General features: G+C 39.3%; 2 protein-coding genes across 6 annotated transcripts; both read right to left on the bottom strand.

The window, feature by feature from the left end:
- Positions 1–45969: 45969 nt before the first annotated feature.
- Positions 45970–60291, bottom strand: rex1bd (required for excision 1-B domain containing). Of its 3 annotated transcripts, none has more exons than XM_004915490.4 (5): positions 60111–60291; positions 56205–56287; positions 51532–51819; positions 48981–49069; positions 45970–46421 (listed from the first exon to the last, which is right to left on the bottom strand). In XM_004915490.4, exons 3-5 carry the CDS (start codon positions 51781–51783, stop codon positions 46349–46351), a joined length of 414 nt encoding a protein of 137 aa, XP_004915547.1. In that variant the 5' UTR covers positions 51784–51819; positions 56205–56287; positions 60111–60291; the 3' UTR covers positions 45970–46348. The 3 variants fall into 3 exon arrangements, with proteins under 3 accessions (XP_004915547.1, XP_031762087.1, XP_004915546.1); XM_031906227.1 differs by having other exon boundaries at positions 51532–51810; XM_004915489.4 differs by having other exon boundaries at positions 51532–51736; positions 60111–60273.
- Positions 60292–63160: 2869 nt separating this feature from the next.
- Positions 63161–67085, bottom strand: uba52 (ubiquitin A-52 residue ribosomal protein fusion product 1). Of its 3 annotated transcripts, none has more exons than NM_001005123.1 (5): positions 67058–67085; positions 65520–65633; positions 64487–64573; positions 63604–63706; positions 63161–63311 (listed from the first exon to the last, which is right to left on the bottom strand). In NM_001005123.1, the coding sequence occupies exons 2-5, from the start codon at positions 65620–65622 to the stop codon at positions 63218–63220; spliced, it is 387 nt and encodes a 128-aa protein (NP_001005123.1). In that variant the 5' UTR covers positions 65623–65633; positions 67058–67085; the 3' UTR covers positions 63161–63217. The 3 variants fall into 3 exon arrangements, with proteins under 3 accessions (NP_001005123.1, XP_012819998.1, XP_017947893.1); XM_012964544.2 differs by lacking the exon at positions 67058–67085 and adding an exon at positions 67037–67056; XM_018092404.1 differs by lacking the exon at positions 67058–67085 and adding an exon at positions 66591–67055.
- Positions 67086–72089: the final 5004 nt, after the last annotated feature.

Below are 72089 nucleotides of genomic sequence, written 5' to 3'. Positions count from 1 at the left end.
GCATTCCACAACCTCACTGCCCTCACTGTGAAAAACCACCTACGCTGCTTCAAATGGAAGCTCTGTTCCTCTAATCTATAGGGGTGACCTCTGGTGCGCTGATTGTTTTTATGGGAAAAAAGAACATCCCCCAACTGCCTATAATCCCCTCTAATGTTCTTGTACAGAGTAATTATGTCCCCTCGCAAGCGACTCTTTTCCAGAAGATAAGATGGATAAATATGATCAAATATGAAACCAATGGATACAAAGACAGACCCAGGATATAAATAATCCCAGCCTGTATGCCCCGTAAAATTGAACACTTATTTACAGAGAACGACACGGTGACGACACACTATTACTATTGTCACAGTTATGGTTACTGTTTGTGCATCTACTCTCCTTCCCTCTAAACTACTAATTACCTTATTTCCCTTATTTCTATCCCTTCTCAACCCTCTATACTCCCCCTTTCTCACCATTTTTTCCTTCGATATAGATTTCATCAATAATCAGGTTTGCCTATGCGTATTCATTTATGAGCACTAAGTGATGTGAAATGAATCTATTTGGCATATATGTATTCATAAATATTCTGTGGTGAGATTTTTGGAAAACATCATTAAAAATAAAGTTGAAAAAAAAAAAAACATGTGTATTGCCAAACAGAGTCTTATGTAGACTGCCAGTCCACATAGGGGCTACCAAATAACCAATAACAGCCCAGGAACTTTTTTTATGCTGTGGATTTGGTGGTTGTGATTCACTCTCCTACGTAGTCACATGCATGCATATAATGAGCAAATTGTGGCACAACATGGTTGCATGCACCAGGAGCTCCCTCCTGTTGCAGGCAAGAGCTTTTTTTTTTTTTTTAGGCCCTATTAGCCTGCAGCTCTGGTGGGGGAAACAATTTGAGGGAGATAGGTGCCCTTTAAATACATCTAGTTATCTCATCTATAAAGTTTGCATTTGCTTTATGGTGTTGAGGCCAGTGTACATCTCAGGTTTGAGCAATTGCAATGTAAGCAGTACCACATTACCCAGGATAAAGATAGTGGTGATATTATTTCTATGTAGGCGAAAGGTGTGAAAAAGGCACAGCATTCCAACTAACCACTAAATGGAAAGCCAAAAATGCCTACTAGCCACAGTAATAATTGTTCTGTTAATTGCTCCTGAAAGCATATGAAATAAAAAAAACTTTTTTTAAGCCACCTCTGACATTCTGCAGTGATAAGTTCACCTGTTCTGTGTTCTGTATTGCTTGAGAGATTGCAGATGCCCATCCATGACAATTTCAATACAGGTCTCAGCACCAGCAAAAAAAATAATAATAACATAGCAATTTACAAGTTTTTCTGATGTGTATTTATTGTAGCATACTTTCTCAGGTAGTGTTATTTTTTTAACTAAGTGCAGTAGGACAAAAAGTGGATTTGTGCATGTTTATATGGCCCTGTATGGCTAATGAATTTACTAACTATGGAAGAACCAAGGGACCATGCAAACTGAGCTGCACAAGACAGTTCATTAATTCTGCCCTGTGCCAAATCCCTAGTGCTCTGAACCCAACAAGTAAAGCCTGTGCATGCCACCTGGCCTAAGGGTGCCCTCTCTGTAAATCCAGTTGAAACCATTCTGCTTCTATCTTCAAATGTGCATGCTCCTGGTCAGCAGTCACTGTTAGAGATCTGTGTAAAGGGCACCAGGCAGCCAGAGATGGGAGCTATCAACCCTGCTGTGTTGCTTTGCATTTTAATAGGTGCAGTACAGTATTTATTTTAACTGTGGTGTGATTAAGAAGGTGGGAGGGAGGCCTCTGAAGGGGGCTTGTGTTATATAAATGGGCACACTAGGGGGCCCATTTACAAAACCTCAATTAAGTGATTATGAGATAAAATCGTATTTTTTCTAACTTATCGAACATTGCGAAATGTCCACGATAATTTCGTTAAAATTCCACAAAGTTCAATGAAAAAGTCATACTTTTACAAAGACTATGAACATTTCGGAATCCATTCAAGCTTTGGTATCGTGACTATCTTTTCACCAGGTTGGATCTGTCAAGTGCCATTAAGTCCTATGGAAGGCTTCCAAAATCATACATTGAAGTTTTCAAAGCCAGAAAGGCTTTCCTGCCGTATCATGCTTTTCGTGACTTTCTGAAGGCAATTACGATACTTTCGTATGACCGATTCAAGCATTTTCGTGACATTTTAGAACATCAGAAATTATCGTGGTTACTCCAAATTTTTTCCATATCGTGATTTTAAGCCCAAAAATTTCAGACTGGGCCCCTAGGTTTTACAACGTTGATGTTAAATGTCAAAAGAGCATATAGTAAATGTTTTTTTAATGTCTTTATACATATACAGTACATATAAATATGCCCCCATATTTGCACCTAGCACTTTACCAATGAAAGAAAATAAGGTCCATTATATTTATAATATAAACTAGCAATTCAACTACTTCATACTGCTCTCAGTGTGACTTTAAATGGCAGGGTGGGGGTTACAATTTATTGATTTAATTTAGTCTTGAAATTATGAATGGATTAAAGTATATTTTTCTGTTTGTGCCACGTAATTGCAATCATGTAATTCAACTTAACTGTAAGCATTAATTCAGGATAATGTTCTTTTGGTCATTCAGAATTATAAATAAATAAAACTTTTCCATTGGCCTTCATGTTTTTAAATGGGGGTCACTGACCCCAGCAGCCAAAAACTATTGCTCTGTGAGGCTACAATTTTATTGTTATTGTTACTTTTTATTACCAGTCTTTCTCTTCACACCCTCTTCATATTTTTGTTTTCCGTTCAAATCAGTGCATGGTTGCTAGAGTAATGAGGACCCAGCAAACAAATATCTAATAACTGGAGAGCTACTGAAAAAAAGCTAAATCATTTTTTAGAATTTTGGATTTTTAGGATTGGTTCAGGATATTACTTTATACATCATACTAAAATTAAATTAAAGGTGAACAACCTCTTCAACATACTCACTGGGGGTTATGTAATCTAATAATGGCAGACCCATAGCAGCAAGGAGTATTCACTGATCACCTTCTATCTTTTTATCGCATTATTCTGTTTAAATAGACATTCATCCTGTTACAAAATTAAGTTAATAACACAACTAGAGGCCCACAAGCTTCCTTTTTATCACTGAGAAACATGTATGTTCCACTGTTAAGTGTTTTAATCCCACTCCTTTCCACCAATACCCCTCAAACTCTATCTCTAACTCGGTCTATCTCTAGTATTTGTAATTCCTTCTGTAGTAAAATACTGAATTATTGGGTTCTCTGTTCCACTCAGGTCTCCAGGCTTTGATGTGATCTAAGGTTGCCAATAAAAACTTTTTTATTCATGCACTGTTCAGCTCTGATGCTTTTATTATTTAAACTGTGGATGTTAACATCCATTTTGAAGACCAAAAGGAGTTCTTTAAGAATTGCAATTCATCCCTCATCCCAATATTGTTTTGAAGTAGAGGTATGGGACCTGTTATCCAGAATGGTGAGGACCAGGGGCTTTCTGGATAATGGGTCTTCTGTAATTCGTATCTCCATACCTTAAATTTACTGTCTATGAAGATTCTCATTCATCCAGGTCATGATATACAGTATCTAGTAGAATTAAGTCTAAAACAACTGGACTTTTCTGAGTTTTTCTTGAAAACGTTTCATCACTCATCCGAGTGTACCCAGACTGGGCATTCATGAAAACCAAATCAAAGACCAACAGAAAGACCAGACCTACAAACAGAAGGGAGGAACACAGCAGGCGAAACAACATAGTCATTCCATATGTTGCTGGATCATCAGAAAAACTTAGGAGAATTTTCAACAAACATCGCATTCCTGTGTTTTTCAAACCCAGCAACACCCTGAGACAAAAGCTGGTGCACCCTAAAGACCCTACACCCAAGCACATGAAAAGTAATGTGGTCTATGCTGTCCAGTGTAGTGAAGAGTGCTCAGACTTATACATTGGGGAGACAAAACAACCTCTCTGTAAGAGAATGGCCCAACATAGGCGGGCAAACTCCTCAGGACAAGACTCAGCAGTCTATCTACACCTCATAGAAAAAGGTCACTCCTTTGAGGACAGTAACGTGCATATTTTGGACCGAGAGGACAGATGGTTCGAAAGAGGTGTGAAAGAGGCCATTTATGCCAGCTTGGAAAAACCATCCCTGAACAGAGGAGGGGGCCTGAGACACCGCTTGTCACCAACATACAATGGCGCGTTGACATCCTTACCCCGGCAGTTTCACAACAGTTCACACTTCCAGTCATGTACTTTGAAGGATTAACACCTTCATCAATGAGAATCTTGGTACCATTGTGATTGGATCATACCTTCTTACACCTGTCAGTTTCAGCTAACACCTAACACCTAAGTTCAATGGAACCATTGTGATTGGATGTCTGTGACTCTACTACCATCAAGAGTTTAAATACCGGGGAATTCCCTACCAGTCATTTGAACTGAAGAAGCCACTCGGATGAGTGGTGAAACATTTTCAAGAAAAACTCAGAAAAGTCCAGTTGTTTTAGACTTAAATTTACTGAAAAACCATTGAAACCTCAAATAAACATAATAGAATTGTTTTGCTTCCAAAAAGGGTTAATTATATCTTATAAGGCACAAGCTACTGTTTTATCATTACAGAGAAAAACGAAATCTGTAATCTTTAAAAATTTCCATTATTTGATTAAAATGGAATCTATAGGAAATGGCCTTTCCATAATTTAGGACTTTCTGGATAATGGGTTTCAACAAATCCCATACCTGTACAAGAGAAGAGGAGAAGGAATAAAGCTGGTTGAAAGAATGGCAAACTAACATCCCTTTAGTTCTTGTAATTATCGGCATTCAGTAACCTTCAAAGGCCTTTGAGTTTTGGGGAACACAGTACTTTACAAGACACATGGACTAGAGGTTTATGAGTTTGACATCGCTGCAACAATATGAGGCATTTTATTTTGTTTCCATTGCCTTTAACAATTAAAAAGTAATAGCAAGTATTCAATGCCTACTTTAACCTACAAGTAACTATAGGGCTTTAATTACATACATTCATTTATAAAGTTCACGCAGTGCAGAATTATTATTAGAACATATTTGCCCTGCTCGTGTTTATATTTATAAAGCTGGACAAGATTGGTGCATTTAATGTGCAAACATAATTGTGAACTTTTATTGGCAGTGCAAATGTCTTTAAAGGGATTGTTCACTTTTGAGTTAACTTTTAGTATGATGTAGAGAGTAATATTCTGAGACAGTTTGCGATTGGTCTTCATTTTTTATTATTTGTAGTTTTTTAAATTATTTGGTGGCGTAAAAAATATTTGCTAAACAAATTTATATTCGCAAAGTGAAAATTGCCGCTATATTTGCACACAACAAACATGCTCACACAAACCACAATCTTTTTTGTGAGCCATTTGCAAATTCTTATGGGCAATGCACATTTCACAGCGATTCACAAAAAAAGGAAAGATGGGCACTGCAGTGCAAAATTTAAGCATTTAGGGGAAAACCTGCACGTTAACCATATGCGAAAAAAACATTCGCTGCACAAACTTTATAAATGACCCCCACTGTGCATAGCACTGCATGCAATTGAAGGGCATTCCTGCCGTAGTGCTGGCACAACTTGTGCCCAAGTGCAGGCAATTTACTACCAGTAAATTAGTAAAGCAATATTAAAAACTACTCCTCACAGATATTCACTTCTTGCTGTTGCCTTTCAGATGAACAGTAGTGATCTTGCTGTTCCTGTCTATCTATCTTTCTGTGCAGAGTTGTTATTTGACCCAGTGTGCTTCTGAAAAATATTCATAATAATTAATTTTCTGCAGGTGTCACTTCTATGTTGTGTCTTTGATAACTTTTGATGTATTTTTGTTTCCATAAATGACTATTTAAGCTGTCTAAAAAGAGCAAGTTTAACCCTGAGGCATTTGCGTTAATAACAGGGAAGGTTAGCTAATCTTGTCTGTGGTTTCTACATTTTAATATAAACTTGACAAGAGGCACAATGGCTTTCAGGAATATAAATTACTGATGGGGTAGATGGGGTAAGAAGAGGACAGATTTTTTTTACACAATGGGCTATTAAACACACAAGCATATATATATAAAAAAAAAAAAAAAAAAGCATGAACAGCCACGTTACGTTTCGGTCCCCATTGGGACCTTTCTCTTACCCGATGGGGACTGAAATGTAACGTTGACTGTTCATGCTTTTTTTTAATCTATAATTGATTTTTTGTAATAAACTCAGTGTTGCTGGTCTTTTTTTGATATCTAAACCATTTACCTTACACACAAGACAAGGATTGAAGCGGCGCGCCACCCTTGGGTCGATATATATGTATATATACTGTGTGTATATATATATATATATATATAAAAATAACAGTCCACGCGACAGCACCACACTCCAAACACCGCTATTCTGCGGATGCCCTTGTGCACAGAATACCATATGTACACAAAAAATAAAAACAGCCAGCACCAAGGGTCTTTGTGAAAAAATTCTTGTGTATTATAACTGCATGTGACTACATATGAACTTTTTTATATAAAATTTTGATCCAGTACATGAAACATGGAGACAGTAACAGACATGGATAAATATAAGCCATATACATCTGAAGAGGTGAATCGCATCCTGTTTACAGAGACCTTCCAGGAGACGTTTGGTGGTTTGGGTCCCCGTGAATCATATCATGAATTGTTGCGACTTAAGAGAAGAGAAGTTGAATTACATTTACATGGAGTCTCTTTATCGGAATATTATCGGGGGAAAAAATATACCACGGGGGTTCCGGATAAATAATATTCCAACGATTGGTCACTCTAACATGGATTTCTGTGACAAATGGTGTGCAGCTTTGGATCGCTGCTCATTTGAACTTATACTGCTGGTTATAAAGCAAACGGGCCGGGAATTAAAGGCAGTGAGAGCAGACATTCATCAGTTTGAAACAGCTAACCAATCAACGTTAACAAATGATAAAGAGATTGATTGGTGCAAACGGCTTCAGGATCAAGTACTGCAATATAAAACAGACATACTTGCCTTTAATAGATCGAAACTGCTGAGGGTCACACAGGATTACAAGGAAAATAACGTGTATCACTGGCACCATGGTAGTGACGCATAAAACACAAAGACCACCAGAGTATGTGTCGAGCAGCGGTAACTCGGAGGGGGAAGCACCGGAACAGTCTCAACAAATACAGCCGGCGGCATCTTCTTTTAGGGACCAGCGACCGGATGACAGGAGCAAGTGACCAAGACGGCAATGGCGGCGGCGACGTGGAGGCAGGAAACATAAAGCCAAGGGGAACACAGGGCAAACCACCGCATTGAGGAGTCGGGAGGCCCCCCAGGAACAAGTGATAATTAACCTTTCAAGTGTGGGGGAACATCTGGCAAAGAAGCAGAGGAGGGGAGTAGTGACGTGTAAAACACGGAGACCACCAGGGTATGTGTCGAGCAGAGGTGACTCGGAGGGGGAAGCACCGGAACAGTCTCAACAAATACAGCCGGCGGCAAATTTTTTAACGAGTGGATGACAGGAGCAAGCGTCAGAGACGGCGATGGCGGCGGCGACGTGGAGGCAGGAAACATAAAGCCAAGGGGAACACAGGGCAAACCACCACGCCAAGGAGTGGGGAGACCCCCCAGGAACAAGTGATACCTGAAGCGGAGGTAAGCGTGTTATCCAAGGGATTAACTTTTGTGCCCATCGAAAAGGGGAAAGAATCTGACAGAGTGTTAGATAATTATAAGTTCACACGTAGACTTCGGCTTAAAGAACACTTTTCCAGCAGGGACAGCTCTCTTGAATTAAATAAACAGGAGGCTCAGGGTCATGCATTTAAACTGAAAAGTAATTTTGATCCAGATACCAAAAATGTCTCACTTAAGGCATTCACACGGGTTATTAATGTCCGGAAAGGGGGACAAAAAGTGGCCTTCACGGATAATTTGAAGTGTGCTGAACGGCAAGCCCTGCAGGATCTTAGAAATAATCGTGACATTATAATAAAACCTGCGGATAAGGGTGGGGCTATTGTGGTACTGGATTATCAATATTACCGTGGGGAGATACTGCAACAATTGGCAGACACCTCCTGTTATAAAAAATTGATTTTTGACCCTACCCCAAAATTTAAATTACAGCTAAAGAAAATGTTGGATGATGCAGTGACACATCGTTGGATCACGGAGGAACTTATGGACTATTTGTATGTGGAACACCTGGTAAGACCTGTGATATATACGTTGCCAAATGTACACAAAAAACAGACACAACCACTGGGGAGGCCAATAATATCAGCCAGGGGATCTTTAAGTAAATGCAAAGCAAAATATGTTGATGTGCTTTTGCAACCTATGGTGAGGGATTTTAGCACCTATCTGAGGGATACCAATGACTTGGTGGTAAACAGTATGAGATTCAATCAATTTAATTTTTTCTTTGTAACCATGGATGTACAGAGTTTGTACACATGTATCCCTACTCCGGTTTATATTGTTTAATAATTATTTTAAATTTGAAAATCAGTTTTACTTGCAATTATCTGGAACCATAATGGGATCAAATGTGGCACCCACATATGCGAATATCTACATGCATTGGTTTGAAAAGTTGTATATATTGAGTTACCTGTTGTTCCGTCAATATGGGGCCTACTACAGACGTTATATAGATGATTTGTTCTTCATCTGGTTTGGTACAGTAGAGGATTTGGAAAAATTGACAAGTGAGCTTAATGCACTGTCTACACCTGTTAAATTAACCCTTCATTTTGATTATGATGCCATCAGTTACTTGGACGTTACATTGTATAAGGACATGGAGTATAAAAGGTTGCAAACTAAAATATATCAAAAAGTGACAGATAGGAACACCTTATTACATTTTGGAAGTAATCACCCACGGCATTTGCTAAAATCGCTTCCTAAATCCCAGATGCTTTGGGCGGTTAGGATTACAAGTGATGTAGATGAACGTAATAAGGGACTTGAGACTATGTCAAATCGGTTTATAGAGAGAGGCTATCCCACACAGGGCATTCAGAGAGTCAAACAATGGGCACAGGGCTTGGATAGAACTGAGTTATTACAGGAAAAACGAGAAACTATAAATAGAAAGGATAACAAATTGTTCTATACCGGCACATATGGTCCTTATAGTGCCTTAACAAAAAAATCTCTTTTGCAGTATTGGCCACTTATTTATACTGACAATGAGCTGTCTAAATTGGTCGATAAGAATTTGAGCTTCGGATATACACGGAACAGAAACCTGAGGGAGCTTCTGACACCAGCGGATCCGGTGAGCAAGTATTTAATTACAACAGGAAACAGTTCCCAAAAATGTGGGGTGCTTAAATGTGGAAATTGCGTGCAATACATTAATTTTGGGGGACAAATTCTATCATCCACATACTGGGAAATCGTATGCCATCAGACATAGATTAACTTGTTTATCACAGAATGTGGTGTATATCATAAAATGCCCGTGTGGACTGATATACTGTGGAAAAACAAACAGACAATTGAAGGATAGGATTAGTATTTATCGATCCACAATACGGGCAGCAATGGATCCCGAGTATGATAAAAAGAAGGTGAAACAAGATATCTCAAGGCAACCAATTGCACAACATTGGGCAAAAGCGAAGCATTCTATTTCTTCTTTTAAATGTATGCCAATAGATTGTATGAAATCCCCAAGGAGAGGGGGAGACATTAATTGATTATTACTACAGAAGGAGGCCTTTTGGATTTATAAACTGGAATGTGTTGCACCAAGGGAATTGAATACTGCATTGCAATTGAATTGTGATGCCATGATGGATGTATATGAGTACTATATCATGATGACCCTATTGTATATATTGGTAATGCCATGTAATTTACACCAATGTGTTATATTAAGGTAAAAGTAGTATTGGATATTTAGAAATCAATGGGTTAATGATATAGGAAATTTTGGACTATGGATATAAAAGAGTGCATGGTCACAATTTGCTTTTAAATTTTAAATTTAATTTATTTAGTAAACTTGCACTTTAAATCTCGTTGTTTACTATGTGACAATGACAATAAAGATATATTCTATTCGATATATTCTATTCTATACCATTCACATAATGGGGAATTTGCCACAATGTTGCGCTAGTGTATTACTTACAGATTTGGCAATGTTTTAAAACAGTTGTAAACAGTGTTAACATTGTTGCATTTTTTAACTATTGGGATACTGAATGTGCACAACAGATTTAATATGTAGCACTAATGCACTTTTTTTTGTAAAATTGTATTATTGATTAATTCTTATATGTTGTAGATATCAATGGTCACTAGGGGTTAATATGCATATGATATCACTGGCTCTCCCTGAATTCATGGGAGGAGACTATTTAAACAGGGTGGATGTATGTATTTGCACCTTGATAAAGGTCCCAAGGGGGACCGAAACATCGATTGTACATGCAATTATAATACACAAGAATTTTTTCACAAAGACCCTTGGTGCTGCCTGTTTTTATTTTATATATATATATGTACGTTACGGGCAAGGTCACTGTCGGGATACCTGGGAAAGTCCAGGATGGAGTTTACATCTCCCCAGTTCCTAACAGAATGGTTCCAGAACTGCTAGTCCAGCCCAGGTGTTTTATGTCTGCCTGAGACACCTTACGTAGCTAATTCAAAGGCAGCTATGGATGCAGTGAAGAGAGCTTCTGTCTGGGAAAAAGACAAAGGAGAATTATCTGTGTGAGCTTAGCCAGAGACTTAGCATAAGAAGGTTGACATTTTTGTTTTACGTGCTCTGTTTTAAGGTGAAGACACACTGGGCTGCTTGTAGCAGCTACTTTTTCAAGGCTACTAAACTCCAGAAAATACCCTTCCATAGACAATACTGAGAATTGCCTCTGCTAAAACACACGTAGAGACAATTATCAGTAAATAATCAGCATTGTCACAACAAGTAGCTGCTACTAGTAGCCCCGTGTGTCTTCACCCTTAGGAGGCAGTAGGTAGGCCTACTCCTTGTTAGTCAGGAAGAATGGTGTCAATTAGAAGTCCATTAAGGGCTCTGGTAGATGGGCAACCCCCTTGTTGCGGGTGACTAATCTCCCCAATATGACATCCCACCGGCAAAAATTGCATCGAGAGGCAACTTTGGAGATCACGCCACCGCGTATGCCATCCCACCGGTGATTTACATTTTAGCCGGTGGGATGTCATATCGGGGAGATTAGTCGCCTGCAACAAGGGAGATTAGTCGCCCACAACAAGGGAGATTTGTCGCGGGCAACTAATCTCCCCGTGTACCAGACCCCTAAAAGGCAACGATTTCATTTTTATGTTGTTTTCTTTTAATGCAAAATGTTTGAATGTTTCCCAATTCTTGTTAGTTGTGATTGTGTTGTAATTGTGTGGTGGGCTAGGCATGTTATGTAGATCTACGCTATAAATGTTTCATGCCTTATTAAAAAAGGAGATATAGAAATATCCAATAGCAGCCTAAGCATTTTTTGTCTACTGAAGTTTGGCAATCAAAGCAAATATTGGAAAATGGTACCATCATGAGAGTTTATGGGAACTGTGGAGTCCCTACATTTTGTGGGACTATATTTGTGATGAGTGTGCTAAGGACATAAATGAAGTCGGTCGTATACAGGTTGCCTGCTCAGCTACTGTTGGGCCTGTGTGCTGAGGGGCTTGAACACGAGGTATAACTTGCATTCCACCTTAACCTGGTTATCTCTCTCTCTTTTTATATTTGTATATATGTGTGTATACTGTATGTATATACAGTATATCCTGAAATGCTTTTATCAATTGGTAAAGTTATGAGTGACTCCAGGACCATTAGTTTCCAAGTTTCCTTCTGCAATATCAGATTTTATCTGAGCAATATTTGCCGCCAAAGATTGTACAAACCTACTTTTAAAGTGAAATTTGCCAAATAAGATGTAAAAAGCTGTGTAAAATAAATGGCAAATTTTGCCAGACTGTCTGCCATTATTTTACATTTAAGTTCAGTGGAAGAAAAAATTCATTAAAAAAATGACACTGTTTTTTACACAGCAAAGCTTGGTGATGTGCGGCAAATTTTGACGCCATTTTTTAAACATAATAAATAGGCACCTCATAGATCACTGTCCATATGTTTTTTTTCATAGTGTCATCAAGGAGATGCTTCTGGCATGCTGAACTGAATCCTAACCCCAATCTGCATATTTAAATTTGAGCCAAATTTAAAAAATATAATACCAAAAAAAATTTTGTTGCCTTCAGGTTTGGATTCAGTTCAACATTAAGGGTTCAGACAAATCCTGAAACATTGCTAGGATTTGGCTGAAACCCAGACCAAATTATGCATCTATAATGAAAAATCGAATGTTGCTTCAAGATTAGATTAAGTGCATAATATACTGAAAGATATAAACAGTAAGGACTATCAGTTTGGACTATAATTACATAGGGGTCATTATAGTAATGTTATTAACAGAATATATAGAGAAGATTCATCTGACCAAGTTATGCTACCAGGAGTGGGCCAAATGCACCGGGCGCCCTAGGCAACTCTGCCAGCCACCTCGCCCCACCAGGGGAACAAGCAGCACACAGGAACTAGCGGCACATGGGAACAAGTGAGCCCGGACTAGGGGTAGGCAGGAGAGGTACCTAGCCTGCATGCTACTACAAATAAGACTACGTGTCCATTCTTTCATAATGTGCAGCAGTTATTTATTTCTGTAGCTGCTGTTGCTGACCTGACAGTAAAAGTACAATCACCTTAGTAATTGGAAACATGTGGTTAGTAAGGCAGTTCAAAACATGCTTTTGGCACAAATTAAGTCCTTTTCACTGAACACCTTGCCTCTGTTTCTTAATCTTGTTAAGGAAATCAGGGTTTGAGTTATTGATATCGAACATTAAATAAATAGAGATTTCTTCTCTGTTCCTTTGGATTGGATCCAGATTTTCCCATGCCCTATAGTGAACCAAATGATATAGATTGGGAAATATCTCAATAAATCATCAAAGTGAAAATCCCACGTGGTAAAGCTGTAAGGCTGGCTAGCATCTGTCTGCCAATTGGGTCATTTTTAAACAGGTTAACAAAGGGTCTCTATTTAGGAGAGAGAAAAAAACCTTAACATTTACCTTTGTGACAAGTCTCCTGCATTATTAGCTGCAAAGATCAAGGATCTACAACTACAATTCCTAGTAACAACTATAGATTTATTATTTTAATTTATTTACTGTTGTGCTATCTTACACTTCTAGTCTGATCTATAAATAATGCCACAGATGCAAAATACTTTCTTCCAGTTTCTCTACAAATATGAAACAGTATGTCTTCCTATGGAAAGGGTATCGGATCCAAACAGGTATATGTAACTCCTTACATAATGTAGCCCATAATATTATTAGGCACATTTTGGAGGCATAAAACCGTGTGTACTGCCAAACTGAGCCTCTTTTTGGCTGCCAGTCCACATTGGGCTACCAAATAACCAATCACAGCCCTTTTTGGGCACCCCATAGGAACTTTTTTCATTCTTGTGTTGCTCCCAAACATTTTTTTGTATTTAAATGTTACTCACAAGTAAAAAAGGTTGGTGACCCCCTGGACTAAAGGAACAGAACTTTCATTTGAAGCATCATAGGTGTTTTTTTTATAGTGAGGATATGAGGTTGTGGAATGCCTTTCTAAGTGATGCTGTAATGGCAGATTCTGTTGCCTTTAAGAATGCCTTGGGTGATTTCTTGAACAAGTATAATATCCAAGGCTATTGATGTTGGTATATATAGTTTATGTATGTGAGTGTACAGATAGGTTGGTATGGGTCTGTGTGTGTGCACTGGGGTTTGCTTGGAAGGGTTGAACTTGATGAACAGAAGCTATATTGGTGGTCCCATGAAACTCTAATAAATAAGCCTTTTCAATACATGTTCAGGTTTGGAAATAGGCCCTGGCATTTAAAGTACACAGAGACCCAAACAGCCCCCCAGCAGCCCACTAAATATTGACTGTCTATGTATGTATGTATGTATGTATATCTTTATTTATAAAGCGCTACTTATGTACGCAGCGCTGTACAGTAGAATACATTAATACAAACAGGGTGTTAATAAGATAATAGATAAATACAAAGTATAATAATAAATACAGATAAATACAGCAGCAATAAGTTAAGAGTCGAGGACACAAGAGGAAGGAGGTCCCTGCCCCGTAGAGCTTACAATCTACAATCTGTCTATGGCATCTTACAGCAGCACCTGGCATTTTCTAGAACCCACAGATTGCCCGTCTGGGCCTGTATATGCATGTAAACTTACCTCAGTGATAAATGGGTCGACTCCACGGTAGCTGTGCTGAGTCCCATTAGAGAATAGCTTTCCCTGCACCTAGTACTAACTCAAAGGCCATTGCTCCTAGTCTCCCTTTATGTCCAACTTACATACAACTTCATAACAAAAAACTGCAATCAAAATGGTTGTACAACTGGAATAATATCTACTGCAGTCAAAGTCCCTTGAGGAATGAATTTCTGTCAAACAGCATTCACATGCTCTAAAAGGAAATCCATTACATATAAGAATGAATAAATGCCTCCATATTCTTTCAGTATTCATCATGTTTACCGAGGCGTTTCAGGGCAATTGGAAGGTATTAGAATGAGTATCAAAAGCTGCAAGAACATATTTTAAATATGAGCCATATTTATGTGGCTAAATAAAGGTCCATTGCTTCTTAAAGTTAGCACTCCCATATTTAGGAAAGCTCTTTGTTTTCTTGGGTAAAGTTCCCAGAGTATGGACTGCAATAACTATCTTCTAAGAGAGGTTATGTAACCCAAAAAAATCATTATCCAGGAAATATGTGTGGGTATTCCATTTTCCACTGGATCTTCTAATTTCTTTGTAATAATAAAATGGTACCTTGTACTTGACGGTATAAGAGCTGCATGAATCTACATTAGTGGAAAAACAATCATTTTTAAACCTTATTATAACATTCAAATGTTTTTAACAGTCAAAGTATGGTGATCCAAATAATGGAAAAAACCCTGGTCCTAAGCATTTCAGATATTAGATTTCAAACATGTATTCCTCTTCTGTCTCTTTATAACTTTCACTTCAACTTCCACTTAATTCTATCAGGTCCTAGGGATCACTGTCCCTGGAAACCAAAAACTGTTGCTCTGGGTGATTATGATTTAATTATTATTGCTACTTAGGTCTATGTTCCCTTATTGCTAGGGCCCAGGCAACCACTGAAAATCCAAATTGAGCTGCTGAACAAAAATTTAAAAATATAAAGTCTGAAAATATCACTGTCTAAATAATACTAAAAGTCAGCTTTAATTCAGAGTGGGCATACATACCTCCCAACATTTTGTAAAGGAAAGAGGGACAAAAACAAATGGGGGAAAAACCCCCTAAATACCACTCCCAATTGACTCAATTTGGCAGGTTATTTAAAGTTTGAATACATTTCTGGGGGTTTTGGGGTCCTGTTTTATGTGTTATTACAGTTTTGCTGAAAAAGGTGACATTGCCCTTTAAGCTGCAAGTTTCAGTTCCCCTAAAAGACCTGTTTAGCTTATTAGTTACAATTATATCTAAGTGTAGGCGGGGCTTTTTACCTTTCTGGGCTCTCTGCCTAAGGCTAATGTCAGATGAGGCGCCTGGCGTATATTTTCGGCAAGCCTAAAATTGCTTGCTGAAAATAGCGCCATCTGCCTCCTACCTGTGCCTGCACCTGAATGAATGAAATACGCTCGGGTGCAGGCACATGTAGCACATAGTCCTTGATGAGTGCTGTTAAGGTTTACTTTTAACAATATCCAGTCTAAAGTCCTCTGACAAATATCAGAGGACAAGTGACATGGGTAGAACTGACTGCCACAGATATAAAATAAAGCAAATATCACAGTGACAAAGTCCCTAAATCATGTCCAGACACCAGTCTCAGCTAGATATATTAATAGTATTAATTGTGTACTCCTGGTTTTCATTGGTGTCAAGGCAGTTTTGGGTGTACTATACTGCCATCTTGTGGTCTTAAAGCAATTGGGATGTGCTCTGTTCTAATCCACTCTTATCATGAGACATATTGCAAAGCAGTGCAATTATCCATATCAAATGGGGCAATTACATTTGTTAGCTTTATAACATTGTACTCTACATTGGCACATTATATATTAAATAATGTACCCACTTTTGTAAAAAAGTCACAGAAAAGTTCCATTACCATTAAAGGCATCAAGCCAAAGGCCTGAAACACCAAGGTGACTTCTATCCTCATATTTCACAACAGGAGGTGCATAATTTATTATAATACATAAGTTTCAGTAAGTCATGTGTTGAAAATTACATCACTAAGCACCAATTATAATTGATGGAATCACTATTAACCCTATTCAGGGTTCTTGTGTATTATAATAAACTAATGTACAATGCCATTATAACAAGGATTTTTAAGAACTATTGTTGCATAATTTTGTCCCTTACTAGCACTACCAGATCTAGTATTAAGTTATACTGGACTCTTGGTATTCAAGGAGAAGGAAAGTCATTTTGGCATTTTACTGCTAATAGATTCACCACATTAGTGCCACCTAGAACAATATATTTATTCTGCAGAAACCATTACCATACCTGAGTAAACAGCTTTAGAAGCTTTCTCCGTTTGCTTAAGATAGCAGCTGCCATTTTAAGGAGCTTCCTGCCTGCAGTCTAGATGTTATAGCTCAAATCACACATTCCTAAGGGAGGGGGTGGGAGTTCTTAGCATTCTCGTGGGAGGGGGGAGCAGGAGAGGGGAGAGAGCTGCACAGACTCTTGCCATGGGAATTTAGGATGTTTCTAAGAGAGGAAGTCAGACACTGGAACATCATGTTTACAAAAAAAGAGACAAGAAATCCTGTGTTCCTTTTGATAGAGGACTCGGGGCAGCATTAAGGTGGCCACACACGTGGCGATCTGGCGATGTTTCGTGCGACCATTGGTCGCACAAAACATCGTCAGGGCTGAAACAGCAGATAAGGAGGTAGAAACAATAGGATTTCTACCTCCTTCTGCCGATTCAGCCCTGACAGCAGATTTTGCTCAGGCGCCTTCTATGGCGCCCGATCAAAATTTTCTGACCTGGCCGATCGGCGAGTCGACCGATATCAGCAGCCTCCTGCGATACCAGTTGACTCACCGACTTGCCATACACGCAACGAATATCGTACGAAACGAGGTTTTGTACGATATTATCGGTGCGTGTATGGCCAGCTTTACTGTAAGTGCTCATGACTATATTTACATAGACCTTTCTGATAATGCTTACTTAGTGTTTACCTTTCCTTCTCCTTTAAGTCAAGTCTATTTCATGTCAAAGTAGACATGTAAGATCTTGCTTACAAACATAGTTATCACGGTGTCTGGAGGAACTTGTCCTTTATTATGCAAATGGAACTTGGGGTGCCAAAAGTTAGGCTGGGCCAGCGCATGTGCAGTAGAATGAAAAAGCCGGCTTTCTTATTAATGTTCAGATTTCAAACTACTGCGCGTGCACCTCTGTCCGAAGAAAGAAGAGGATTGTTCTGTGGTACTTGTACCCAGGCCAATATAGTTTTCTAATAATAGGCGCCAGTGCCGCCTGAATCATGACCAACATGTTGCTTACCAACACATTGGATGTTGCTCCCAGTGGCCCCAAAGCAGGTGTTTATTTTTTAATTCCTACCTTGAAGGAAAGACCCCTTATCTGGAAAACCCCAGGTCCTGAGCATTCTGGAAAACAGGTTCCATACCTGTAACAGTAGTGGGTGCATCAACAGCTCATTAGACTGTATGGATCAGATGTATTTTTTCTGCGTAACAATTAAATGCAAATAATGTCACTCCAATTTGAGGGGTTTTTCCCCTTTTTTTGTTGTAGTCATCCTACATTTGGTTCTAATGTATACTGGTACTGAACTTAAATCCTTTCCTGATATTTTCATTATTATAATGAAACACAAAATTGTCCGTTCACTCAGCAATTCACATAATTTATTACTTTTATATGTACGAAACATTAGACGTCAGCAATGAATCCTTCTCCAGACCAGAGATGTTTACGTGTTTTTAAAAACAATAAATATAATTTTAAGAGAAAATTATATGAGCTACATCTGAAAAACTGTATGAAAAAAATAACAACTGCTTAATCTTACTGCTGAATTTCTTTAAATAAAAGCATCTAATTGTATAACCAGTGGCGTAACTATAGAGGAAGCAGACCAGGGTTAGGAGACAGGGAACCGGGGGCCCAGACTGTGGGGTCTACTTTGCCTATAGCCATAGAAAATGTGTGCGCCTGCTGCAGACACACAGCAAGCAGATGGAGGAGCAGGTAGGCTTTGGTATGCACTGGGGCCCTCCAGAGATTTTTTTGTAGGGGAACCCAGTGACGTGTCATTACACCTCTGTATGTAACGTCTGCAAATGCAGTTGTGGTTCCACAGATTTCCCTGGTACTTGCATCAAAATGTGCTACTTGTACTATTGTATAGTTGAGCTTGACTCTGCTCAGTCCTTCCTGCCTGATCTGAAATGAATGCTGCTGCACCCATTGAGGCAGGGGTCCCTGCAGCTACCACCACCTGCTGGCTAGAAGGTAGCGTCTAGGGTGTCCTTTGCGCAAAGTGTCAAGTTGCAGGGCACACTTGCACCTAAAGAATCAGGCACAGATGTCACTAAATACCATTTCAAGAAACATGCAAATGCCATTTCAAGAAACATGTAAATGCCATTTCAAGAAACATGCAAATAAATTTCATGCTTGTTTTTATGAAATTTGTGCACATTTTCTCAAATTTTTCTCAAAATTCCGCAGTCATGGAAAAAAATCACTCGGTCATGTCAAAAAAGGGCACGGTTGCATCAAAAAAAACTGTGCGCATCATTTTGAGAATTTTCTGGCAAAGTAAAATGGGACAGATTTGCTCACAACCCCCAATAACTCCCCATCCTCTTTTAGGCATGGCCTGCTGAACTTTTGGAAATATAAAATATGAATTTGAACTAAAAGGGTTCATTTTTCCATGCATTTAATAGCATAAAATCATATAATGAGGTTATTATGGGTTGGGCTCTTCTACCCCTGTGTCCAAATGAGGATAGCTGAAATTTAAGTGTTATTAGGTGTAATTTTTATAGAGTCAGCCAAAATATAATTGTACCTAAAACATTTTACATAGCAGTTGGCATAATCTCATCATATTTGCTAATGTGCTAAGCTATATAACTTCCTGATAAATTTGGCATAAGGCATAACAGAAATAAAAAAAAAAAATACTTTAACCTTTTCACTGCTAGCTCCAGGAACACTTTTCCCCTTAACTTTCATACAACTTGGTAATATAGATTCTGCATTGGGAATAGGTTGTTAAGTCTCCATGCCAACAACATAAAATGTATGTTTTGGGCGGAGAAGAAAATGAATTGAAAATACATTTGCTGCCATGTTTGCATCACTTATTATTTTTAAGATTAGCCACAATTTCTGAAGTGCAGTTAGTGAGATGGGTCCTTTGGTAGAACTAGTAAGAAGAGCTATGAGCTGGATGTGTTGCACCAAATCAGAGGAAACTTTATGAAAATCCTAGTCTGCCCAGAGGCCACCTAATGGAACAGCAGACATTTCCCCATAAAACTGTCCCATATCCTTTCTTACAGACTCCATACATGCCCCATGCTTCACTCCCGCATTCAATTTGCAACATGTAGAGTTCTTACAAAAGACAAGGAATATTCTTACTCCAACGACGTACTGTACCCTGGTGTATCCTGGGTAGTGTGCCTTGCGGCTACCTACAAATGGGTTAACTGTTGTTAAGCCAAGAGTACTTTCTTGGAATTTATAAGAAAAGCACTCAATATATATATCTGCTAAGAAAAAAAGTGTGTTTTTGTGACACTGACATCACAAGAAATGCAAATATCCTTGTACAGGTATGGGAGAAAAACCAAGAAAGTAGTGTGGCAATCGGACATTCCAAATTCCAGAATCTTGGCAATATATTTGCATTCTGATCCAGTAATGCTTAACAGTCTAAGGCTATATAATAGGACATGCTAATGTTGCCCAGGTCAACTCGCCTATTGATGTTTGCTTTCAAACAAGTAGCTGCTGATTGGTTGCTATGGGTTACTAGGCCAGTAGTAACCTTTGCACCTTCTATTACATTACCCCTTCCCACAAATTCCCTATTATTTTTGTCAATAGTGCTGTGTTGTCTGTAATAGTTCTAGCTACATAGTAACAGTGAGACACAAGACTGTTGATAACCATAGAAATATTTTTGATCTTTAATATCAAACTTGCCTTTATTCAAGTCTACTTATTTAGAGTTTAACCTGTGACATTTAAATCTAATAGAAACTTATTGTACTTTAACAATATACCAACCAGAAGAAGGCAACCTTTGATGTATCATCGTGCCCAACATTCAGGACAAGTGAAATGTATATTATATCTAGCATGCATGGCACATGGTGATGATTTTTACTTTTTTGCAGGGTATTATGTGGTGTGTTACAAAATAAATCAACTTTTAATATTAGTCACTGCCCCAGTGAAATTACAGTCAGATTTCGTTGAGCCTTCCACAAATGATGGGGGGGGGGGGGTTAGTGTCATCAAGAAATGTATTATCTTACTTCAACCCCTATATTTTAGAACTGAAGGAAAGCAGAACACATAGGGAACATATAAACAGCATGCAGATAGGGCCTTGGCTATTACTGATTAAAAATGCTAACCATTGTCAACATTTTTTAAATGTCTGTAATGAACATCCAGATAATCCTATGAAATATGACCGCACATTCTGCAGACCCAAAGACCCTCTCACATATTTAATATATGCCAAAACCAATCTATCAACCTTGACAAATTTGAATAGAGACTTGGGGAGAAAGCTGACTGGATAGAAACAACAGGCTAGTTAAAGCTTTGGTGAATAAATGGTTACATTTTTGTGCAGACAAGCAACTTTGTGTCCATTTGTCTGGAAATGTGACTTTCTCTTCCTGCTTCTTTGTAACCATAAATCCTTTTACTGTTTAATGGTTGAAGAATTTCCTCCTAATGATCCATTTTTAGATAATATAATGTGGACAAATATAAATTATTTTCAGATGGGGAGAAGAAAATAATATCTGGAAGAGAGGCACATTATAGCCAATTCATGCATTTAGCTCCAACTTGCAGACCAAAGACTTATTATGCTGTCAAAACTGGACTTAGATTCTTACGTCTCTAAATGAATCTGTCAACTGGGGGTTGGAGAAAATCAACCACAAATTGGGTAAGAGCCACCCATTTTCGGAAATGAAACGCAGACATGTAAAGCCAGAGGAAAACGTGGTCTTAATTGCTAGTTTTCTTTCTAAAGTTAATACATATTTTTTACATTTTCCAAAAGAAGAAGCCAACACAAAGACATAAACTGTTATAACCTGTTTAAGAGAAATATAGATTGCTATTGAAGACAGAAGGCCTGCCTCCTTCCCTCACTTCATATGTTCTCTCACTGACTGGGTTCTGCAGAAGGAATCGTTTAATGTTAAGAATAAATCTTAGCATGCAAACAATTATTTATATGGTGCCATACAGAGTACATAGTACCTAAGAGAAGTTACATGAAAATTGGAAACATTATATGGAATATATTTTATGCTAAAAATGTATTCTAATAAAAGCGTGGGTCTGCACTGAAACACTTACTACTAGACTGGTAAAGAAGTCAAAGTGACAAGAAGAAATAGGCAGGGTCATTCCTGCCATGTGGCAAGGTGAGAAACTTACCTCGGGCTGCAGGGAGTGGCCAGTTACCCAGGGTGGCAAAAATCCACCTCTGGTAACCTTAAAAGCCAAATTCTACAAATTCTAATTCAGTCTGGGGAATTTAGGATGGCTGTAGAGAGCAAAGAGGTATTTTACCTTTTAGCAACTCCACCATCTGGCTGCTAGCATCCAAATTACCCTAGCAACAAGGCAGTGGTTTGAGCAAGGGACTGGATGAATAGGATAGGGCCTGAATAAAAAGATAAGTAATAACAGGATAACAACAAAACTGTAGCCTCTCAGAGCAATAGTTTTTTTTTTGGCTACCATCAGTGACCAGTGTCAGTGACCCCCATTGTTACAGCTAGAATGAAGTAGGTAAATAATTGCTGTAAGCAATGAAGAAAATATAGGATTTATAACATAGCAAAAGATAAAGGAACAGTAACCGCAAAATATGAAAGTATTTTAAAGTAATTAAGATATAATGTACAGTTGCTCTGCATTGGTAAAAGTTGTTCATTTGCATCAACTATATAAACAAGCTGATGAGTAGCTATGGGGGTAGCCGTTCAAACTGAAAATGAGAAAATATGCAGTTTATATAGCAGATACAGTCTGTAGAATACAATGGACTGTGTACAAACTAAACTCTATTCTCTCCACCACAATATTAATTAAATTTAGATATAATTAGATATAAAGAAAGGTCTAGGTGGTAAAATATTAATTACATTTTTTATTTAGACATTGGCATTATAAATGACATTATCCACGTAGTGGGTCCCCACTCAATTATTCTGAGACAGGGAGCAAGCGCTCTGAATGCACCAAGACATGTATCTCTGAATCTCTGCAGCCAGAAGCCACTGAAGTCCAACAAGAACTGTGCCACTGCAAGCTGATGGCATGTGGGGAAGGGGGGTCCAGTGTAAGGCTAAAGGTCCTATTGCAAATTTTGCCCCAGTGTCTGTATACCTTTAGTTATACCACTGTTCTAAGTGAAGATCAGAATTTAAAAGATCCAGTTAACTTCCAGTGGCGTATATAAGATGTCAGTGTCCAATCTTTTACCAGTGCAGGTACAGCGCAGGTACATGTAGCAACCAATGTTCATTTCCATTTTGTAACAGGCAGTAAACTTAAACTTATTGATGATGATGATGATGATGATGATGCGCATATTTAGATCTCAAGTATTCATCATGAAAATCCATGCTTTGCTTGGAAAAAAAGTTTTTATATTCATTAACATGGACGATTAGATCATATTATTATGTTGTCTTTGCTTCCCATAAACCCCTAATTGGGTACTTTCTGTCTATGGCATTATTCCCACCATATTGCGATCAAAGGGTCAAAACTAATGTAGATAATGGAGTCCCACACCTCCAGTAGCGTATACAACAAATGGAACTTAAAATATTAACCAATGAACTTGACAGCTTGATGGCCAAGAGATAGACATATAAGGTTATGCTATATAAAGCATAAGGGCCAACTTTGTGCATTATTTTCTTTAATCTGCCTTAGCCTTACTTAAAAGTAATATCCTTTGCCATTTGCAGTAAGAAATCACTTTCATCTTGTGCAAAGTTGTGTCTTATATATACACCAGAAACAGAAGGCAGATCTTCACATTTCATCAAAGTTATATATACTCTGGCTTCTGCCTATTTCACGTCTGACTAAATGCTCTTGTATACCGCCATACATAATAGAGTTGTTTTTTTTTGTTTTATTTTTTTTAATATTGAATTTTGAAATTTCACATGGGGCTAGCCATATTCTTCATTTTCCAGTGTGCTACAGCCATGTGACCTGTGCTCTGATAAACTTCAGTCACACTTTACTGCTGAGCTGCAAGTTGGAGAGGTATCACCCCTCTCCCAGCAGTCGATCAGCAGAACAACAGGAAGGCAGCAAGATAGCAGCTCCCAGTAGATATCAGAATAGCACTCAATAGAAAGAAATGCAAGTCTGGCTTGGGACTCCTCCAGTAACATAGAGCAGGAGAAACAATAGGTTACCTGAAAGCAGTTATAATGTGTAGCGCTTGCTTCTTCTTAAAAGTCAGAATCAGGCACAATGATGGCTGCCTACACGCCAATATTACAACTAAAAAATATATTTTTTGGTTCAAGAATAACATTTTGAATTGTAGAGTTAATTATTTGCTATGTAAACAATGTAATTTATAAATAAAAAGTACAACATAAAAATCCTGATAGAATCCCTTTAAAGACCTGAGATAGAAGAGAAACAGGGCAGTAATTATAGAGAGACATAAGATGTATTGATTATGTCCTTTTTTAATAACAGGATTGGCATGGTCTGTTTCAATGAAAAGGGAAAATACCAGAAGCTGGAGTGGAGAAGTTTACAAAATGCTTAAGTTCTTTACTGTATTTTTATACCAGGGCCGGAACTAGGGGTAGGAAGAAGAGGCACAAGCCTAGGGTGTGATCCTGGGGGCACTGGGCACCTACCTCTTCTACCCCCCTACTCCGTGCCCACGCCCCCCCACTGCCTGCTCATAACAGGTTCTAGTGCGTCAGCACATTGTGCTCCCGCCTACCTCACTGTCTGCACGCATGCGCACTGACAGTGGGGAGGGGTGCAGCGGCTCGGCCCAGCACTGCTCAATATTGTTATCATATTATGTTATCTTGGCTACCTGCAGTTGTCCTTCTGCAAGCTTTTATACTATTCCGTTATTAAAATAACTCTCTATAAGAAAACACTGCATCCTATTTTTATGCTTGCAACTGTAACGTACATAACAAAATTATTTGACTGTACAATCATTCCTGGCAGTAAGTCATTCAATATTTTTATCTCTAAAGCAACAGAGAGAAAAACACAAGAAAATATCAGTGTCATGCCCTTTATCCTTTCCAGACAGCACTCCCTGCCCTTGCCCTGGGGGCAAGGCTTGTGAACAAGGAGAAACAGAGGGCTAGAGCACTTCCTGAGTGTCTGGCCAATATAGCCCCAGTATGTGGATGATATAAGAGTGGCACATGCTCTGAACTTGGGGATGTTCCCTATTAGAATGGAATGCAAGGGTCACATGTGTCAGGAACATGCACACTGGAGGCTAATCCAATGGCCCTGAAATCAGGGCTGCTGTATCTAAGGCTCAGATCTCATACTTAGCTTAAGTGCTGCTACAAATACTCCAGCAGAGAATGTTTTATTCAAGTACATAGTGGAATTTTTTACATTAGATAGAAATAGGACTTCCACTCCAGATGTGAGCATTTAACATCAAGTGTCAAATTATCACAAATCCTATTTTGAATGGTCAGTATCTATGCTGTTGGGCTCTTACAGATTTAAGTCAAAAAGGTCAGATTTAAGTGAAAGATCTGCTTTATTTAAACAATATTGCATTTTAAACATCACTGTCAGCAGCTTATCCACAGATGGTGGTACAATACTAGATGTCTGTAAGCGGCAAATATTTGTTGTCAGCGACAGGTGCAATATAGTTCTGCAAGTTACCTACTAGCATGAATTAAAGTTATTTGAAAGAAGCCACTCCCAGAAATGGTGGATACTTTGATTTAATTAGAGGGGAAAATTGTACAACATATGCTCACAATTACTAATATAGAAACAAAATGGTCAGGGCATTACTTATGGACACTGTTTTTTTTATTATTATTATTATTATTATTGTTAGTATCCTAATTACTGAAAGGGCTTCCTTGATTATTGTTTTTAAACCAATGTCCCTGCATCTGGTGGTGTTAGTATGGAATGATTATAAATTATTATTATAACATAATAAATGAGATCATATTATTTTCATTAGTTACATTGTTACTGTCCTCTCTTTCTCTAATGTAAATTAGTTATAGGTAGCAAATGTGACAATAGCTTACATTTTTGTTTCGTAAAATGTGTAAGAAATAATAAAAGCATCTTAAAAAATGCAAACATCAAATCAACCTCAACCTATGTAATAAATTCAGAGATGAAGGGCTGTGTGTTAACACAGAAAGCAAGCACAGTTATAAAGTCTCAAGAAACCCATTTCTACATTTTGCCAAGGTGGTACTGCTGCTGACACTTCTAAAAAGGTTCTTCCTCAGCATATCTAATATCTGTTGTTAATGTTATAACACACATACATTCTATTGCAAGCTGCTAGATCAGTGGTCCTCAACCTTCGTAATGCCGTGATCCTTTAATACAGTTCCTCATGTTGTGGTGACCCCCAACCATAAAATTATTCCTAAGTTTTTTGATGGTCTTTGGCGACCCCTGTGCTAGATCAATAATTTCAAGGCACTGGAAGGCAGCAGGGCCACCATCTACTGAGGACTGGATTGCTGAGAGAGATAATATTATGAAAATCAAAGAACTGATCATCACAAAATGAAACTCAAGACAAAAGTTTGAACAAGTGTGGTTCAGTGTTATGGGTGTACCTTGTTTAGGATTCTGTTATGTTATTATGGCATACCTTTTATTTCTAAATTACACTGTTTATATTGCAAATAATTCACTTTATTTAAGGTTTATTCAATATAATAAAAGATAAAGTCCACAATACTTACAAACATCCAACATATAATCACAGCAGTTCCATGTTTTTTGCGTGGTTGGCGTCATGCTCAATCAGGAACAATGATATTGTGATACTGAATTGTAAGTAATTTGGACTTTATCCTTTATTATGTTGAATAAACCTACTACACTATATTTGCTTCTGATTTTTGTATGAGGAGCTTAACATTTTACCCTGAAGAAAAGCTCCCAACAATACACTTGAAACAATAGATGTGCCTGAAGTTTAATACTGTCTGGTGAGTTGGGCGGCTCAGCTGTATGAATGGTGAAGAAGCACATTAACATTTAAATTTTAAGGAACAGTAATACCAAATTTTTTCATTCTTAATTCCCCCCAAAACAGCTATAATGATAGGTAAGGCTTAATTCCCCTTGGATTTTTTTAAATCTTCAGCTTGAATTTGACTTGCAAAGTGCCCCATAAGAGAAAGGTGAAAAGGCAATAGCCGCTTAAATTACTCCGTGTGCTACCTATCATTATAGTTGTTTTGGGGGGAATTAAGTATTTAAAACACTTACTTATATATGTATTACTGTTCCTTTAGGAAATCACATTTGGTGCGATTATCGCTTTAGCCCATTCATATCTGGCAAAGGCTGGGCTTAATTTATACTGCAGCATTATTGGAGGTTTTTTGCACTTCCTTGTAGCTTGTCTACATATGCATTTTGTTATTAGAGCCTGGACAGAGAGGAGAGAGAAAAGTGACTTTATGAACTATTGACGTGCAGGGGCTATTTTTTTTTCAAGAAAAACTATTGTTTCCCCCAGCCAGAGTGTGGGCTCTATTAGCCTGCGCTTCTTGTGGGCGAAAAAATATGGGGGTGATAGATGCCCTTTAACTGATGTGTTTTCAAAACAAAATGTTTTGCTGTGACAGTTTTCCTTTAATATATAATAACAGAATAAGATTTTAAAAAATTGTATTGGCCCTCATTTACTAAAAAATAACTACAAATTTGCAATAATACATCAAACTATAGAAAGCAGCAAGGTATTCCTTATCCTAAAACATTAGTCTGCACAAAATGCATTGTTACTTGGGAGCAAATATAGAGGCATGGTTAGAAGCAGTTATGTAGCAGCAATTAAAACTGGACAGTCAGTGATTTTGGTCTTCCTCCAGTGTGTCATGTGGGACGGTGACATGCATAGTGAAACACCGTAAGCCACACATACAACAGGTGTTTTTTGTGTATTGAGAACAGAAGCAGAAGGCTCCTATTACTGAGTGTTAACTATGAAATCCTTAATACTGCTTCTGTGAATGAATAGCAAATCAAAGGTTGCTTGTGTATATGTCATTATATAAATACATTTTAAGACCAAAGCTGTGCAGCCTAGCAATTTGTTTGTGGACAGTTAAAAACTATTTTAGCAATAAATCACCTATAAGGTTTTGTTATTATGGCTTATATATCAAACCTAGGCAAAAGAAAAAGGGGTGTTGCAGGTTTGGGGGTGGAGAGGAACTTTTTAAAAGTTCTGTCAACATAAGTTATACATTTCTAATCTTTTGTCTACTGAGACAGGAAGACAATAACTTAGCCACAGAAAACATAATCTGTTCACAGTTCTCTGTGTCCCAAAGCAGTGAAAGTGAGAAGATGACATGAAATATCAGGTTTAAAAAAAGCTTTTCCGGAGCTCAGTTCCCGGAGCTTCAAACACGAACCAATTGATGGAACTCTTGCGTTTCGCTTCTGTGAACAGTTTACCCAGGAGAGGTTTTCACAAGAAGAAAGCTAACGAGGTTGTGAAATTGAGAAAATAAGGTTGGTGTGAGGCCAGCATAAATAAGAGTATTTAATGTATTAATAAATCACGTTATTGATGTAAGTGATGAATACTTCATGGAAAAATAAACTATTTATTCTATTGTTAAAATTTTGGCAGCAATAAGACGCCAGATTCTGTTAGCATATCCTCTTGGAGTAATTGTAGCCATGATTTCTGGTACAAAAAGGGGTAGGTAAGCCTTTACCTACCATGCTCTAAGGAGTGAAACAGAATGTGATTAACTGCATTAATGTTTATCTAAATGCTCTGTGGATTAGACAAAAGTATCCTATAGGAATCACAAAATAAAATCAGGTAATGTGAGTTAACAATAAGCTCACTCACATCTCATTGGATTTTATTAATGAGTTTTAAATATTAAAATCTCCTACAATGGCAGCTGATCCATAGTTAAGCATTACATGAGGTTGAAAAAAGATACATCACATTCAATATTTTCCTTAAATAAATCCTGTCTAATGAAGGAACATACATCCTTCCTAATACAATATCTGATCCGTCCCAACATTGGATCAACAATATAAGAGTATTAATACCATGGCCTTTTACCCTTCTTACTTGCAAAAAGGTATCAAACCCTTAAATGATCTGAGATAGTTACAAGTTCTTAAGAAAGAAATACCAACTCTTACATAGTTACATAGGGTTGAAAAAAGACCATTGTCCATCAAGTTCAACCCATCCGAGTAAACCCAGCACACAACCTATACTAACAAATCTATACACTCACATACATAAACTATATATATACAACCAGTAATACTAAGGGGCTGATTTACTAAGACACGATTTCGAATCCGAATTGGAAAAATCCGATTGGAAAAACGAACATTTTGCGACTTTTTCGTATTGATCGGTAAATTTGCGACTTTTTCGTAATGATCGGTAATTTTGCGACTTTTTCGGAGCTTTCGTATTGGTCACGAATATATCGTAAAAACGATCCGAAAATCACGAAATATTCGTATCGGACGATCGTAAACGGCGGAAACAGCCTTCCGAAAGTCACGATAATTTCGTATTGACGTTCCGAAAGTCACGAAATATTCGTATCGTACGATCGTAACGGCGGAAACAGCCTTCCGAAAGTCACGATAATTTCGTAACGGCGGTCCGAAAGTCACGAAATATTCGTATCGTACGATCGTACACGGCGGAAACAGCCTTCCGAAAGTCACGATAATTTCGTATCGGCGGTCCGAATGTCACGAAATATTCGTAAATTTAAATGGCTTGCCATTTCTATCAATGGCGGTTTTGTTTAAAATGAAACAGGAAGTTCTCCAGCGACCATTTTAAAGGCATTGGCGCCCTTTTCTTTCTTCACTGCATTATTGGAAAGCAAAGGGAGAGGAGGTACACTGCAGAGCTGCTGAACAAAAAAAATTTTTTTCTGCCATGGCCCACAGCAGGGGTAGGGAGGAGGGGGAGAAGTGGAGGGAATGGTTGGGTGTGGCTGAGGAGGTAGTTGGGGAGGTAGGTGAGGAGGACAGTTGGGAGGAGGAGGGTTTGGGTGGGGGGGCCCAGGACTTGCCTGAGTCAGGCCAAGAGGAGGTGGAGGAGGTGGCTGAAACTCAGGCAAGTCCTGAGCCCCATGGGGAGGAAGGTAGATGGGGGGTAAGGGAAAGGGCACAAGACCCTTGGGAGAGGGAGGGAGAGGAGGCCCAAGAGGCCTGGGTTAGTGCAGGGGGGGGGCAGTCAGAGGAAGGGTGGGTGCAGGGGGGGGCAGGTAGAGGGAGGGGGGGCAGGTAGAGGGAGGGGGGGGGCAGGTAGAGGGAGGGGGGGGCAGGTAGTGTGGGGGGGGCAGGTAGCGTGGGGGGGGCAGGTAGAGGGAGGGGGGGGCAGGTAGTGTGGGGGGGGCAGGTAGAGGGAGGGGGGGGGCAGGTAGTGTGGGGGGGGCAGGTAGAGGGAGGGGGGGGCAGGTAGAGGGAGGGGGGGGGCAGGTAGTGTGGGGGGGGAGGTAGGTAGGGAGGGGGGGCAGGTAGAGGGAGGGAGGAGGTAGGTAGAGGGAGGGGGGAGGTAGGTAGGGAGGGGGGGGCAGGTAGAGGGAGGGGGGGTTTAGTTAGGGCTGGCCAGGGCAGGGGGGTGGGTATGGAGGAGGAGGAGGGGCAGCAACCCCCTGTGGGAAGGAGGAGCCGCCAGCCGGTGGTGGTGGTGGAGGAGGAGCAGGAGGAGGAGGAGCAGGAGGAAGAGGAGGAGGCGGGGCCCAGCTCCAAAGGCCCCCGTTTTTCCAGTGAGGAAAATTCAGCAATGGTGGAGGAAGTTGTGAGACAATGGGACAGTCTTTTTGGTGCGCAGTCCTGTCAGCTCACTGCTGCCAGAAGAAGGGACCTGTGGCAGCAGGTAGCGGATTGTGTGAGCGCTGTAAGCGGAGTGCACCGTGATCACAACACGGTGTACAAACGCTTCAGCGACCTGAAGAGATGCATAAAGAAGAGGTTCGTGGCCGAGAGAGCACGGGCCCAGAAGGCGGGTGTAGGGCCTCCTACCAACATCTTGTTCAAGCCCTATGAACGCCGCCTTCTGGATCGAGCTGGTGTAGAGGTCTTCGGAGGGCTGCGTGGCGAATATATGGACTCAGATAGGAGACGTAAGTTTGTATATATTTTTTTTTTCCAAAACTACATTAAATAATTAGGACCAATTGAAAAGTTGCTTAGAATAAGCCATTCTATAACATAATAAAAATTTACTTCAAGGTAAACCATAGCTTTAAAGTCCTTGGGGTTTTCCAAAGTCCAAAGCTGGTAAGGTAGAGTTTTGGTCTAGTTTTTGGAGCTTTGACGGCTTTGTAGTTTGGAAACTATTCACATTTGTTTCCACCCTAGTGTGCCTGTCACACTGCATGCTGGGTAATGTAGTTTGTAGCTTTCAGCCTAAACTTGTCTGTTCTACAGCCTGCTCTATAGGGTATGTGATTGTACCGTTACTTTCTACTGGGATGTGGGGGTAGATCTTCAGTTGATCTTTAAGCTATAACTCAGGATATCTTGGGGCTGCTGTGAGAGTTGTAGTTAAACGCACCCATATGTATATCATGTCTGGGGTTAATGCAACATTGTGAATATATTTGCGTAGTGACTTCCCAGCTGGACTGGGCACAGAGGGCAGGGAATTATCAGCCATCCCAGTTACTTGGAGAGGGGCCACACAGGATATTGCTACTGATTATACGCTTTAAAAAGACATGCTTTCCCATATATAGATCTATCTATCCATAGATAGATCTATGTGTCTATCCATAGATAGATCTATGGATAGATAGATAGATAGATAGATAGATAGATAGATAGATCTATGGATAGATAGATAGATCTATGGATAGATAGATAGATCTATGGATAGATAGATAGATCTATCTATGGATAGATAGATCTATGGATAGATAGATAGATAGATATATCTATGGATAGATAGATAGATAGATAGATATATCTATGGATAGATAGATAGATAGATATATCTATAGATAGATGGATATATCTATAGATAGATGGATATATCTATAGATAGATAGATGGATATATCTATAGATAGATAGATAGATATATCTATGGATAGATAGATGGATATATCTATAGATAGATAGATATATCTATGGATAGATAGATATATCTATGGATAGATAGATAGATAGATATATAGATAGATAGATATATCTATGGATGGATGGATAGATAGATATATCTATGGATAGAAAGATAGATACCATCCATACATCTATCTATCCATAGATTTATCTAATATATATATAATTAATATGGGCTTTTTTTTTTCATTGTGCATATTGGGCTATTTTTGGGCTACTTTCAAAGTGGCTTTAGTCTAGTTTTTGGATGCTTTTCAAACTGACTGTTTTTTTAACAAAAAAAAATGCCAAATATTTGTTCATTTGCAGCTTGGGTTCCACATGACAGTCTTAATAGTACCCCAGTTCTCCCACATGCCCCTCAAATACATTCCATGAACTGCAGCTGTTAGGCCTCATTTTAATGATGACAAGTGATTTATCTGTAGTTTTTGAATGGTTTTTGTCTTGTTTTTGAATCTCTGCTAAATCCAGAATGTTTGTGTGGCTTTGTAGTTTGGGGTCAAAACTTGTTGAGCATTTTTTGTTTTTTGCTTTCTGTGAACTTGTAGGTCAAGCGCAGCGCCAAAGGCCCACAGTCCAGGAGAGGCAACAGACCCGGCAGCAGTCGCCGCCAGAGGCAGAGGACCAGCCCCAGGATGTCAGTGGAGCAGATGAACGGGACCCTGGGACGCCAGGTAAATATTATTTGCCTAGTTGTTTCACAAAACTGGCAATTTAGCATTTTCTGCAATGTATTCTTATGTCTATGCACTATTTATATTTTTCAGAACACCAAGCTGGACCTTCCCGCCAGTCCTTGTCCCCGCCACCTGTGTCACCCCCCAGGCGTAAGTAACTTCTCTTGCACTTGCACCCTCTGGTATTGGCAAAATATTACAAAAAGCTGAGTGTTTAGTGCCAGGGCTAGCAGTGGCAGCTTTGAGGGCTTCATAGACATAGCTGATTAAGTGAAGAGTTGCAGAGGTGGTAATGGGGTGTTATGGTTCTGACAAGGCCAGGGCCTTGGCTTGTATTGCCCCCAGTTTGTGATTCTTAAAGGCGTCTATAACCCCTATATTGTTTCCCCCACTGAAGGTGTGGGTCAATAGAGCTAATAGAGCCCACACTGTGGTTGTGTCCCCCCAAAAATTTGAACCCTAAAAATCCCCCCGCCAACACTGGCCTACCCTCCTGGTGCGGGTGGCCTTGCTGCTGGCCACACATGTGCATAGTAAGCTAACTCCTCACTCAATTACTATGCAGCTGACGTAAGTGCGGTGAATGTAAATCAGCCTCCAAAAGCTCACACACATGCTCATAATGAGCAGCCAATTGTGGCACACACACGCGCATAATGAGCAGGCAGTTGTGAGGCAAAACTCACTCATTACACATGCTTGTGACTGCAGATTGTGCAGCTGGCCTAGTGCTTTCTTTTCATCTACCTGGAGTGTGCCTCTATTAACCTGACCCAGTGGTGGGGGGTGCCAGGTGCCCTTTAAAAGGGAACTGTCATAAGAAATAACTTCTTATTTTTGTGTTTATAGTATGTATAGAAAATCGGCACTGTGAAAATGATTACCTTTTCAATGTCATTATTAAGAAAATTTAATTTTTACTGATGGGGTCAGTGACATCCATTTAAAAACTGCAAAGAGTTTGTAAAAGCAGGAAAATGAAGTCCAACAAATAAATATGACCAATTGAAATATTGGTGATAATTGTCCATTCTGTAACATGGTAAAATTTCGCTTAAAGGTGAGCCCACCCCTTTTACAGACATGCCAGTCTGACTTCTCTAACTCAGCCCAGGGGGCAGCTGTGGGTCTTCAGATGACATAGTAGATAGTAAGGCACGCCCACTCTTCTCAATCCTGAATGCAGTTTGAAAAGAATATTTGATAACCATGCTTTTTTGGAGTACATGTAGGATAATGGTTTGTAATTATTGCGGTTATTGCAGTAGCCGTTGTTTTGGATCCACATAAATTTCACCAATAAAGGTCACTTTTTAATGCGATAATAACTGGATATAATTGGACCCCTTTAAGGGGCAAATGTTTCAAAATGTGAGCCTACAACTTCATACATAAAAACTCAGTCATGTTCTATTCATTCCTATGGTCATTTTGTAAGCATAAGGGTGAGTTATTGCTAACTAACCTTTTTTTTTTTTTTAGAATAAACAATATGGGGTTTTTTTCTGTATTAAGTTCTAAACTCACATTTGTATCAATCTGCACCATGTTCTTGAAAATGCTCTTCTCTGAATAAAGTTTTTTCAATTCAAATACATGATTTACTTATTTGTTTATACTCTTATCCTAGATGCTGCTGCGAATGTTGCTGCTGCCGGGGGGAGTGGCCAGGAACCAGGACAAGGACTGGAACGTCCATCTGCGGAAGGTTCAGTGAGGAGACCGCGGGCGTCCCAGGTTGTGGTAGCCGCCCTCGGGCCTGCTCTCGGCAACCAACGCAGCTACTTTCTCTCCCAAAGGCGGCTGTTGGCTCGCCAGATCGGCGAACAGGCCGCCTTGAGGCGAGAAGTGGCTGCGTTGAGGGTCGAGCTGGAGACCCAACGCCGAGAGCGGGCAGCACAGCACGAGGAGCGGCTAAGAAGCGAAGAGCTGTCCCGGAATGCTCTGCTGGCACTTTTGGGGCATGTACTACATGCGCCTGCCTCTGCCTCTGCCGGGTCTGCTGAAGGGTCACTGCCTGGGCCCTCTTTTGCGCCTCAACCACCACCTCCAAGTCCTCCACCTAGGGCAAGGGGGCGTGGGAGAGGCCGCAGAAGAGGGTCTGACCCTGACTGTGGGCCTTTAAAAAAGCGCAAGTAGGTCTCCTATCTGAGTCCCTACTTTCGCCTTGCAGCCTTTTTTGAGACAGACCTCTACACCAACTTGCTCTCTGGCCATGAACTTTTTTATGCATCTCTTCAGGACTCACACTATCCGCTACATGAGCTGACAGGACTAAGCACCAAACAAGTAGTCCCATTGTTCTCCATCTTCCTCCACCAAAGCTGAATTTTCCTCACTGAGGGGCACCAAAAAAAATATCTGGTGGTGCCCTCCCCAATACCATCTGGGAAGCACTTATAACATCAAAGTGCATTTCCTCTAACATGAATATGGGCCATTTCCCCAAATACAAATGTGGTCATGCCTGTGAATTCTAACATCCTTAAAAAAAAAAAAGTGTTGAACCGACATACCAAAGAAACGTGCCTCCTGACTAAAAAGGGGTCTCTCTTTAAGCTCCTTATTCTCTGCTGTGCAGTCTAAAGTGCAGTAGAAACAACTATATGGGTTTCAGGTTGTGTATGTCTCCTGCTGGTATAGTGTTCCCAGAAGCCAGCTTTCCAAGTCCTCCTTTCCCTTTGCTTTCCAAAATGCAAGTCACTAATGCCTACAAGGGTAATTGAATGTTGTACTACTATGCACTAATGCTGCGTGGCTGTCAAAAGCCAAAGTCAAGAGAGCAGCCTGGTAAATGTTCTCCTCCTCCTTTTGTAATATATTGTTTAAAGGGCAGCTTTCAAAGTCCTCCTCTCCCTTTGCTTTCCAAAATGCAAGTCACTAATGCCTACAAGGGTAATTGAATGTTGTACTACTATGCACTAATGCTGCGTGGCTGTCAAAAGCCAAAGTCAAGAGAGCAGCCTGGTAAATGTTCTCCTCCTCCTCCTCCTCCTCCTCCTTTTGTAATATATTGTTTAAAGGGCAGCTTTCCAAGTCCTCCTCTCCCTTTGCTTTCCAAAATGCAAGTCACTAATGCCTACAAGGGTAATTGAATGTTGTACTACTATGCACTAATGCTGCGTGGCTGTCAAAAGCCAAAGTCAAGAGAGCAGCCTGGTAAATGTTCTCCTCCTCCTCCTCCTCCTTTTGTAATATATTGTTTAAAGGGCAGCTTTCCAAGTCCTCCTCTCCCTTTGCTTTCCAAAATGCAAGTCACTAATGCCTACAAGGGTAATTGAATGTTGTACTACTATGCACTAATGCTGCGTGGCTGTCAAAAGCCAAAGTCAAGAGAGCAGCCTGGTAAATGTTCTCCTCCTCCTCCTCCTTTTGTAATATATTGTTTAAAGGGCAGCTTTCCAAGTCCTCCTCTCCCTTTGCTTTCCAAAATGCAAGTCACTAATGCCTACAAGGGTAATTGAATGTTGTACTACTATGCACTAATGCTGCGTGGCTGTCAAAAGCCAAAGTCAAGAGAGCAGCCTGGTAAATGTTCTCCTCCTCCTTTTGTAATATATTGTTTAAAGGGCAGCTTTCAAAGTCCTCCTCTCCCTTTGCTTTCCAAAATGCAAGTCAATAATGCCTACAAGGGTAATTGAATGTTGTACTACTATGCAAGGGCCTAACACAAGAGGCCAGCACTTACCTCATGTATCTGACTGCTTTTCCAAAGAAATGGATATGTTTACAAGTGATACATGTTAAGTATTTATCATGTATTGTATTTTTGTTAATGTTTTTATTGCCTGGCTGTAGGGGTGCAATAAGTTTAATGCAATAAGTGCTTTGCACTTTTTCTTAGCCTTTGTCCTTTACGGGTCAAGCATTGCTGGGTTTCTAATGCCCCCCAGGCCTACCGTAGCTATTTATATTTCTTGTGGAAATGTTCACCTTTTTTTTTTGTTTAAAAAAAAAAAAAAAACACACTTTGCTGGATGTTTAAAGTATTGATTTCATATTTATTATGACTCATTAAAAAGACATTCAAAATGGCCTTTACTTTCTTTTGCATAATTTTCAAGATCAATTTAGTTGTAAAAGGCAGGAAGGTGTAAAGGTGAAGTTATTGCTCCAGTCAGTAAGGGGACATTGATTGGAGGGAACACAGGCAATGGGATTTCACACAGCTAGCCAAGAGTCGCATCCTTCTGAGTCTCAGCAGCCTGCAGTCTTCTCCCACTGTGAGCAAGTGAGGGAAATTTCCTAAAACAACAATTATTCAATTAACCCCCACAAAATTGCTTTGTTTTAACCTTGAACAGCATTTAATTTCTGTTTGAAACAGTCACTTACCCGGTATTTGTGGGTCCCTTTACAACAGCGCTTAGTCCAAGCATAAGAGGTGGTCAACTTGATAGGGATTAGGGCAGCATCTGGGGCGGTCCCATGGATCCTGGCAGGATGTGTAGTTGGTCTTATCATTCAGAATGCATTTTGGGGTTTTTTTTTTGCCTGAAAGTGAACATATTCTGTAACACGCAGTAACATTATTGTTTTGTAAAGCAGAGTAAGTGGTAGTCACCTGAAAGTGGCACTTAGCAGCAAAGGGCAGAATGCCTGGCACTTGTCCATAGCAGGTCCGTCTCCCAGATGGTTGGTAACAGCAGTGACAGGTCCAAGCAACAGAAATGAGGTTTTAGCTTTTCACCAGCGACATTCAAAAGCACAAAAGGATTCCAGTGGGGGTAGCCACACAACACAGTAGATCCCACAAACCTGAAAGAATAATTACTTAGTAATGCTAATAATTTAAAGGACAAGTGAACCCCAAACTTCATTTAGCCCTAATGGAAAACACACTTAAATTGACTGGGGTTGACTTGTCCTTTAAATGTTTGACAATATTTTAACATTAGTGTTTTTGGTTTGTAAGCGTGTTTACTTACACCAGAAGGTGTCCCGGGAAGGCCTATACTGCTAGGGGTACACCAGCACATCACAATCAGCAGGCTCTTTATAATTAAGAAAGGAAAAGATTTGATTAGATTTAAAGAGACATTGCACTGATAATGTGAACAAACTCATCATAAGCATGATAATGGCCATTGAGGTTGTGTGTGCCATAAACTTGTGCTCTACCCCAACACAGTAATGAGATCCCTCTATATCAGTGATCCCCAACCAGTGGTTTGTGAACATGTTGCTTCTCAACCCCTTGGATGTTGCTCCCAGGGGCCTCAAAGTAGGTGCCATTTTTGCATTTCTGGCTTGAAGCCAAGTTTTGGTTGAATGAAACCCAGTGTAAAGCCAAACAGAGCCTTCTGTAGGCTGCCAGTCCACATAGAGGCTACCAAATAGCCAATTATAGCTCTTATTTGCACCCCCATGAACTTTTTCCATGCTTGTGTTGCTCCCCAATACTTTTTCCACTTGAATGTGGCTCACGGGTATAAAAGGTTGGGGACCCCTGCTCTATATCAAGGCCTAACACCAATCAATCACACTTGTTTCTGCACTGGCCAAAGTCACTTGTGTTCAGACAGTGCCAGCATTTCCTCCAAAAACAAACCAGTAAATAAACATACACATTTTTGTTGGCATCATTCATGTTCTTCTGGTTAACACAGTTGCAAGGGCAAGTTAAACACATTTAATGAGATATATTATCAAGTGAATGATATGCTCAACTTACAACTAAAGTGTGAGGCAATCAGCTGATCACGCACTCTTCTCCCCTGTGGTTGGTTATCCATGCGCCTGCCAACATACCCCTCAATCTCAGGTTCCAGAGCATCATTGATGTCTGCGCCTAGGCCATGATCCATTGCCACATTGTGCAACATGGCGCAGACAACAATGATCTCTGAAACCTTAATGGGGGAGTAAAGAAGAGCTCCCCCCGTGACTGAGAGGCATCGGAAGCGCGACTTGAGCACCCCAAACAGGCGCTCAATGACATTGCGCGTCTTCCGATGGGCACGGTTGTACCTACGTTGGGCAGGTGTGCGTGGAAAACGAACAGGGGTCATCAGCCAAGGCAGAACCCCATATCCAGCGTCTCCTAGAAGAAAGGAAAAATTATGAGTGGAAGCACTCCCATTTAGCAACTCCCACCTATTACACCTGCTCAGGTGTGAGGAGTTAATTAGTCCATCAGAAACACACAGGTTGAAAGTAATGCTTTCCAAAACTACCATTCCCAAGATGCTCAGTAAAACAAGGGCAAGTGTAAAGTGGTGTTAATTTGGAGATACATTTTGCCAGTAGCAAGAACTGACATGATTACATAGTAAAAAGCTACTGCCCATTATATTGGGCCAGCTGTATGCACAGAGGACTGATGGGTGTGTGTCGCCATGACCAATTAACTGTCACTACCAGTGGCATACGGCCGCTTGAAGCCAGCATGTCCCTATAAGCTCCCATTTAGCAACTCCCACCTATTACACCTGCTCAGGTGTGAGGAGTTAATTAGTCCATCAGAAACACACAGGTTGAAAGTAATGCTTTCCAAAACTACCATTCCCAAGATGCTTAGTAAAACAAGGGCAAGTGTAAAGTGGTGTTAATTTGGAGATACATTTTGCCAGTAGCAAGAACTGACATGATTACATAGTAAAAAGCTACTGCCCATTATATTGGGCCAGCTGTATGCACAGAGGACTGATGGGTGTGTGTCGCCATGACCAATTAATTAATAAGAGTTGTGGAAGTAGAGGTAAAAAAATTTGTCAAAAAGTACTTACCCACCAGCCAGCCCCGCGGCATTTCTCCTTGAGTGAAGCGCTCATAGAGGGCTGACTGACGCAGGATATGGGCATCGTGGACACTTCCAGGAAAACCAGATCTCACACTCATGATCCGCAGGTGGGAATCACACACCACCTGGACATTGATGGAATGGGAGCGCTTTCTGTTAAGGTAGCGCTCCTGGTGAGCCCGAGGTGGTGTGAGCGGAACATGAGTGCAATCAATGGCTCCCAGGCAATTTGGAAAATGGCCAATGAGGTAAAAGTCTTGCTTTACCCTTGTCCACTCTGCCTCAGTTGAGGGAAAGGAAATGAGCCTTTGCGAGTGCGGTAGAAGTGCCCTCAACACTTGCTTCAGTATCCTGCTGAAGGTGGGCTGGCTCATACCAACAAGGCGTGCGGAGACCTGCTGGAAACTGCCACTGCCCAGGAAATGCAAAACTGCAAGCAGTTTGCTTATCCCGGGCAGGGCCTGAGACCGTGCCGTCACAGGATCTAGCTCCTGCCTAACCAAATCAAATACCTGCAAAATGGCGGCACGGCTCAGACGGTACATCCGCACCACCTCATCATCAGACAGCTCGTTAAGTGAAGGGACACCTCTCCAAAACCGACGAGGCTGTCTGATCCTAGCAAGTGGCAAATTAAGTGGGGGCTCCTGCGCCTCTGGCGCCTCTGCCCCTTCTAAATATTCTAATGCTGCCAGCAGTGCTGGCACCACAGCATCATGCTCCATGCTTGGCAACCAAACTAAACCAAACTTTCATCACCAACCAAACTGAAGTGAGTTAGAGGGGTTTTATACCTTTGGCAGCCTTTAACGAGCAAGCTGTGCAGTGTTTAACTCTTTCCTGTTTGTTTATCTGAAAAGGTAATGGCAGCCTGTAAATGACTGTATTTTTCTGTAAACACAAATCACACACAAACTACTCAACTTCCATTTCAAAGCCATGTATGATTGAAAATCCCTATTTGGTTTAATTTCCCCTTGAAAGCCATGTATGATTGAAAATCCCTATTTGTATGTATGTATAACTTTATTTATAAAGCGCCACAAGGGTACGCAGCGCTGTACAATCTTACAGAATACAGAATTACACACAGGGAGGACAAGTGATATAATAAATACAATAAATATATATATATATAAGTGCCATGTGGTATGAGACACAGTTGGTTTTATTTCCCCTTGAAAGCCATGTATGATTGAAAATCCCTATTTGGTTTAATTTCCCCTTGAAAGTAGTAAAAGGACAGGCTGACAATGGTTATTCACTTTTTGCCTTATTTTCGCCATCAACACGAAAATTTCGGCTATTGAAGGCTTTGGTTACGATTTTTCGGGATACAGTCGGATGTAAAATCCGACTGTAGCCCGAAAAAATCGTAACCCAAAAGCGTTTATGAATTTCCTATTTTCGCAATGTTTGCGAATTTATCGGGAAATGTTTCCGAAAAAGTCGTAAAAAAATACGGAAAATTCGTAAAAAATACGAAAAAGTCGTAAAAAATACGAAAAAGTCGTACAAATTACGAAAAAGTCGGAAATAATACGATAAAGTCGTAGCGGCTCCGCAAAACAATACGAAAGCGCCGAAAAAGTCGCAAAATTACCGATGAATACGAAAAAAACGGATTCGGAATCATTCGACCCGTTCGTGGGTTAGTAAATGTGCCCCTTACTGTAGATATTAGTATCACAATAGCCTTGGATATTCTGCTTGTTCAAAAACTCATCCAGGCCCCTCTTAAAGGCATTAACAGAGTCTGCCATTACCACATCACTAGGAAGGGCATTCCACAGCCTCACTGCCCTCACCGTGAAAAACCACCTACGCTGCTTCAAATGGAAGCTCTGTTCCTCTAATCTATAGGGGTGACCTCTGGTGCGCTGATTGTTTTTATGGGAAAAAAGAACATCCCCCAACTGCCTATAATCCCCTCTAATGTACTTGTACAGAGTAATCATGTCCCCTCGCAAGCACCTCTTTTCCAGAGAAAACAACCCCAACCTCGACAGTCTAACCTCATAGCTTAAATCTTCCATCCCCTTTACCAGTTTAGTTGCACGTCTCTGCACTCTCTCCAGCTCATTAATATCCTTCTTAAGGACTGGAGCCCAAAACTGCACCGCATACTCAAGGTGAGGCCTTACCAGGGACCTATAAAGCGGCAAAAATATGTCCTCATCCCTTGAGTCAATGCCCTTTTTTATACAAGACAGCACTTTATTTGCTGTAGTAGCACCAGAATGACACTGCCTGGAATTAGACAACTTGTGATCTACAAAAACCCCTAGATCCTTCTCCATTAAGGATGCCCCCAACACACTACCATTCAGTAGATAGTTTGCGTTTATATTATTCCTACCAAAGTGCATAACTTTGCACTTGTCAACATTGAACCTCATTTTCCAGTTTGCTGCCCAGTTTTCCAATTTTGTCAAATCGCTCTGCAAAGCGGCAGCATCCTGCATGGAACTTATAGTTTTGCACAATTTAGTGTCATCAGCAAAAATAGAAACAGTACTCTCTATGCCCACCTCCAGGTCATTAATAAACAAGTTAAAAAGCAAAGGACCAAGGACTGACCCCTGCGGTACTCCACTAACCACACTGGCCCAATTAGAAAATGTTCCATTTACCACCACTCTTTGTACTCTATCCTTCAGCCAGTTTTCTATCCAATTACAAATATTATGTTCTAGGCCAATATTCCTCAATTTGATCATTAACCTTCTGTGAGGTACTGTATCAAACGCTTTAGCAAAATCTAAGTAGATGACATCAACTGCCATTCCAGCATCAAGGTTCCTGCTCACCTCCTCATAAAAGGCAACTAAATTAGTCTGGCAAGATCTGTTACGCATAAAACCATGCTGGCACAAACTAATAGTATTGTGAACTCTATTTTCCTTGATTCATTCAGGGCTAGCGTGTTTACTCGACGCTTTACAGGCTTTAACCTGCCCATATGTTTTTGGAGCGTAGGAGAAAAAACCCAGACAGGTAGCAACCCTACTGCAGGTCCTTTGCAGTTACATTACGGTTTTTTCTTTGTCTTTCTGGAAGTTTTTTTTGTCTTCCAGAACTTTCCTTGGCTTCCACAGTTCCCCTTAACTTAAGGACAATTGTGAGCCTTTTGCACTATTTCTATAGGCTTTCTCTGCTCTGAAGACATCAATAAATTTCCTTTTCACCCAGTTGCATAGAGAAGTCCATAGTTGTTAAGTAACAGCCCAAAGTTTGGGTGTTATCAAACTCTGCTGTTCTCAACACCTCCTAAAGGCCTCATGAGGTAATTAGTGTCAGTGATAATCCCTGGACAAATGAAAGGGTTCCAGATTTTTCCTGTGTTTTAAAATTGCTGAAATAAATTGTAACTCTACATTAATATCTGTAAATATGTTTTAACACAGTGATCCCTTCAGAAGCTGCTTCCTACTACAGGAAACATGATGTATATAGCATAACTAATTTTTATTTTGCTTAACTTACCCAATAGAAAAGAATATGGAATTATTAGGGTGACAGGTCAGTGTTCACATAGCCAAGTAGGCACTGTTTTTAAAAAGTATTTGCCCACTAGGTGCCAGTTCATTTAATAAAGAGATATCATAGCAACCAATGTGGCAGATTCCAAATAGAGACATTCAGGACTAATTCTGTGTGGGCAGCTGTGATCTGTGTATTCTGTTTGTTGCACTGAGCTCTGCTTGTTGCATTATTTCTAGTAAAAGCTGTCTAACAGCACAGAGCAAAGCAGTGGATCCAGGCAGACTGCAGTGGATAGCATGTGTGGGGCTCATGGCTGCCCAAGTACATATTTGCCCAGTGTTTATAAATGAGCCCCACAGTGAGCAGGTTGGGCCAATCCATCCCTGTGCTATATCTATCTATTAGTTCTTGCTCTCCTATTTGCCAGCCCTAAATAGCCTTCCAGGATTCTCTTACTTGTCTGTGGCAATAAATGTGGCTGCTGCCTTTTCTCTGACCCCATCACGGAGTTCTATATCACAAAGCAGAAAATGCTGGTCTTTGGCATTGCTCTTCCAAGTACAGGACCCTTGGTTATAGCCAGTAACTTTACCAGCATCTGCTGGCAAACAGCACAACAGATCAGAGACATTTTTAGAGGAAGATACAAACTTATTTTACTTTGTAATGTAGAATATAACTCTAGAACACAGTACAGCACTCACCTGCTGTCAGTTTGGAAGGGGGTTGAGGATGCAAGGTAGGCTTTCCTTGCAGTGTATGTCCATTTACACAGTCCTTTAATCATGTATTTAAAGGACTTAACAGTGCCAACAAAATGGTGCCTGCCTGCTTTGATTGTTAAATTCCAAGACTGCACGAAACAGGATTGATATTATTATATAGTGAAGTTTATTTTGCTTGAAAAACACAATAGAAAAGAATTTGGAATTTTTTCTTAGGGTGGCAGGTTGCCTCTAAAAACACAGATTAAAAATATAGAATGCATCACCACCACACAAACTTCACCTGAACCTCACAAAAATAGCAGTACCATTTTCAGATAATCAAGGCCATTCTGTCACTTGGCTAAGCACAAAGTGTTCATGGACTCCATCAGTGTAACTCTACGCAAGCTCCAGAAGAGGGGGGTTCAGGTGGCTTCATAGCTTTGTAGTTTGGCAGTTTGCAGTAAAAGATGTCTTAAAACATTTTTTTTTTTCAAAATGTGTCCTTTCTAGGGTCTCCGTACACTTATGGGGTCTTATAGCACATAATACACATATCGGGTACTGTATATTGCTGCAGCCAGAGTGTCAGACGTGAAAATTCATATGCACTATTTTCATTTGGGTGTCTCTGTATGCCACATAGTTTGGTAAATCTATGCACATTAGGCATCAAATTGTTCAGTGGACCCTTTACTTTCATATTTAGGATGATTTTTCCTTATAGGTATGTGGGAGATAAGGTGTTTGAAAGTGGAAGCTTTGAGGTGATTTTTAGGTATTTCATCAAAACCGGCAATTTTGGGAAAGCATTACGACTCCATACTTTTCAAAAGAAAGACATGGGTGTCCCTTTTGAATTCACCCAAATGTGTACAATGTTTTTTTTGTGTTTTTGCCCCACAAAAATGTAACAAATGTGTTGAATTTTCAGTAGTTGCAGTGATCATATCTGGAGCAGTTTGTATGCACTAACTTTCTTTTGCGGTCTCTAAATGCCACTGATCCTATGCACCTGCAAACTGTTCAGTGGGCCCTTAGCAATTTTTCTTTTTCTAAATCTTCTACCTAAACTAACACCCCCCCCCCCCCAGTAAATTCTCCTAAAATGAGAGAACCCAAAATGTTCAAAAAATGTCTGAAACTGAGCGTAACTTAAGTGTGAATTTCTATTTAAAGGGTTAAAAACACCCACAGAGTGTATTCTTCAGAAATATATAGGAAGAAAATTCAAAATTCATCTCATAGCTCACTCACTATATAGTCCCTTATAGTGCCTGAGATGCACAAAGCAAGAAAGGAAAAGTTGAGGCTCATTATATAGGGCTTATCTTCTTAACACTGAACATAATTTGTCAATTCCAGGGGGGTAAATGTGAGGTCATAATAGTAAAAGTAAAGCATGATTCTTAACCCCTTAACATTATAAATAAAATACTTCTGTTTGTCATTTAGGGAAAAGGGAATTTGGTCCATGTTGAACATCAGGTGGTGTCCTCTCAAAACAACCCCTTATAAGCATCCAAATAGATTAATATTAGGGAAATTTATTGTGCATAAAAATACATCTCAGATGTTCTCCCTGGCAGATGATTAACAAAAGCCATTGCTTTCTCTGTTCATATACAGTATAGCAGAACAGTCAATTTTCCTCCTCCCCTTACAGCTATGAACTCACCTCCATTCCAAACCAGTAAATGCAGTTTAAATAAAAGGGTGTTTATGTTTCCTTATTTCTCCTCTCGCTAAACCAGCCCTGCATATAATGAAAATGTTTGTATTTTATTGGCCTGTCCAGAACTGAACTGGTTAACACCCTCCAGATATACGGTTTGTGTTTTCACTTACATTACTTTCTGACATTTTCACAATAAAACAAAACAAAAAAACACCCTCTTTTCTAATGGCAGATCTTATTAATAACTACAAACGCCCCAGGCGTTTGTGGCCTTCTCTTTCCATTTAAGTAATTGATGACTATTAGACTTTCCAGAAAAGGAATTCCAGCCTTGGCTCTGAATAATATAATTATTAGGGGAAAAAAGTAAATAGAAGCAAAAAACTAAAGGGAATATATACTACCAGGCTGTGATGCTGAATTTTATTGTTACCTGCCCAGTCCTTCACTGGTATAAAATAACTCAAAATAACACATTAACAAGCCCCTGATGATGGCTAAACATGACAAACTTCAACAAGCTGAAGCTAATTCCTTTTGCATTATTTCTTATCTGTTTTCAGAACACCTTTTATGCCCTCAATGGGTGGGAGCATTGGGTGGGAGGTGCAATATCATTCTCTCTGCTCATATTTCTACTCATGCATGGCCTGATGTAAGGCATTCACCTCATCACATGATGAATATTATGAATCTACTCTATATTCCAAAATCCATTTTAGCAGGTTAAGAATACAGTTAAGAATTAATAGCATTATCTCACTTAATATACACAGCATCTCATTTAATATATACCTAAACTATAATAAATTAAGGACCATCACAAAATAATCACTTCAAAACATCATTTTATTTCCTTATTTATGGCATGGGTGTGGTGTCAAGTATAGTTTAAAGGGGATATTCTCACCTGACATGTATTACTATTATTATGATTATTATTATTATCCATGAAATGGTCTGACTATGGCACACTTTCCTTTTTTATATTTAATGGCACCACACCAAATAATATTTCTAAATTCATTAAAGGGACAAATGGAAATTCTATTGATCATGCATATCATTTTTCTTTAATAAGAGGCTGCAAATTTACATCTGTCGGATTGTAGAAGTAAAAAAATATTTAAACCCAGATTCTTTGTAATACAATCAAATATTACAGCCCCAAGATACAGTTTCCATTGTGTGGATTCCAAATGGTGAAATCTCATTGTATTTCTTCGCAGTCATACTTGAAGTCTTGCAGTACTTCGCTGATTGCTTCCACGCTTTTAATTATCCTATGAGGAGGGATGGAAACTATAAATAAATGTGCATCTGGCTTTCATTAGCCACAAAATATATGTTTAGGTAGGCTTTTATGAAACACCCAAGACAAAGCTAAAATGAATGTGTAGAATGGAATGACATGCTGTCTTACACATCAGACCCACAAAAGGATTAAACTTAGGATCTGACATCTGATGTTTAATATATATATTTTAACTATTTAATCGAAAGCACTATATTTTTTTTCAGTGGCAGTTTTCACAACTGTATTTTTAGTGGATAGACAAAGACAATTCTGATGCATCTAGCTGTGAAATTTAGTGCACTATTAGCACACTATCATTCTGTGCATTACATACATTGAACTTCATGAATCCTCTAATTTGCAGCTGTACGTTTCAGTCTAAAACTGGCAATTTACATGATATAGTGCAAACCCATACAAATGATGCTTGTTGATTTGCTGGTATTCTGTATATATGTTATCTTAATTGAGTCATTAAGAATCATTTTAAACTCTTTATGGTGTCATTAAAAGTGTAATCTATGTCCTGAACACTGAGCTGGGAGGGAAGCAATATATCTCTGAAAGAACTGAAGTTAATCCAGACCACTCCAGAATGTAATATTAAAAGTATACCTAATAGGTTTTTAAATTTACTTCCTTCACTCTCACTTCTAAAAGATCAACAACAAATTCCACTTTATAAAAAACATGTGTATAGACTACAACAAAATTGCAGGAAAAGTCTAGATGTGAGTGCATTCCAATGCAGGACTGTATATGCGGACGTATCTATATAGCCCCCATAATTTGTTCTGTACAAAATAATTTAATTTAATTTATTATCGCCAAATAGTATGGTTGTACTAAAAATTACACAAAGTGACATGGAGGTCAATGATTACTTTTACTATACTATTTAGTAGTGATAAGTGAAACTGCAATGTTTCTCTTTGTTGAACACCATTTTCCTAATAAAAATTTGTGAAACTGACATTTTGTCAAATGCATTGGAGTCAAGGGCTAATTATTCAGCTGAAATGCTTTTGTCTGTTTTTTTAATCTAAAGCTACCAGATAGTCCTAACTTTACAAAAAACACTTTATTTAAAGCTCAATAATGACTTATGTAAATGAAGATGAGCCTGATTACTAGATAGAATTTGGAAGTCATCAGTGAGTTCAATAACAATATTAGGGATGCAAGGAATCTAGGATTCGGTTAGGGATTCGGCCAAGATTTGGCCTTTTCCAGCAAGATTTGGAATCCATGCCTCTGGCCAAACCAAATCCTTAAAATCATGTGACTTTTTGTCACATAATCACAGAAGTTTAAAATGTTTTGCCACATGCTGCATATGCAGATTTGGATTCGCCCAAATCTTTTAATAAGGATAGTGGATTCAGTGCATCCCTAGACAACATACAAAGTGGAAAGCACAGGACAAGGTATTTATACTGGCTGAGGAACGCGGAGGCGGCTTTTACTAATTTTATAAAGTACTATATGAAACTAGAGGTAGGGAGAAGAGGCATATGCATAGGGAGCTAGGATCCTAGACACATGCTCTTTTTGCTTATAAGGGCGAAGACACACAAAGCGATTAGTTGCCGCGACTTTTCAAAAAGTAACTGTGACTAATCCGCACAGCAAAAAACTGTGCGCAATTAGTCTCAGAGACTTATTTAGTACCCTATGGTGGGAAAGTCACCGCAACCAAACTTTTTTTTAAAAATTGCAGGGACTAATTGCCCCATTTGTCTTTGCCCTAACTCTGACCCTGCTCTTGGTTCATTGCTCTGGCCCTGCCAAACAGAAAGCAATGGGCAGCAGTGTCAGAACATAGAGACAAGTTGAAGTGCTAAACAGAGGAGTGGTTGATGCTGGGGGCTTGCCATTGGTGCTTAGTTTTGAGTCTAAGCCGAAATACTAAAATTAAACACAATTTTTTTGCTTCATTCAAAATATATATATATATATATATATATATATATATATATATACACACACACATACATACATACACACACTCCGCCTCAAGCTTTCCACTTTAGTTGCCATAAGAGTGGTTTATTTATGCAGTGAACCCTTTATTGGTCCCTCTAAATATGTGCAGTGATTCCAAGCTGTCGGAAAAACCTTTTTTTATCTAAAACCTTAAGAGATCAGCCACACAAGAACTTTGTCCTGTGCCAGCCCCTGTTGGACTTCTTTACATCTCTTACTTACTGAGCAACATTTTACATACCCCCCATGTATGATCTGATCTTAAATGTAAGGACCTATTCACTTAAAGTTTGGCATAAAATCACATTCATACCAGTACCCAGGCCTGGACTGGTAATCTGAGGATTATGGCAAATGCCTGAGGGGCTGCTGTAAGATGCTATAGACAGTCACTATTTAGTGGGCTGGTGGGGGCATTTTGGGCCTCTGTATGCTTAAAATGCCTAGTTTGGACCTCAGCCCAGGCTTGCGTACTTTTAGTATCACCTCATGATTAGACAAGCTAAAAATATCTATTTCAAGATTTTGCTTTACTGTTTTTTTATTCTTTGGGACTTACTTATGTCTTAAAACTTGCATCTCTTCCTGGTATGTTTCCTGACTAGGATGATCCTGGGCATTTTGCTTGGCTATCTGTAATCTGGCTGTCTGGGGAAAAAAAAGAAGTTTTATAATTTTTGTTTCTATCAGTTTTCAGTGTGAAAAAAAGAAACAGCTTTGCAGGGTGAGAATTCATTAATGCAAGAGAATATAAGCAGCCCCAAGGCAAAAACATGCAATTAGTATAGGAAGAGCCAGTGACAGAGCTAGTGAGAACTGGAGAGAGAGGAAATAATAAACACAGAGACAATAAAAAAAGAGAAAATGAGAAACATGACAGATTTTGTGGTTTTCAGCCTTTGAGTCCCAGGACAGGCTATATATCTGGGACCAATTTGTTCATTGATGTTTTATAACAGCAGCTTTCCTAATTATGAAAATAAATCCATTTCTCATTAGGATGAATGACAACAGTAATTTGGCCACTGGAGGGCATTTTTGATGAGAGTCAGTGGGTGAGGTTACCTCATACACTATTGCTACTATGGATATAAATAAACACATGCCCACTAAGCTGCTAAAAACACTTACTACAACTTAAAGCGATACGGATGCGTTCCTATAAAAATCAACAGGAACGTCTCTGCATTACTGCAGTTTAGGCATCAACTTTTTTCCGTTAAAAATACCCACATTCCGCACCCAGCTGAGCAATACCTGCAGTTTGGTAATGAGTTCGGTAAAGAGCTGTTCCTTAAAGTGATACTGACGAAAAAACTACTTTTCAAAATACGAATATACATAAAAAGCTACCTATAGGTCGTGTTTACGGTTTTTCGCTGGCAGGTTTGGTTTTGTAAGTAATTGTTACTTGAAGTTCCTAAACCTGTCTGTTTTGCCAACCTGACTGTCCCTTCCCAACCTGTCAGTTATAGCTTCTAATGCTAACAGATAAATATGGCTGCCCCCTCATAGAGGAACACAGGGGATCAGACAGGTAATGTAAATGCATCAGGCAAAATTATAAAGTTCTTGCAAAGACAATGTTATGATAGATGTAAAAAATAGATTTACTTCTGGTGTTAGTATCTCTTTAAGTGACGCCTAACTGTAGTCTGCGCAATCCTTCCATAGGCCAATTACAAATTAAAACACTGCTGGCGCCTATCGAAGAGTATACCGGCTCCAGCACAGCGTGACTGACAGAATCGAACAGGACCCTAAAGTGTGTCGGAGTGTAAGTAATGCTGGGCTGGGAGGCACTGGGTACATTTTTAAACAGAAAAAAGTTAATGCCGAGAATACACACCTACACTTGAAAAATAATCCACTTGTGCCTGCACTGGGAAGCATTAAATACACTCAGATCAGGCACACATAGCGTATTTCTGCCTGAAAATGCTTGCGAACACAGTTTCAGGCTGAAATACGCTACATGTGCCTGCATCCGAGTGTATTCAATGCTTTCTGTTGCAGGCACAAGTAGAATTTTTTTCATGTGTAGTGCAGGGGTGTACTCTCTGCAAACATTTTTCGGGTTGCCAAGAATACGCAATGTGTGGCATCAGGCTAACACTGGGGTCTGGCAAACTGTTAGGCCATCCACACTATTTTTACTAAAACCTCTACTTTTTGTACCTAGACTGGTTTATCTGTTCTTTTAAAAACTCACTGGCTAAGAGTCCTTTATTTAAGAGAGCTGCACCACCATCACAAAGGAAACTAGTTAATTTAGACCAATACTGCATGGCTGTAGATCTAGTGCAATCCACAGCAAAAGTAAAAATAAGCTAATTAAATGAAGGATTTTATGTGTCCTATTTAAGATGAAAAAAATGCTGGACTAACTTTTTGCCTATTGTTTAATCACAAAAAGTGTACAATTTTTGTTATTTCTTGATGGGTTATTTACCTTTAAATTAACTTTTAGTATGATGTACATAATCTGCAATTGGTATTTTATTTTTTTTTAATTATTTAGATTTTTGTTTAGCAGCTCTCCAGGTTGGAATTTCAGCACCTAGTAACCAGACAGTTGCTTCAAAGAGATTAGAAAATGAATAGAGGAGGACCTATATACAAAGATTAGTAATATAAAGTAAAAATAACAATAAAAAAATATATATTCCTTTTGGCTGCTGGGGTTGGTGACCCTCATCTGAAAGCTGGAAAGAATCAGAAGTGGAAGGCAAATAATTTAAAAACCATAAAAATAAAAAATGCAGACCCACTGAAAAGTTGTGAAGAATAGGTCATTCTATAATATACTAAGGAGCATATTTATTTTAGTGTGTAAGCCAACATCACCGGTGATGTTGCCCATAGCAACTAATGAAATGTTTGCTTTTGTTTTCTTACTTGTAAGTGAACGTTAAATTCTAATTGTTGATTGGCTGACATCATCTGTGATGTTGGCTTACACACTGTAATAAATACCCTTAAAAGTTAACCACCCCTTTAAGAGGGAAAACAGGGAAACTGAGGTATGCCTTGAGCAAAGGATGGAGCATGGAAAGTAATATGATAGTGAGAGAAAGATGATAAGGAATTTTCAGGGAAAGACAAAATACCAATTCTAACTTGTCTTTTTCCATTTCCTGTATTTTTTCCAGATGTTCTGAGAGATCTGAGCGATCATACACTTCCCGAAATCGATCCTTTATCTGAATGACTTCTTTGCTGATACCATTGAAGGCCAGTGTGATCTCATGGACTAGCTGTCGGTATTTGATGAAGTCATAGTGTGGGCCTGATTTCAAATATGCCTGGTGCCCCCTGAAAGCAAAGTAATTTAACCCTTGCAGCTCCATAGAGGCATGCATTGAATTGTGCTGCCGGAAATTCTGGAGCTACAAGGGCTAAAAGTATCAAGTGAGAAACTCATATACTGTTAAGGCCACACATCAAAATGTCTGCTTATGCATTTTAATTGTTTTTAATTAGAGCAAGTGTTACATTTGCTCCATCCTATTGGTATAAACAGTGTTGTATAATGGAACCTTCCCTGCATAACAAGGTTACAAACATAGGAAACCATGGCCATAATAGCCATTCACCTATAATTGCTGTTTGTCTTAAAGGGCACACTAGTGAGGGTAAGAAGGCTAAGTGTAAGGAACTGAAAGGCTAATCTTTTTACACAGTAGTATGCCTGACCTTGCGGAGCTGAACAGACTTTGAGCACTTTGGATTTCATTACATTGTAATTCACAGAAGTTGATTTGTGGAGTATGTATGTGTATATAAACATACATATAAACATGAGTGCATTGAAATGAATATAATATGTAATATAGGATTTTTTAAGTTGCACCCAGGACATTGCCGTATGATATGGTGAATGTTGGTTTAAAAACACATACATAGATACATATTATATTATATATACACAGGCACATACATATGCACACACTTACAAGGAGACACTGATATGTAATGTTTTCATCTTAGACTATACAAACACTTTTTTAAACTACATAACTATTACATCCTTGACAGCAAAATTACCCATCTCAATTTCAAGTCTGAAATTATTTTTTTAATCCTTGTTAAAGTAAATATGATTAGCACATAGAGAGAGTGTTGTATATTTCACTGTCTATAAAGCTTATGGGATATGAAAACCAACAGATGTCCTTAAATCGGGTATAAAAAAAAAAAAAAAAGCCTTCCAATATCCTGTCATGTGGTTACATTTAACTGTTATATTATAATATATGTTTAAAGAAATAAACCATCCAGAAAATATAAAAGATTTCAATAAACAAACGAACTCATACAGACGTGTTAAAAATGGAATGCATACAAGCTCCAATCTTTGAGAACTTGACTTGAAGTTGACCCTGAGATTAACCTAGAAAAAGTGGCGTAAGCATATGAAACAGTATTGCAAAAAATGGGCAAGAAAGCAAATACCGTTTGGATGGATGTGTTGAACCTAATACCGGGGTTTTATAACTCTCACCTTCAAAATCTGGATTGCACATTGAGTTTTATTCAGCCGACTGAGGCAGCTTTGCAAAATATATCAAAACCCTACAAAGTAATATTTTCATACCTAGGAGTGCTCAGAAAAAGTAGTCCAGGATGCCTAGAAAAGTTAACCATTAAAGGTAGCACTAAAAAAAAAATTATAATTAGTTATACAAATGGTCTTTTTTTAGGTTTCTAATTACTACCTGAATACATAATTACAGCCACGCAACAAAAAAAAAACCACACAGCTTAAAAATCTGATCTTGCTTGCCAATGATAAAAAGTAAAAGGGATTTATGTGGTTTTAAGGGAAAAAGAGATACTGTAACATTTATATTACAAAATTAAACAGACACAGTTATTAACATAAGGCTAAATTTGCTGCTATGTGATGGGACCCTAAAATTTCTCTTCATGCAGCAGCTTGTAAAAGTCAAACACTGGGCAAGTCAATCTCTACTAGAGCAGCTGTCCTTCCCTTCTTATATGAGGTCTGCCCTTGTACATAATATTCATCAATCAATCAGCAGTTTCAGCTTAAAGGAGAAGGCAAGGCAAGTCACTTGGGGGTGCCAAAATGTTAGGCACCCCCCAGTGACTTTAATCGCGTACCTCTTATTCTTTTGCATGTTTGTCACACTTAAATGTTTCTGCTCATCAAAAACCGTTAACTATTAGTCAAAGATAACATAATTGAACACAAAATGCAGTTTTTAAATGAAGGTTTACGTTATTAAGGGAGAAAAAAAACTCCAAATCTACATGGCCCTGTGTGAAAAAGTGATTGCCCCCCTTCTTAAAAAATAACTTAACTGTGGTTTATCACACCTGAGTTCAATTTCTGTAGTCACCCCCAGGCCTGATTACTGCCACACCTGTTTCAATCAAGAAATCACTTAAATAGGAGCTACCTGACACAGAGAAGTAGACCAAAAGCACCTCAAAAGCTAGACATCATGCCAAGATCCAAAGAAATTCAGGAACAAATGAGAACAAAAGTAATTGAGATCTATCAGTCTGGTAAAGGTTATAAAGTCATTTCTAAAGCTTTGGGACTCCAGCGAACCACAGTGAGAGCCATTATCCACAAATGGCAAAAACATGGAACAGTGGTGAACCTTCCCAGGAGTGGCCGGCCGACCAAAATTACCCCAAGAGCGCAGAGACAACTCATCCGAGAGGCCACAAAAGACCCCAGGACAACATCTAAAGAACTGCAGGCCTCACTTGCCTCAATTAAGGTCGGTGTTCACGACTCCACCATAAGAAAGAGACTGGGCAAAAACGGCCTGCATGGCAGATTTCCAAGGCGCAAACCACTTTTAAGCAAAAAGAACATTAAGGCTCGTCTCAATTTTGCTAAAAAACATCTCAATGATTGCCAAGACTTTTGGGAAAATACCTTGTGGACCGACGAGACAAAAGTTGAACTTTTTGGAAGGTGCGTGTCCCGTTACATCTGGCGTAAAAGTAACACAGCATTTCAGAAAAAGAACATCATACCAACAGTAAAATATGGTGGTGGTAGTGTGATGGTCTGGGGTTGTTTTGCTGCTTCAGGACCTGGAAGGCTTGCTGTGATAGATGGAACCATGAATTCTACTGTCTACCAAAAAATCCTGAAGGAGAATGTCCGGCCATCTGTTCGTCAACTCAAGCTGAAGCGATCTTGGGTGCTGCAGCAGGACAATGACCCAAAACACACTAGCAAATCCACCTCTGAATGGCTGAAGAAAAACAAAATGAAGACTTTGGAGTGGCCTAGTCAAAGTCCTGACCTGAATCCTATTGAGATGTTGTGGCATGACCTTAAAAAGGCGGTTCATGCTAGAAAACCCTCAAATAAAGCTGAATTACAACAATTCTGCAAAGATGAGTGGGCCAAAATTCCTCCAGAGCGCTGTAAAAGACTCGTTGCAAGTTATCGCAAACGCTTGATTGCAGTTATTGCTGCTAAGGGTGGCCCAACCAGTTATTAGGTTCAGGGGGCAATTACTTTTTCACACAGGGCCATGTAGGTTTGGATTTTTTTTCTCCCTAAATAATAAAAACCCTCATTTAAAAACTGCATTTTGTGTTAACTTGTGTTATCTTTGACTAATAGTTAAATGTGTTTGATGATCAGAAACATTTTGTGTGACAAACATGCAAAAGAATAAGAAATCAGGAAGGGGGCAAATAGTTTTTCACACCACTGTATATTTAAGAGAACCTCAACATGCAATATTACTTTTATTACTTCCAGCAAATCATCTTCACAAATTAAGCCCATAGATCATGATTATGATTAGCAAACACGTGCTCTTTCATTTTCCTAAAGAAAAGTCCTAACATATTTGGCAGTGAGATAAAATGTCAGTGCTGCCCCAAAGAACTGGCATGTGTTTTAAAGGATGCAGTATAATATTTGTAGGACTATAATATTTTAAAAAGCATTATTATACAAGTCTCATATGAAAAATTACATGTTTTTCTAATGCTAATGCATTTTTAGTAAGAAAACTGCAAAATGTGGGTATACAGTTATGCCAACAGCACTACTAAATGCAGCATGTAGTTTTCTGTTGATAAAAAATCCTACTTTTTAAAAGTAGAAATGTTGATTTGGAGGGCAGACCAAAGGAAAATAAATACAAGCCTGTTGTCAACTAGAGAGCCTTGAGCAAGCTGGGTGACATAATCAAATTCCTTTTGATAGCCACATTTGGCTTTGGCAAGGAAGTTCGGCTGAAGGCCCGTGGGCCCAGATATGGCCCCTGCAAACAATTTTCTTTGGTGCCCAGTCTTCTTAAATGCTCCACAGACTTCATTGTATGACATCATAATTTTAATTTAATCTGGCCCTCAAGCATAAGATGTAATAAATTGGACAGCACTGGCCTACAGTTAGATAGGCCTGATACACAGTATTTTCAAAATGTATAGGAGATCTTTTGCTTACTGTATAAAAATATAGTGTAATAATAATATTGTTTATAGCTTTTAAGTAAAGCAGTAGCCACAGTACTGGTACTTCATGTATACATTCTATACAATATTTCCATACTCCTGAAACAGACATTAGTGTTCCGTGCCTTAGATTGTGAGCACTGCTAAAGCAAGGACTGAGGTGAATGACTGCAGTATAAAATACAGCATAGCAAGTTGGTGGTAAATGGCGAATAACTATGAATTATCCAACAACCTAATGTTACATTACACAGCTAATTGAATTTTCCTTTTCTAGTATTAATTTTCTCGCCCTCATCTGGGAAAGATAGCAGCTTACTCTTCAAACATCTGATAGGTCTCCACGCGTTCCGCTTGTAACTCATAAAACCGCCGAATAAGATTTCGAAAATCATTGTCCATCTAGAGGCAAACAAAATGTTTAGCTATATATGATTACCTTGAAGATAAAAATATTCACGCAAACTAAATTTTTATATTATTTTATATATTTTAGAAAGGCAAATTATGTCAAGGAAAAAAAAATAAAAAATAGATCACTGTAATAAATATTATTAAGGCGAAAATTGATCTTTGCTGAACAGGTGGGGAAGATATCCTATGTTACTTTTATAAAAGGCTTTTATACGGAGCCAGCGCCTACTGTAAGTAAGCACCCTTGTTTAGCTTAGCAAGAAACAAAAAAAAAATGGTCAATTCAATGTCCCTTTAACAGAGCAGTGTGACAATTTGGGAGTTTTACTATATTAATGACTTATAATGTGTGTAACCACACTAGGAACTAACACTGTGTTTTCACACATAATTACGGTAAAGCCAGTCTGTGAACATATTTGTGGACCACACAGTCTGGAAAATGCGAGGCTTCTGGTTCAACAACATTTCTTAAAGTTAGCAGGCACACACTGCCACCCACTGGAGAAAATGGATATTACACAAACCAAAGGGCAAGGATGAAATGAACATTGTGTTGGTTTGGCAAAAGGTTTGTGTACCATAAATCAAAACATAAAGATACACTTGCAAACAGAACAGATATGGGCAGACAAAGTAGACAAGGAAAAACACACAAAATAGACAAGGAACAAAAAAGGCTGGAACAGAACTCTTAGCAGACATGAAATAAGAGAATGACTACAGTACATGCTACATTAGGTGCATGACACTTTACAGGAAATTATATTCCATGCATTTTAAAGTAAATTACATTTTTTTATTTTGTTTTGCTCGTATAATCACTGTTAATACCAGTTAATATTCACTGTTTATACAACCTATATTTCCTATACCTCAAAAGCTGTACAAATTTTCTGTAATCTATCAATATGGGACCAAATATAATGGTCTGTTTGTTTCCTGTTCTATGGCCTGGTAACTCTCTTCTGCTCAACTGAAGAGGAGTTGAGGGAAAATAAGCAAAGTTGTCATGTATCACATGCACACTTGCAGACAATGACAAGCATGTTATGCAGTACCCTGTTGGAGCTACTATGGTCTCCTTCACAGAATAATGTAGAGATCCCTGATAATAATAACTGTGCATACTTTATATATTTTTTAGGGTTGGACTGGGACGAATGGACGCTGGAAAAAAAAACCCAGTGGGCCCCTGCCCTTGTTGGCCCCACTGACCCAGGCCCAATCGCTGCTGGAAAATGTGAGTGCTCCCCTCGCCATGTGGAGGTGAGTAGGTCACTGGGGTGGGGGCCCCTGCCTACTACACACACTGCCAATATGCCCATACCAGCCCCAAACCACATAGCAGTGCGCATTTCTTTACCTTTCCCCCTTTTCACCAAAATATAAAAAGACTTATTTTTTTAGACATTGACCTTTTTTTCCCACTCAAATATGCATACAACATCTGGAACTATGACTTTTAGAGATTCTAGTTCAGTAACGGGCTGCTATTGGCCACCTACAGCCACAGTAACATAGAACAAATACTATGCAATAAACAGCATTCCTGTAAACGCCTTTAGAAAGCCTTTGCCTTTGTAAGAATATACAGGTATGGATGAGTGATCATTCGGCTGTTTGGACTGAACTTATATGTCTATTGTCCGCTGGCTCTCCCTACCTAGCTCTTCCAATTTTAATCCAGTGCACTAGGCATGAATCAGAACCCCTACATGTGAAGCTCCCCAAAAGCAGAAGTGGCCCACAGATGTAAGCAAGCAAGGGGAGAACCCCTGTAGTTTATTGTGTCAAAGCTTGATATATAAGGCAGAGTTGTATAGTATAGCAGAGCTGCCGCATTGAACCATTTGATTGCTTTATCAACGGTCAATGACCCTATCAAAAGCAAATGGGGAAGAATTACAGAATTAACAAAGTCCTTTAGCAGCTGGGCAAAAGGTGGTAATGTAATGATCAATCTTAAAGGAAAACTCCGGTTTCCAGAACAAAATTTGTTAAAAAGTCCCGCGCAACACAGAAATCCCTAATATATCAATTGCTGTAATCTGTTCATTTAAAAAAAAGTATGAATAAATACCATTTTTATATGCTAAAATACAGCTGCAAAACAGTTCTTCTCTTTCTGCATCATTTTACATCCTGTCAGGTGAGGAGGGACTAAAACAGCCTACAGACAGCATGCAGGAACTACATAAGCCACAATGCATTGCACTGTAGTGTTCCTTTCCTTACTGACATCACGTACAGGGAATTGTGAGATCTAGAGGATGAAGGCTGAAGGCAGGCTGAGGACAGTCGACTACTGTTACATTTTATTTCAGTCTCAATGTTGTCAGCCAGATCAGCAGGAGCACAGGAGGCCAGGTTTAAGTAACTGTTCCAAACCATATTATTAGACTAAAAATCACAAAAAAGGCTGCATTTTTTTAAATTGATACTTAATTGATAATTGTTACTGAAAAGTTGCTTGAAATCATGCTTAATTTTCAAGAATCTTAAGTTGTCTTTGGGTGGAGTTCCCCTTTAAGATTGCTACTTGTCTAGTAACCCATAGCAACCAGTTGACAGGTAGCATTTACTGGTCAGCTGTTTGAAAACATACATTTGATTGGTTGCTATGGTTTACGAGATGAGGACAAATGTAGGACTTTAAATTACATTACACCAAAACTTACTCAGCAGACTGGCATAGCTAACTGATTCTATTCCAGAACTGTGCAGTCCACTGAAATACCGTCACTCTGTACCTAAAGAGTATACTATTTCTTCAACACAATTCTGTTCCAACTATGAAGCCATATAAAAAGCCCATGTTAATTTTCATCCTCATTATTTCAGCCTGTGCAGTAAAAGAAACCACTACTAACTCTAAACATGACTCCAGCACTCCTATGAAACACACACACAATCACTGAAAAGACAACAAGGAAAACTTGTGGTAAAACAAACAGCTATATATTAAATTGTGTGTTTTTTAATTATTCAGCAACTCCCCAGTCTGGCATTTTAGCAGCTATATAGTTGCTATGGTACAAATTGCCCTAGCAACCAGACAGTGGTTCAAATAACAAACTGGAATATGAATAGTAGTGGGTCTTCATAAAAAGATAGTAACAAGAACAATATGTTTTTTGGCTGCTGGGGTCAATTTTGAAAGAATCAGAAAAGGAAAGCAAATATTTTGAAAAAATTAAAAAGAAAACATGACAACCAACTGAAAAATTGCCAAGAAGTGGCCATTCTATAGCATACTAAAAGTTAACTTAAAGGTGACCCACAGCACTCCTGTCACCACCAATTACAACATCACACAATACATGAAAATGGGGGTGAAAAAAATAATAACAGAAACTCAATACCATCCAAAAATACCACACACATGCATAGAAAGGGACAAAGAGGAAAAATGATCACTTCTGTCATATGTGACGAATACAAACTAATCTGTATACTACCACTGCACCTTCTTCAACAGCAATTACAGGAGACTGTAGAGTGGTTAATAAACCCCATTGCATTTACAGGATTAGATAGATGACAAAGCATGTAGCAGCTACATTTAATCAGGAGTCACGTTGCTGGGCATGTTATCTCTATCAGAACAGACGAACAGCTCAATCCTTCTGGATGGTTAACGTTTAAAGACGCTTCACCTGCAAAGAAATGCGGGTCCGAACTATGTGTCAATAACAAATGCGCTATCAGCTTGTAAATAAAACGGTTATTGGTTTACGTAGTATTTACAAATAGGGAATACAGTTCGAAGTGTATAGAGCTCCCGGGGCAGCTTGCAGTACGTACTCACCATAGTATGAGATATCAGGCTTGACGCTATAATTTTTCCTAGTGCTACAGGTATAAGGATATGTGCGCTGGTTTTTTTTTGTTTTTTTTTTTTTGCGTTGTACCAGCGATATCACGCCTCACCCCTGGCAATATCTCTCACTAGCTCCCCCTGGCGTTGCGACTGACTAATGGCACCAGGGATAAACTGCTGTAGGCTGAACAAGTGTGGTGCTAAAGAGCGAACATAGCAAGTCTTTGGCGCTATTCTTCTTATTACCCTCATGAATGCGTTCTTTATTTTAAATCTGTGCTATAATTATACTGCCATCATTATGCCATAATTACTCACTGGGTTGCAACTGGGCTGGTGTTCTACCGGTCTGGCCAATAAAAAACATGTAAGGTTGTGGTAAGAACAACTATAGGTGATATGTTGTTCATGCATGAATTCCTGGTCTTTCCCTTCCTACGATAATTATTCCCCAACCTGCCATTTTAAGGTTTTATAATACCCTACTCCCACCACATGCAGGTCCCCAAAGACACCCCCATTCTTCCTATGCCCCCCCCCAATAATGGCACTGTCCTCCCTATGTGATGTCATTACCCCCTTGGCTACTACCTGTTATTAGATGGTAACAGTAAGTGTTGCCAACTGTCTGTTTTTTACCAGATAGTCTGCTTTTAACAAAGGCTGGTTCAAAACGGCCAGTCTGGGTATAATTGTTTTTATGCATCTACTGCCATTCCCTTGGTGGTGGTGACTGCATCAGTTGCAGTCTATTCTAACATATTCCAATTTTGTGGTAATAAGTGCAGCATCATTGATTAGTCATTTATACTAGAACGCACATGCACTCTACTTTTTTTTTTTTTTTTTCAAGGAGTGTGTACCTACATCGTGTTTAAACATGGAGGCTTACAGCATTGCAAGTCCATGAAGACCAAGGCACCAAATGCATTACTATCTGAAAAACTGTTATAGGGCAACTATAGCCTTAAACAACCTGGTGTACTAACTTCATTTAATACCAGTATTGGCACATTCTGAATTGAGTCCTTAGTGTGTAGCTCCACAACACCTTCATCTATTCTCGCATGTACTAGCCAGTCAGAGGGGCCATTGTGTTTAAATTTTAAAAAATTAGGCCCCAATGATTCCGCAAAGGCCTTTTGTGAGTTCATCCAGTGTTCACATAACCCTCTTCTACATATTTATAAATAAGTATTTTGCATGAGCCAAATGCCACACTCCTTGGGTGTTTGGACAGTGCAAGAAAGAAGATCAATATCCTGTGCAGGCTCAAATGGTTGCTGCCAACCTGCAGTCAAGGTCTTACCCCCCCACTCTGGGAATTGTGGGGTGCCTTTGTGTACTGCTTATCTTTAGCCAGTACTGGCCAAAAACTTAAAGGAACAGTTCAGTGTATAAATGAAACTGGCTAAAATAGAAACTGCACAAAATAAAAAAAGCTTTCAATATAGTTAGGCAAAAATGTAATCTATAAGTTAGTTAGGCAAAAACTTTTAGCTAACTGTATTAGAAATATTTTTTATTTTGCAGTCTGTTTTACACTGAACTTTTTCCTTAATTGCGGGAGACAAGGCTACAGATATCGGCAAAGTCCTTGGATATTAGTCGTCTCGATCAGGCTAGGTGGAATATTTTGAATTGCAAACATTTAGGACTGAATTATCTCACCAATAGGCTTAGAATTTTTACACTTCTACCTGGTCGTAGGAAAGATCATAACTGTAACATGTATGGCCACCATAAGCGTAATGCCCCATGGGGAGATTAGTCACCCTCAATAAATCTCTGCTACCATGGGCTACTAATCATTGCGAAACGCCTTCCCACTCAAAATAATATGATCCGCCGCTGGGAAGGCATACCCATCACTAAATTGTCTAAAGTTTCCTCCTGAAGGAAGCAAAGAGGGAGCAATGTTTGATGCAAATTATTGAAGTGATGCCATAGGGGCTCTGTAGCCAACATATACCCAATTAGGTGAGGAATTATTTCTGGTCATAAAAATTTCCATGGTTCAGGTATCACTTTACACTGCTTATAAGATAATAACCAAAAAGTCAAGATAAAGTACGACTGATCAAATTTGAACCTTCCATCACATCAGATTATTGCTAGGGTCCCACATACCTTTATTGACAATAAAAGACTTACCAACCAAAAACCAGTTAGGTTAGAGTCCTTCCAAAATTGCTGACAGCATAAAATATAACACAACGGCACTAATTACTCGTATGTACTGTCACCCCATCAGGGTGACAGTAGCTACTCAACGGTCTATAGCGCCAATATCCGTTGCATGTGTTTGCACCTGGGCTGGCGTAATAGTCCCGGGTGCAGGCAAAGAAAGCTAATGTTGGCATGGGGCCGATTCTCAGCCTGCGCTTTTCCACAGGCCAAGATCAGCCCCCATGTGGCATTGGCCTCACCCTTACTGTGCCAGATGCTGTCAGATCTACAACCACACCATGGTATGGGTTATAAGTACTTTTTTTTTTTTTTTTTTTTTAACCTGCCATATTTGTTTTTGTTTATAGTAGGTTGGACATTTTATAGATTTCACATGAAAGCACTCTAACCAATGAAAAACATGGGCATTACAAAAACTGCAACTATCCTGGGCTGGTGGCAAAAAAAACAAAAAATTGGAAGGGCCAGCAAGGCATCCCTGAACTATGTAAGCTTCCTGCAAAATTTACAGAATCCCACCTTTTGCTGTTAGTGATTTAGAATATCTCTGTACTGGAAAAAAAAGAAAACCTTGGGAATTTTCCCAAATTTTTTTTTTTTACCTTGCTTGGCTGCCCACATATAACCAGACTACTAGCCCAATTCCATTGTGACTTATTAGCATATCACAACTGGAAGCTGTGGGAGGTAATTTGTTTGTACCTAGCCTGCTTTAAAAACAATGACTGCTAAAGCCCAGTTCATATACGCATATACAGAACTATCAATTCTAACAAATATATACACATACTTATACTGAACTGTTGAAATGTATGTTTTAAAGGGCAAAAATAATCAAGCAGCAAAAATGTCTTCTGTTTTTTTTTTATTTGTTATCAACAATCAAAATAGATGCAAAGGTCAGTTTATTTGACCTTCTTCTTGGGACGCAGGTTATTGGTGTGACCACACTTCTTCTTACGGCAATTTACAGCACGAGGGTGAAGGCGGGCATAGCACCTGAAAGATAAATCATCATGAGAATGGTGCATCTATTGCTGGACTCAGCTACATGCTTTTCACTAGCCAGCATCTAGCAAACTACAAAACCAACCATTAGCCCTTACACTATCAAATACGTAAAGAAAAAGCTATACTTAATATACTATACAATTTATTCAGCAGTTTAGAATAAGTTTGAAAAATTACCTATACAGAAATAACCTGTTTCTAGCATGTTAGGTTGTACTGTAAACTCGTTTAAAAATTATGAGCATTCATTCTCCTAAGATCAAGAGCACAAAAATCTTACTTGCGGCAAATCATTTTGTCACAGTTGTACTTCTGAGCAAGTTGGCGAAGGGAAGGCTCAATGATACCACCACGCAGACGCAACACCAGATGCAAAGTGGACTCTGAAGTTCAGTTTAAGAAATGAAAATATTAAACACTATAAACTAATATAATTTGGGACACAAACATTTTGAAAGATTTAAGAATTATACATATTATACAGACTTTTTTAAATAACTTGAGCGAGTCATAAATGATGCACTTTTTGATACATTGGGCCTTAGATCATAAAGAATATGTAACTGACCAAGTACTTTAAAACATATACAAGACCTATTAGGAAATCAGCATAGAGACCAACTGAATGCAAAACGGGTCTTTAAGGCGCCCAATCTTGTCCAAATGCCTTCCAACTGGCAATAATGTAAATTGCCAGCTACAAAACATGTGCGCCAAGTCAGCTTTCCGAAGTCGAAATTTCGGGCGATTTCGGAAAGCCAAAGATTCATATGTTTTACACTGTAAATTGCCAATAGGAAGGCATTTGAAGGAGACATTGCCATTTTAGTTTAAGTAGCCTTAAAGCATGCAGCTTCATAGAAAGGAATGTTATCCGAAATACCCCATGCTAGAGGCTCTGCAATTTAGAAAACAGATGCCACATCAGTATAGGATTAAATGATTTCTGTAAACTTCAGTAGGTTATATAAACAATTATGATGCATTTTCAACCACAGTTATTTATTTAGTTGGGGACAACTAAAGATAATGTGAATGCATTTCTGTAATGATTTTACCATTAAATATAATTGCAATCCCCATGTATTTTATTATTTTTCTATCATTCTATTCACTATGTACTTTGTCAACAAATTCTCTTTTTAGTATATGAAGCACTGTACCTTTCTGGATGTTATAATCAGATAGGGTGCGTCCATCTTCAAGTTGTTTACCAGCAAAGATCAGACGCTGTTGGTCAGGGGGAATACCTGAGGGAGGAAAAAAAAAAGTGACATGCTTTGAAGGAATATCGCTAAGGAGGGAAAAATCCTCTTGAAAGATTCAGGAAGGGACAATAATGCTATGTCAAAAACTATATTTACAGACCACAGTTTAAACAGAAAGAAAAAAACATTTACCCATGGTAATCTGGTTATCGTGAAAAACATTCTCTTTTACGGAAATTACTCTTGATCCCATTTCACAAATTTGTTCCCCTTCATCCTACTAGGATGCAGTAATAGCTTAAAACTCCAATAGGCCCCAACAACTGATTATAATTCTTTGTTGAACCCACTCTCTTCACATTATATCATGGCTTAAGAATCTAATGACTTATCTAATGATATCCCAAGTACTCATTTTGATGGAATAGAATGTACCCTTTAGACCAAAATTCTTTATTTTAGCTTTGTTGCAATACACTGGTTTTCATAAATGAAAAACAGTGCTTCTTGCAGACACTAATGGGCTTATTGATCAATTTTCGAGTTTGTGAAATCAAGTTTTTCTAAATTGAACACACACATCGAATACTTGCTTATTTATTAATGAGGTAACCTTATGCGATTATAAGAAAAAAAACTAAATTACCTCAAACTTTCGAGTTTATAAACTCAATAAAAGCTATAATATCGCAATTGAAAATATGACTTGCCTTTGCCTAGGACAACTTCCATAGCTTTTGGATGGTGTATTTTTACATCCAAGTATTCCAGTTATTTACACTTCGAGTTTTTGAACCACAACTCGAATTCAAGTTTGATTTTTTTTTTGTGCTAAAAAAACTCGAACATTGATAAATCTCCCCCTAAGTGCTCATTTACAGTAATAAATCTATAGTGCATTTCTACATTAATTCTTGACATTCATATTCTCTCTGCATTACATAGCTGTCCAGAATGGATCTAAATAAAAAATAAACATTCAACATACCTTCCTTGTCCTGGATTTTGGCCTTCACATTTTCAATAGTATCACTGGGCTCAACCTCAAGGGTGATTGTTTTCCCAGTAAGGGTTTTAACAAAGATTTGCATCTTCCCGTTTACTGTACGGACACAAAGAAAAAAAACTGCTAAGAATACAGTTTAGTTAAAAAAAAAAAAAAACACATTTGTAAAGGTTAACACTTCTATTATACAAGGTTATTTTAGCCCATGCCAATATAGAAGGAGTACTGAAACAGTTTGACACCTCCAGTATGAACAGACAGAATGCAAGGATGCATATTTACATTAAACAAAATTCTGATTACACTGCCTGTAAATTAAAACAGAGTACAATGTATCCTCCAGGTCTCTCTAAATGTTTAGCGTTAACATAAGTTTATCATTAAAAAAAATAAAATAAACTAAGATAAGGCTTTCCAAATATGGGAAAAATTGCCAAAACTCAAACAATATGTTGTTTATATCAGGTTGGTGGCTTTAGATTTTAATGCTTAAATAAAACATGGCACTGCACACATTTGGTCTAGCAGCTTTACAGTAAATTGATGACTGCCCATTCCTTTAACCACATATAAATATTAAAAAACAAAGGGAAAGAATACCACACAGAAGAGCAACTGTTCTTGGAAAAGTTCCCCACAGAACATTTGTGAACCTGGTAAAGTAACTTTACATATTCTTTTAATGTTTAAATGGCCTATCTGGATATAACGGAACATTTTGCTTTTATGTATTAAAAGTTTATATACTAAATTCAAAGGCTGCAACCCAAACAATACATACTGATAGTTCAAACAATAACATATTGCAGTAATCTGTTGCAAAAATACATTTGCATGAACAGCCCCATACTATACATACAAGTGCTACAAAACCTCCAGATTCTTCCAGTTTCTCTAATTTTTTAACTAAGTAGGCTATTTTTAGATGAAAACTACACGCTTTGAGAACACCCTTATAGAAATAGCCAACTTGTAATACTTTTACTAAAAAAGTTAAAACTTTATTAGTTTAATAAAGTACATCACGACTATTATGCACCCATCTAGCAGTACCTGGTTTGCCCAACAAGAGATTACTACTCTTGGCCTGTAAGAAGTGGCATATAATTCACTTTCCCTGCCGTTTCCTATACTACCCAGGCCCCAATATGAGTGACCGCTTCCATCAATATTAGTTTGTAACTTGCTATAAAGCCACGCTACTCAGATGTATTCAAAGATGTATAAATAAACCAGGATGTACGATCGCAGCCCTAACTGAGACAGGCAATCATTTATGTGTATGTTAATAAGCACACTGAAGAAGCTGGCTTTGGGCACACGGCCTAATCTCGCTGCACGCCATGCGCTCCTGCGTGCAACGCGGCCGGCAAGGCTCCTCTTGTAGCAGCAAAGCGCTAGGGGATAAGTAAAGAGGGGACAGCCAGGGCCCAGTCATCTCCCTCACACTATGTCAACCCGCACAGATACCCCAGTGCCAACTTTCTATTAGTACGGACACAGCCAGGCAGTATACCCACCCGCACGGCGGCCGACTGATTAGAAAAGGAAAGAAGGAAAGCGGAAACTACGTCTTCAGTAGGAGAATGTAGGCGGAGCTCCAGGGGGACGTCTCTTCCTACTTTACGTGCATTATGTCTGTATTAGCCTGGGTACAGTGGAAATCGTGAGGCAAAATTGGGGAGAAAGCCATCTTTGTTATTGGCAAATGGCATAAAATCTCAGTTTGAACTGTTAAAAAATGTTTTGTATGACCCAAGAGTACTTGACTTTTTTTAGCAGCATGACAAAGTTAAACCGTGTACATGTCAGTGACATTGCTGGTCGTCCCCCTACTATGGGCTGCTCCCCACTGCAGCATCCACCCAACATCCTCCAGCTCCCCCCAGCGTCCTCCCCAACATCCTTCAGCTCCCCCCAACATCCTTCAGCCCCCCCAACATCCTCCCCAACATCCTTCAGCTCCCCCCAACATCCTTCAGCCCCCCCAACATCCTCCCCAACATCCTTCAGCTCCCCCGAACATCCTTCAGCCCCCCCAACATCCTTCAGTTCCCCCCAACATCCTTCAGTTCCCCCCAACATCCTTCAGCCCCCCCAACATCCTCCCCAACATCCTTCAGCTCCCCCGAACATCCTTCAGCCCCCCCAACATCCTTCAGTTCCCCCCAACATCCTTCAGTTCCCCCCAACATCCTTCAGCTCCCCCAACATCCTTCAGCTCCCCCAACATCCTTCAGCTTCCCCAACATCCTTCAGCTTCCCCAACATCCTTCAGCTCCCCAAACATCCTCCCCAACATCCTTCAGCTCCCCCCAACATCCTTCAGCCCCCCCCAACATCCTCCCCAACATCCTTCAGCTCCCCCGAACATCCTTCAGCCCCCCCAACATCCTTCAGTTCCCCCCAACATCCTTCAGTTCCCCCCAACATCCTTCAGCTCCCCCAACATCCTTCAGCTCCTCCAACATCCTTCAGCTTCCCCAACATCCTTCAGCTTCCCCAACATCCTTCAGCTCCCCCAACATCCTTCAGCTCCCCCAACATCCTCCCCAACATCCTTCAGTTCCCCCCCAACATCCTTCAGCTCCCCCAACATCCTCCCCAACATACTTCAGCCCCCCCAACATCCTCCAGCTCCCCCCAACATCCTCCCCAATATCCTTCAGCTCCCCCCAACATCCTTCAGCCCCCCCAACATCCTCCCCAACATCCTCCAGCTGCCCCTTACCTTCCTCCAGTGTCCTCCCCAGCGTCCCCCTGCTCCTACCACCACCAGCTTCCTCTGCTGCGCCCCAGGGCTCTTCTTCTCATCCTCGTGACGTCACACGCACGTCTCCCCTTAGCGCCGCAGCTTCTGCACTGTGAATCGCTTTTTGTTAAAACTGAAGTGAGCGGTGCAGAAGCTGCGGCGCTAAGGGGAGACGTGCGTGTAACGTCACGGGAGCGGAGACCTTTAAAAGCGGGACAGATCCGCGCCTATCCGGGACAGCGGGACAGGGTGGCAAAATCGGGACTGTCCCGCGTAAAGCGGGACAGTTGGGAGGTATGATTTATGGATTGATTATCTAAAAAATACCTGGTACCTAAAAACTTTGAGTTTTTTGGCTGCACTGATTGTGTTTGAGTTCCATGCAATCTTTTGAGCATAATTTTTATTTACCCTGGTTTCCAGCTTGACCACATGTTGGCAGCGTTGTGTACTTTACATTAGAGGGCACATTTATCAAAGTATGATTGAGTCCAAATACAAAAGATTCATATTTTTTTCTAAGTTTTTGAACTGTGCATATTTTGTGCGACTTTTTCGTTAATTTGAGCAACTTGTGCAACAAAATCGTATCGTATCGAGTACGAACGTTTTGGATTAATTAAAGTTTTTTTATCATGACATTCCTTGGTCCAGGTTGGAGCTGCAGAGTGCCATTGAGTCCTATGGGAGGCTTCCAAAAACATGCACAGATGGATCAAAGTCAGAAAGGTTTTCCCGCCGTTTACCATCCTTCGGATACGAAAATATTGTGACTTTCAGAACGCCATTACGATATTATCGTGACTATTATGATTTTTTCATAAGCATATTCGTGACATTTCCGATCATCAGAAATTATCGTATTTAATCCAAATTTTTCCCATTTTGTGATTCAAATTCGTACTTTGATGAATGCGCCCCTAGATGTGGCCTTTTTTTGGTTTCCCTAATGCAAAGGTTTATGGTATGACATCAGGGCTGGTTTAATAAAAGGCCAAGGACCCAATTATACTGCTGCAATGTTGTCATATGGGTATATAGAGTGAGGCTCTAACAAATCATTAGTACCGTTGTAATACACCCATTGGGATATTTTTTTGAACGTGATTGCTACTAATTAAGGAACTCACTAGCTACATATCCTTCTGTATGCAATTAATCTAGAACTTGATTAGAAATAATTAAGCCAACTACTAATTGTCCTGTCTAGACTCTCTAATAGAGATTTGTTTTCATAAGTATGTATTATTAACAATGAGTGCTGTGAACCCTTCTCTTACTGAACATGCAAATTGGTAATTATGTACATTGCTTTGGGATGAACTATTTGTCACTATTTTTTAACTACTGATTTTGATTTTACCTAAATAAACTGATTGATTTTATCACCAGTGTTGGTTTTTGAGCGCCAACTCTTAGGGGCAAACACTAGAAACACTTTTTGGATTAGATAGAGGAAGGCAGCTCAAAATAACACAGACAATAGATAAGAGTTGTGGGGTTTTTTTTTTTCTTCCCTTTCCTTTTTTTTTCTTCACTTATTTTTCACATTTGGTCCCTTAATTATAATGAATTCACTATTTACACTGATAATTGGTTTGAAGCGCGGACAAGAATTATATATATTATATATATATATATAAAACAAAGAAAAGCAGGCACTCACGTAATATTGGAGTAGAGAATGCCTGGGTGCAATATACACATAAGTATTGTACAAAATGGAAAAGATACCGCACTCACAGGTCTTAGTGCAAAATAAAGAAAACATTTTTTATTGTGTTAGACTAACGTTTCGGCTGTCCCTGCAGCCTTTCTCAGGGACAGCCGAAACGTTAGTCCGACACAATAAAAAATTTATTTGCACTAAGACCTGTGAGTGCGGTATCTTTTCCATTATATATATATATATATTATAAACAGCTCGAGATCAGGCACTCACGTATCAGAAAAGGTAACAAGTGCCTGGGTGCAGACAGTCAGAGATACAATACAGCAAATATAATCCGCACTCACAGGACTTAGGAAAACAAAAAATATTTTATTTGGCAAACGCCAAATAAAATATTTTTTGTTTTCCTAAGTCCTGTGAGTGCGGATTATATTTGCTGTATTGTGCTATATATATATATATATATATATATATATATATATATATATATATATATATATATATATATATATATATATATATGTGCATTTGGTGGCAGAGGCACAGACTTGACATGTTGCCTTACTACCAGCCTGCCTGGGACCGCCACTGGACCAGTTTCAGACATCTACCCTCCAGACTCCAGCCAAATCACTTTCTTAATGTCTGTCCTGGTGGCTAGAGATGTAGCGAACCTCACAAAAAAAAGTTTGCGAACCCGTTCGCGAACTTCCGCCAAAAAGTGTGAACTTTTGCAAACTTTGCGAACCCCATCGACTTCAATGAGAAGGCGAACTTTAAAACCTAGAAAAGCCATTTCTGGCCAGAAAACTGATTTTAAAGTTGTTTAAAGGGTGCCATGACCTGGACAGTGGCATGCAGGAGGGGGATCAAGGGCAAAAATTTCTCTGAAAAATACGTTGTTGACACAGCATTGCATTTTGTGCTGTAAAGGGCAGAAATCACACTACATTTCTAAACTTGTGTAATAAACTGCTTTAAAACGTCCGGCGTCTACATGCCAATCAAGTTGTGTAAAGGTTACAGCCGGTTCACACGCAAAGACAAAACGCCGCAGTAGTGGATACGGAATATATTATTGCTGGTGGAAAAACATTGCTCAGGTGATTTTATCGCAATGCAATGTCACTACTATGTGTAAAAAAAAAAAAAATTATGTGAATGTGTGGTTGGTGCTTAGTGCACTACTATGAGCAGCACACCTGTCTCCAACACACACAGACGGAGCTGCAGTACACAATGAAAAGAAGAGTAACAGTAATCAGAAAATAAAAGCAGTCCTTACAAGGACTATTGGGTTACAGCAGATGAGATCAGCAGGACAGCTGTCCCCAGCAGCTACATACAGAGCAGTAGAAAGTAGATTACTAGTCAGCAAAGCTACCTAAACTGTCCCTCAAACCCCTGCACTGCTCTCTCCCTATGCTAACTCATCAAGCACACACAGGCAGAATGTAAAATGGCTGCTGGGCTTCGGTTTATATACGGAAGGGAGTGGTCCGGGGCTGGTCCAGGAGGGAGAGCTGCCTGATTGGCTGCCATGTATCTGCTGGCTCTGGGGTGAGAGGTCAAAATTTGGCTCCAGCTAAGGTGAACCCAAAATTGCGAACATCGCGAAAAGTTCGCGAACTTGCGAACACCCGATTTTCGTGCGAATTAGTTTGCCGGCGAACAGTTCGCTACATCTCTACTGGTGGCTTCCTAAGTACTCATGTCCTGCCCACTCCACCATGCCAGCTGCCTGAGTAGCTCCTCAGCTTCACTCTACTCCACACTGTGTACCACAGCTGTCTGGCTGGCTGTACACCTGGTTACCCACAGTGCAGAGATTCACACTTATGGAGTGGGACTTTTTCGTAAAAAAAGAAAACTGCCTGGCCTGCCCTAAACAACACTTGTTTAAAGATGGTGTTGCTGCGTCATGACGTCACTTAATTCATATTTCTTTTTTGAGCACAATGTTTTCATGATTGCTGTGAGCCATTGTGATGAAAATTAATAAAATGTATATACTGTCCTATATTTTGCCCACTGGATCTTGCTATGTAAGATTTATCTGTCATCAGAGTAAATGCTAAAAGAAGTAGCTGTATAGCAATCAGACATAAGCCAAGGGGCTTTCCACTAC

The sequence above is a fragment of the Xenopus tropicalis genome, chromosome 1 (assembly GCF_000004195.4).
Source record: "Xenopus tropicalis strain Nigerian chromosome 1, UCB_Xtro_10.0, whole genome shotgun sequence".
NCBI lineage: Eukaryota > Metazoa > Chordata > Amphibia > Anura > Pipidae > Xenopus > Xenopus tropicalis.
This window is presented reverse-complemented; position numbering and strand designations above follow the sequence as displayed.

Excerpts from the sequence above, each read along its gene's own strand:
- uba52 (NM_001005123.1), bottom strand. The coding sequence starts at position 65,622 with ATGCAAATCTTTGTTAAAACCCTTACTGGGAAAACAATCACCCTTGAG. Across the intron at positions 64,574-65,519 it reads CAAAATCCAGGACAAGGAAG|GTATTCCCCCTGACCAACAG; the intron begins GTATGTTGAATG and ends TTCCTCCCTCAG. Across the intron at positions 63,707-64,486 it reads TGATTATAACATCCAGAAAG|AGTCCACTTTGCATCTGGTG; the intron begins GTACAGTGCTTC and ends ACTGAACTTCAG.
- rex1bd (XM_004915489.4), bottom strand. Across the intron at positions 49,070-51,531 it reads AAAAAGACAAGTTAGAATTG|ACAGCCAGATTACAGATAGC; the intron begins GTATTTTGTCTT and ends TTTTTTCCCCAG. Across the intron at positions 46,422-48,980 it reads ATGCAAGTTTTAAGACATAA|GATAATTAAAAGCGTGGAAG; the intron begins GTAAGTCCCAAA and ends CCCTCCTCATAG.